Raw genomic sequence first — 70,471 nt, forward strand, 5'->3', positions numbered from 1 at the left:
TTCTAAAGAGCAGTCAGGGTTTATCTCCTCTAGGACTGACCGGTTTGATCGCCTTGCAGTCCAAGGGACTCGCAGGAGTCTTCTCCAGCACCATAGTTCAAAGGCCTCAATTCTTTGGCGCTCAGCCTTTCTTATGGTCCAACTTTCACTGCCATACATTGCAACTGGGAAGACCATAGCCTTGACTATACGCACTTTTGTTGACAGGGTGATGTCTCTGCTTTTTAGTGTGCTGTCTAGATTTGCCATGGCTTTCCTCCCCAGGAGCAAGCGTCTTTTAATTTCTTGGCTACAGTCCCCATCTGCAGTGATCTTGGAGCCCAGGAAAATAAAATCTGTCACTACCTCCATTTCTTCCCCATCTATTTGCCAGGAATTGAGAGGGCCAGATGCCATGATCTTGGTTTTCTTAATGTTAAGTTTCAACCCAAGTTTTGCACTCTCCTTCTTCACCCGCAACAAGAGGCTCTTTAGTTCTTCTTCACTTTCTGCCATTAGAGTGGTATCATCTGCGTATCTTAGGTTGTTGATATTTCTTCCGGCAATCTTAATTCCAACTTTTGATTCATCTAGCCCTGCCTTTCTCATGATGTGCTCTGCATATAAGTTAAATAGGCAGGGTGACAGTATACAGCCTTGCCGGACTCCTTTCCCAATTTTGAACCAATCAGTGGTTCCGTGTCCAGTTCTCACTGTTGCTTCTTGACCCGCATATAGGTTTCTCAAGAGACAAATAAGATGGTCTGGTACTCCCATCTCTTTAAGAACTTGCCACAGTTTGTTATGATCCACACAATCAAAGGCTTTAGCATAGTCAATGAAGCAGAAGTAGATGTTTTTCTGGAACTCCCTAGCTTTCTCCATGATCCAGCGTATGTTGGCAATTTGATCTCTAGTTCCTCTGCCTCTTCGAAATCCTGCCTGTACTTCTGGTAGTTCTCGATCCACATACTGCTGAAGTCTAGCTTGTAGGATTTTAAGCATGACTTTACTAGCATGAGAAATGAGTGCAATGGTGCGATAGTTTGAACATTCTTTGGCACTGCCTTTCTTTGGAATTGGAATGTAAACTGATCTTTTCCAATCCTGTGGCCACTGTTGAGTTTTCCAAATTTGCTGGCAAATTGAGTGTAGCACTTTTACTGCACTGTCTTTTAAGATTTTGAATAGCTCAGCTGGAATACTGTCACCTCCACTAGCTTTGTTGTTGCTCAGCTTTTCTAAGGCCCACTTCACTTCACATTCTAGGATGTCTGGCTCGAGGTCAGTGACCAACTCATTGTGATTATCTGGGACGTTAAGCTCATTCTTGTATAGTTCTTCTGTGTAATTTTGCCACCTCTTCTTAATCTCTTCTGCCTCTGTTAGGTCCCTGCCATTTTGGTCCTTTATCATGCCCATTTTTGCATTAAACGTTCCCTTCATCTCTCCAATTTTCTTGAAAAGATCTCTGGTCCTCCCTATTCTATTGTTTTCTTCTATTTCTTTGCACTGTTCATTTAAGAAGGCATTCTTATCTCTTCTAGCTATTCTCTGGAATTCTGCATTCAATTGGGCATATCTATGTTTTTCTCCCTTGCCTTTTGCTTCCCTCCTTTCCTCAGCTATTTGCAAAGCTTCCTCAGACAGCCATTTTGCTTTCTTGCATTTCTTTTTCTTTGGGATGGTTTTGGTTGCTACCTGTTGTACAATGTCGCGAACCTCTGTCCATAGTTCTTCAGGCACTCTGTCTATCAGATCTAATTCCTTAAATCTATTTGTCACCTCTACTGTATATTCAACAGGGATATGATTTAATTCATACCTGACTGGCCTAGTGCTTTTCCCTACTTTCTTCAGTTTAAGCTTAAACTTTGCAAGGAGAAGCTCATGATCTGAGCCACAGTCAGCTCCTGGTCTTGTTTTTACTGACTGTATAGAGCTTCTCCATCTTTGGCTGCAGAGCATATAGTCAATCTGATTTCTGTGTTGACCGTCTGGTGATGTCCATGTGTAGAGCCGTCTCTTGGGTTGTTGGAAAAGAGTGTTTGCTATGACCATCGTATTCTCTTGACAAAATTCTATCAGCCTGTGCCCTGCTTCATTTTGTACTCCAAGGCCAAACTTGCCTGTTATTCCAGTTATCTTTTGGCTTCCTACTTTAGCATTCCAATCCCCCATGATGATAAGGACATCATTTTTTGGTGTTAATTCTATAAGGTGCTGTAGGGCTTCATAGAACTGGTCAATTTCATCCTCTTCAGCACTGGTGGTTGGGGCATAGACTTGGACTACTGTGATATTGAATGGTTTGCCTTGGATTCGAACTGAGATCATTCTGTCATTTTGAGGATTGTATCCCAGTATTGCTTTTCCTACTCTTTTATTGACTATGAAGGCTACTCCATTTCTTCTGAGGGATTCTTGCCCGCAGTAGTATACCTGATGGTCATCTGAATTAAATTCACCCATTCCTGTCCATTTTAGTTCGCTGATACCTAAGATGTCGATGTTCAGTCTTGTCATCTCTTGTTTGACCACGTCCAGCTTTCCTTGATTCATGGATCTTACATTCCAGGTTCCTATGGAGAAAAAATCTTTACAGCATCGGACTTTCCTTTCACCACCAGACACATCCACAGCTGAGCGTCCTTTCGGCTTTGGCCCAGTCGCTTCATTCTTTCTGGCGCTACTAGTACTAGCCCTCTGCTCTTCCCCAGTAGCATATTGGACGCCTTCCGACCTGAGGGGCTCATCTTCCAGCGTCATATCGTTTTGCCTTTTGGTACTGTCCATAGGGTTTTCATGGCAAAGATACTGGAGTGGGTTGCCATTTCCTTCTCCAGTGGATCACGTTTTGTCAGAACTCTCAGCTATGACCTGTCCGTCTTGGGTGGCCCTGCACGGCATAGCTCATAGCTTCATTGAATTACGCAAGCCCCTTCGCCACGACAAGGCAGTAATCCATGAAGGGGAAAGAGGATATATAATGCTTTAATTGAATTGGATTCGGAAACGGAACTGGTTAAAGACTGCATGATAAAGTGGGCACAAAATATTCAGGAACCAATTTCGTTGGACACCTGGGAGATAATTTGGGTCAGAAATGTTAAATTTACCCAGGCTCAAAATTTAAGAGAAAATTTGTATAAAATGTTTTATAGATGGCATCTGGATCCCAAGAAGCTGTCCAACATGTATCCTAATTTACAGTCTAAATGTTGGAGGTGTGGTAGTTTAGAAGCTACCTATTTTCACATGTGGTGGACTTGTAGAAATATAAAAGCTTTTTGGATTAAAATTTGGTGGAACATTCAAAAGATTTTTAAGAGAAAGATAAAGTTTTCCCCGCAATTGTTTTTATTGGGCATTGTTGTAGATTGTGATGTTAAAGAAACTAACTTGATGTTGAACATGATAACGGCAGCACGGTTACTGGTGGGACAATATTGGAAGAAGGATAGTTTGCCCACTGTAGAAGAATGGGTGTTTAAAGTTTCGAATCTTGCAGAAATGTCTAAGATTTCTGCTTATCTGAAGGATCATTCACAGGAAAGATATATTTCAGTTTGGAGGAGATGGATAGATTATATTCAGAACAAATATGGGACTAAAAAGTTCCATTTAGCTTATGAGTAGATTTTAATGGGATATTGTTATTGGTACTTTGTATGTAGTTATGTTAAAGGGGAGTTAAAGCACATTATGAATTTGGTTAATTGTATATTATGCATAATTTTTATTTAGAATATGATTATTGTAACTATAATCCTGTATTTAGCTCTGGGAAGTGGGTGGGGGGAAGTGGGTGGGTTTGGGGTGGGAGGGATTTGGGGATATATTGTAAAATTTTGTTTTTGTAAAACTCTTTAATAAAAAAAAACATAACGCCAATTCCCCTCCCTTCCACTCGCCCCCCCCCCGACTTCCCACAGCTGAATACAGGGTATTGCCTTTAACAAACTTAAACTAAAATATGCTGCCTCCCTTTCTGATTCCCATCTCCTTCCTTCCTTCCCTCTCTGCTCCATACTTGCCTGCCTCCTTTTCTCATTCCCCTCTCCTTCCTTTCTTTCTTCCTTCCCTCTCCCCTCCTTCCTTGCCTGCCTCCCTTTTTCATTCCCCTCTCCTTCCTTCCTTCCTTCCTTCCCGTCCCCTCCTTTCTTGCCTGCCTCCCTTTCTCATTCCCCTCTCCTTCCTTCCTTCCCCCTACCCTCCTTCCTTGTCTGCCTCCCTTTCTCATTCCCCTCTCCTTCCTTCCTTCCTTCCTTCCTTCCTTCCTTCCTTCCTTCCTTCCTTCCTTCCTTCCTTCCTTCCTTCCTTCCTTCCTTCCTTCCCCTTAGCCTCCTTCCTTGACTGCTTCCCTTTTTCATTCCCCTCTCCTTCTTTCCTTCCTTCACCATTCCCTCCTTCCTTTCCTGGCTCCCTTTCTCATTCCCATCACCTTCCTTCCTTCTTTCCTTCCTTCCTTCCTTCCTTCCTTCATGCCACCTCAACTCCTTCCTTGCCTTCCTCCCTTTTTCATTCCCATCATCTTTCTTCCTTCCTTCCTTCCCCCTTCCCTCCTTCCTTGCCTGCCTTCCTTTCTCATTCCCCTCTCCTTCCTTCCTTCCTTCCCCCTACCCTACTTCCTTGCCTTCCTCCCTTTTTCATTCCCCTCTCCTTCCTTCCTTCCTTCCTTCCCACTTCCCTCCTTCCTTGTCTGCCTCCGTTTCTCATTCCCCTCTCCTTCCTGCCTTCCTTCCTTCCCCCTTCCCTCCTTCCTTTCCTGACTCCCTTTCTCATTCCCATCACCTTCCTTCCTTCCTTCCTTCCTTCCTTCCTTCCTTCCTTCCTTCCTTCCTTCCTTCCTTCCCCCGACCCTCCTTCCTTGTCTGCCTCCCTTTTTCATTCCCCTCTCCTTCTTTCTTTCCTTCCCCCTCCCCTCCTTCCTTTCCTGCCTCCCTTTTTCATTCCCCTCCTTCCTTCCTTCCTTCCTTCCCGTACCCTCTTTTCTTGCCTTCCTCCATTTCTCATTCCCCTCTCCTTCCTTTCTTTCCTTCTTCCTTCCCTCTCCCCTCCATCCCTGCTTGCCTCCCTTTTTCATTCCCCTCTCTTTCCTTCCTTCCTTCCTTCTTTCCTTCCCCTTACCCTCCTTCCTTCACTGCCTCCCTTTTTCATTCCCCTCTCCTTGTTTCCTTCCTTCCCCCTTCCCTCCTTCCTTTCCTGCCTCCCTTTCTCATTCCCATCACCTTCCTTCCTTCCTTCCTTCCTTCCTTCCTTCCTTCCTTCCTTCCTTCCTTCCTTCCTTCCTTCCTTCATGCCACCTCACCTCCTTCCTTGCCTTCCTTGTCTGCCTCCCTTTCTCCTTCCCCTCTCCTTCTTTCCTTCCTTCCTTCCTTCCTTCCTTCCTTCCTTCCTTCCTTCCTTCCTTCCTTCCTTCCTTCCTTCCCCTTAGCCTCCTTCCTCTACTGCCTCCCTTTTTCATTCCCATCTCCTTCTTTCCTTCCTTCCTGCTTCCCTCCTTCCTTTCCTGGCTCCCTTTCTCATTCCCATCACCTTCCTTCCTTCCTTCATACCACCTCACCTACTTCCTTGCCTTCCTCCCTTTTTCATTCCCCTCTCCTTCCTTCCTTCCTTCCTTCCCACTTCCCTCCTTCCTTGTCTGCCTCCGTTCCTCATTCCCCTCTCCTTCCTGCCTTCCTTCCTTCCCCCTTCCCTCCTTCCTTTCCTGACTCCCTTTCTCATTCCCATCACCTTCCTTCCTTCCTTCCTTCCTTCCTTCCTTCCTTCCTTCCTTCCTTCCTTCCCTCCTTCCTTCCCCCGAACCTCCTTCCTTTCCTGCCTCCCTTTTTCATTCCCTTCCTTCCTTCCTTCCTTCCTTCCTTCCTTCCTTCCTTCCTTCCTTCCTTCCTTCCTCATTATTGCCTACCTCCATTTCTCATTCCCTTCTCCTTCCTTCCTTCCTTCCTTCCTTCCTTCCTTCCCTCACCCCTCCTTCCTTGGCTGCCTCCCTTTTTCATTCCCCTATCCTTCTTTCTTTCCTTCCTTCCCTCCTTCCTTCTCCTTAGCCATCTTCCTTGCCTGCCACCCTTTTTCATTCCCCTCTCCTTCCTTCCTTCCTTCCTTCCTTCCCCCGACCCTCCTTCCTTGTCTGCCTCCCTTTTTCATTCCCCTCTCCTTCTTTCTTTCCTTCCCCCTCCCCTCCTTCCTTTCCTGCCTCCCTTTTTCATTCCCCTCCTTCCTTCCTTCCTTCCTTCCTTCCTTCCTTCCTTCCTTCCTTCCTTCCTTCCCGTACAATCTTTTCTTGCCTACCTCCATTTCTCATTCCCCTCTCCTTCCTTCCTTCCTTCCTTCCCTTCTTCCTTACCTCACCCCTCCTTCCTTGCCTGCCTCCCTTTCTCATTCCCCTCTCCTTCCTTCCTTCCTTCCTTCCTTCCTTCCTTCCTTCCTTCCTTCCCCCTTCCCTCCTTCCTTTCCTGACTCCCTCTCTCATTCCCATCACCTTCCTTCCTTCCTTCCTTCCTTCCTTCCTTCCTTCCTTCCTTCCTTCCCCCTACCCTCCTTCCTTGTCTGCCTCCCTTTTTCATTCCCCTCTCCTTCATTCTTTCCTTCCCCCTCCCCTCCTTCCTTTCCTCCCTTCCTTTCTCATTCCCATCACCTTCCTTCCATCATTCCTTCCTTCCTTCCTTCCTTCCCCCTTCCCTCCTTCCTTGCCTGCCTCCCTTTCTCATTCCCCTCTCCTTCCTTCCTTCCTTCCTTCCTTCCTTCCTTCCTTCCCCCTTCCCTCCTTCCTTGCCTACCTCCCTGTCTCATTCCCCTCTCCTTCCTTCCTTCCTTCCTTCCTTCCCCCTACCCTCCTTCCTTGTCTGCCTCCCTTTCTCATTCCCCTCTCCTACTTTCCTTCCTTCCCCCATCCCTCCTTCCTTTCCTGCCTCCCTTTCTCATTCCCATCACCTTCCTTCCTTCCTTCCTTCATGCCACCTCACCACCTTCCTTGCCTTCCTCCCTTTTTCATTCCCATCATCTGTCTTCCTTCCTTCCTTCCTTCCCGTACCCTCTTTTCTTGCCTTCCTCCATTTCTCATTCCCCTCTCCTTCCTTTCTTTCCTTCTTCCTTCCCTCTCCCCTCCATCCCTGCTTGCCTCCCTTTTTCATTCCCCTCTCTTTCCTTCCTTCCTTCCTTCCTTCTTTCCTTCCCCTTACCCTCCTTCCTTCACTGCCTCCCTTTTTCATTCCCCTCTCCTTGTTTCCTTCCTTCCCCCTTCCCTCCTTCCTTTCCTGCCTCCCTTTCTCATTCCCATCACCTTCCTTCCTTCCTTCCTTCCTTCCTTCCTTCCTTCCTTCCTTCCTTCCTTCCTTCCTTCATGCCACCTCACCTCCTTCCTTGCCTTCCTTGTCTGCCTCCCTTTCTCCTTCCCCTCTCCTTCTTTCCTTCCTTCCTTCCTTCCTTCCTTCCTTCCTTCCTTCCTTCCTTCCTTCCTTCCTTCCCCTTAGCCTCCTTCCTTGACTGCCTCCCTTTTTCATTCCCATCTCCTTCTTTCCTTCCTTCCTGCTTCCCTCCTTCCTTTCCTGGCTCCCTTTCTCATTCCCATCACCTTCCTTCCTTCCTTCATACCACCTCACCTACTTCCTTGCCTTCCTCCCTTTTTCATTCCCCTCTCCTTCCTTCCTTCCTTCCTTCCCACTTCCCTCCTTCCTTGTCTGCCTCCGTTCCTCATTCCCCTCTCCTTCCTGCCTTCCTTCCTTCCCCCTTCCCTCCTTCCTTTCCTGACTCCCTTTCTCATTCCCATCACCTTCCTTCCTTCCTTCCTTCCTTCCTTCCTTCCCTCCTTCCTTCCCCCGAACCTCCTTCCTTTCCTGCCTCCCTTTTTCATTCCCCTCCTTCCTTCCTTCCTTCCTTCCTCATTTCTTGCCTACCTCCATTTCTCATTCCCCTCTCCTTCCTTCCTTCCTTCCTTCCTTCCTTCCTTCCTTCCTTCCTTCCTTCCTTCCTTCCCTCACCCCTCCTTCCTTGGCTGCCTCCCTTTTTCATTCCCCTCTCCTTCTTTCTTTCCTTCCTTCCCTCCTTCCTTCTCCTTAGCCATCTTCCTTGCCTGCCTCCCTTTTTCATTCCCCTCTCCTTCCTTCCTTCCTTCCTTCCTTCCCCCGACCCTCCTTCCTTGTCTGCCTCCATTTTTCATTCCCCTCTCCTTCTTTCTTTCCTTCCCCCTCCCCTCCTTCCTTTCCTGCCTCCCTTTTTCATTCCCCTCCTTCCTTCCTTCCTTCCTTCCTTCCTTCCTTCCTTCCTTCCCGTACCCTCTTTTCTCTCCTACCTCCATTTCTCATTCCCCTCTCCTTCCTTCCTTCCTTCCTTCCCTTCTTCCTTACCTCACCCCTCCTTCCTTGCCTGCCTCCCTTTCTCATTCCCCTCTCCTTCCTTCCTTCCTTCCTTCCTTCCTTCCTTCCCCCTTCCCTCCTTCCTTTCCTGACTCCCTCTCTCATTCCCATCACCTTCCTTCCTTCCTTCCTTCCTTCCTTCCTTCCTTCCCCCTACCCTCCTTCCTTGTCTGCCTCCCTTTTTCATTCCCCTCTCCTTCATTCTTTCCTTCCCCCTCCCCTCCTTCCTTTCCTGCCTTCCTTTCTCATTCCCATCACCTTCCTTCCTTCCTTCCTTCCTTCCTTCCTTCCTTCCTTCCTTCCTTCCTTCCTTCCTTCCTTCCTTCCCCCTTCCCTCCTTCCTTTCCTGACTCCCTCTCTCATTCCCATCACCTTCCTTCCTTCCTTCCTTCCTTCCTTCCTTCCTTCCTTCCTTCCTCCTACCCTCCTTCCTTGTCTGCCTCCCTTTTTCATTCCCCTCTCCTTCATTCTTTCCTTCCCCCTCCCCTCCTTCCTTTCCTGCCTTCCTTTCTCATTCCCATCACCTTCCTTCCATCATTCCTTCCTTCCTTCCTTCCTTCCCCCTTCCCTCCTTCCTTGCCTGCCTCCCTTTCTCATTCCCCTCTCCTTCCTTCCTTCCTTCCTTCCCCCTTCCCTCCTTCCTTGCCTACCTCCCTGTCTCATTCCCCTCTCCTTCCTTCCTTCCTTCCTTCCTTCCCCCTACCCTCCTTCCTTGTCTGCCTCCCTTTCTCATTCCCCTCTCCTACTTTCCTTCCTTCCCCCATCCCTCCTTCCTTTCCTGCCTCCCTTTCTCATTCCCATCACCTTCCTTCCTTCCTTCCTTCATGCCACCTCACCACCTTCCTTGCCTTCCTCCCTTTTTCATTCCCATCATCTGTCTTCCTTGCTTCTTTCCTTCCCGTCCCCTCCTTTCTTGCCTGCCTCCATTTGTCATTCCCCTCTCCTTCCTTCCTTCCTTCCTTCCTTCCTTCCTTCCCTGCCTCCCTTTTTCATTCCCCTCTCCTTCCTTTCTTCCTTCCCTCTCCCCTCCTTCCTTGTCTGCCTCCCTTTTTCATTCCCCTTTCCTTCCGTCCTTCCTACCTTCATTAATTCCTTCCTTCCTTCCATCCTTCCTTCCTTCCTTCCTTCCTTCCTTCCTTCCTTCCTTCCTTCCCCTTAACCTCCTTCCTTGCCTTCCTCCCTTTTTCATTCCCCTCTCCTTACTTCCTTTCTTCCCCCTTCCCTCCTTCCTTGTCTGCCTCCCTTTCTCATTCCCCTCTACTTCCTTCCTTCCTTCCCTCCTTCCTTGCCAAACTCCCTTTCTCATTCCCCTCTCCTTCCTTCCTACCTTCCTTCCTTCCTTCCTTCCTTCCTTCCCGTACCCTCCTTTCTTGCCTGCCTCCATTTCTCATTCCCCTCTCCTTCCTTCCTTCCTTCCTTCCTTCCTTCCTTCCTTCCTTCCTTCCTTCCTTCCTTCCTTCCTTCCTTCCTTCCTTCCCTCTCCCTTCCTTCCTTGCCTGCCTCCCTTTTTCATTCCCCTCTCCTTCCTTCCTTCCTTCCTTCCCATCGCCTCCTTTCTTGCCTGCCTCCATTTCTCATTCCCCTCTTCTTCCTTCCTTCCTTCCTTGCTTCCTTCCTTCCCTCTCCTTTCCTTCCTTGTCTGCCTCCCTTTCTCATTCCCCTCTTCTTCTTTCCCTCCTTCCCCAATCTCCTTCCTTGCCTGCCTCCTTTTATAATTCCCCTCCCCTCGCTTCCTTCCTTCCTTCCTTCCTTCCATCCTTCCTTCCTTCCTTCCCGTAAGCCTCCTTCCTTCACTGTCTCCCTTTTTCATTCCCCTCTCCTTCTTTCCTTCCTTCCTCCATCCCTCCTTCCTTTCCTTCCTCCCTTTCTCATTCCCATCACCTTCCTTCCTTCCTTTCTTCATGCCACCTCACCACCTTCCTTGCCTGCCTCCCTTTTTCATTCCCCTCTCCTTCCTTCCTTCCTTCCTTCCTTCCTTCCTTCCTTCCTTCCTTCCTTCCTTCCTTCCTTCCTCAACTCTTTCCATTCCTGCCTCCCTTTCTCCTTCCTATCTCCTTCCATCCTTTCTTCCTTCCCGTCCCCTCCTTTCTTGCCTGCCTCCATTTCTCCTTCCTTTCTCCTTCCTTCCTTCCTTCCTTCCTTTCTTCCTTCCCTCTCCCCTCCTTCCTTGCCTGCCTCCCTTTTTCATTCCCCTCTCCTTCTTTCCTTCTTTCACCCTTCCCTCCTTCCCTTCCTGCCTCCCTTTCTCATTCCCATCACCTTCCTTCCTTCCTTCCTTCCTTCCTTCCTTCCTTCCTTCCTTCCTTCCTTCCTTCCTTCCTTCCTTCCTTCCTTCCTTCCTTCCTTCCTTCATGCCACCTCACCACCTTCCTTGCCTTCCTCCCTTTTTCATTTCCACCTTTCTTCCTTCCTTCCCGTCCCCTCCTTTCTTGCCTGCCTCCATTTCTCATTCCCATCACCTTCCTTCCTTCCTTCCTTTCTTCCTTCCTTTCTTCCTTCCTTCCTTCCTTCCTTCCTTCCTTCCTTCCTTCCTTCCTTCCTTCCTTCCCCTTAGCCTCCTTCCTCGACTGCCTCCCTTTTTCATTCCCCTCTCCTTCTTTCCTTCCTTCCCGCTTCCCTCCTTCCTTCCCTGGCTCCCTTTCTCATTCCCATCACCTTCCTTCCTTCCTTCGTGCCACCTCACCTACTACCTTGCCTTCCTCCCTTTTTCATTCCCCTCTCCTTCCTTCCTTCCTTCCTTCCTTCCTCAACTCTTTCCATTCCTGCCTCCCTTTCTCCTTCCTATCCCCTTCCATCCTTTCTTCCTTCCCGTCCCCTCCTTTCTTGCCTGCCTCCATTTCTCCTTCCTTTCTCCTTCCTTCCTTCCTTTCTTCATTCCCCTCTCCTTCTTTCCTTCTTTCACCCATCCCTCCTTCCCTTCCTGCCTCCCTTTCTCATTCCCATCACCTTCCTTCCTTCCTTCCTTCCTTCCTTCATTCCTCACCTCTTTCCGTGCCTGCCTCCCTTTCTCCTTCCTATCTCCTTCCTTCCTTCCTTCCTTCCTTCCTTCCTTCCTTCCTTCCTTCCTTCCTTCCTTCCTTCCTTCCTTCCTTCCCGTCCCCTGCTTTCTTCCCTGCCTCCATTTCACATTCCCCTCTCCTTCCTTCCTTCCTTCATTAATTCCTTCCCTCTCCCCTACTTCCTTGCCTGCCTCCCTTTTTCATTCCCCTCTTTCCTTCCTTCCTTCCTTCCTTCCTTCCTTCCTTCCTTCCTTCCTTCCCCTTAGCCTCCTTCCTTGACTGCCTCCTTTTCATTCCCCTCTCCTTTCCTACCTTCCCCCTTCCCTCCTTCCTTTCCTGCCTCCCTTTTTCATTCCCATCACCGTCCTTCCTTCCTTCCTTCCTTCCTTCCTTCATTCCTTCATGCCACCTCAACTCCTTCCTTGACTTCCTCCCTTTTTCATTCCCATCATTTCTTCCTTCCTTCCTTCCTTCCTCACCTCTTTCCGTTCCTGCCTCCCTTTCTCCTTCCTATCTCCATCATTCCTTCCTTCCCGTCCCCTCCTTTCTTGCCTGCCTCCATTTCTCATTCCTTTCTTCCTTCCTTCCTTCCTTCCTTCCTTCCTTCCTTCCTCACCTCTTTCCCTTCCTGCCTCCCTTTCTCCTTCCTATCTCCTTCCATCCTTCCTTCCTTCCCGTCCCCTCCTTCGTTGCCTGCCTCCCTTTTCATTCCCCTCTCCTTCTTTCCTTCCTTCGCCCATCCCTCCTTCCCTTCCTGCCTCCCTTTCTCATTCCCATGACCTTCCTTCCTTCCTTCCTTCCTTCCTTCATACCACCTCACCACGTTCCTTGCCTTCCTCCCGTTTTCATTCCCATCATCTTTCTTCCTCCCTTCCTTCCTTAATTCCTTCCTTCCTTCCTTCTTTCCTTCCTTCCTTCCCATCCCCTCCATTCTTCCCTGCCTCCATTTGTCATTCCCCTCTTCTTCCTTCCTTCCTTCCTTTCTTCCTTCTCTCTCCCCTCCTTCCTTGCCTGCCTCCCTTTTTCATTCCCCTCTCCTTCCTTCCTTCCTTCCTTCCTTCCTTCCTTCCTTCCTTCCTTCCTTCCTTCCTTCCTATAAGCCTCCTTCCTTGACTGCCTCCATTTTTCATTCCCCTCTCCTTCTTTCCTTCCTTCCCGCTTCCCTCCTTCCTTTCCTGGCTCCCTTTCTCATTCCCATCACCTTCCTTCCTTCCTTCATGCCACCTCACCTACTTCCTTGCCTTCCTCCCTTTTTCATTGCCCTCTCCTTCCTTCCTTCCTTCCCCCTTCCCTCCTTCCTTGTCTGCCTCCCTTTCTCATTCCCCTCTCCTTCCTTCCTTCCTTCCTTCCTTCCTTCCTTCCTTCCTTCCTTCCTTCCTTCCTTCCTTCCCCCTTCCCTCCTTGCTTGCCAGCCTCCCTTTCTCATTCCCCTCTCCTTCCTTCCTTCCTTCCTTCCTTCCCGTACCCTCCTTTCTTGCCTGCCTCCATTTCTCATTCCCCTCTCCTTCCTTCCTTCCTTCCTTCCTTCCTTCCTTCCCTCTCCCTTCCTTCCTTGCCTGCCTCCCTTTTTCATTCCCCTCTCCTTCCTTCCTTCCTTCCCGTCCCCTCCTTTCTTGCCTGCCTCCATTTCTCATTCCCCTCTCCTTCCTTCATTCCGTCCTTCCCTCTCCCCTCCTTCCTTGCCTTCCTCCCTTTTCATTCCCATCATCTTTCTTTCTTCCTTCCTTCCTTCCTTCCTTCCTTCTTTCCTTCCTTCCTTCCTTCCTTCCTTCCTTCCTTCCTTCCTTCCGGTCCCCTTCTTTCTTGCCTGCCTCCATTTGTCATTCCCCTCTCCTTCCTTCCTACCTTCCTTTCTTCCTTCCTTCCTTCCTTCCTTCCTTCCTTCCCATCCCCTCCTTCCTTGCCTGCCTCCCTTTTTCATTCCCCTCTTCCTTTCTTCCCTTCTTCCTTCCCTTTACCCTCCTTCCTTCCCTGCCTCCCTTTTTCATTCCCCTCTCCCCTTAGCCTCCTTCCTTGCCTTCCTCCCTTTTTCATTCCCCTCTCCTTCTTTCTTTCCTTCCCCCTTCCCTCCTTCCTTTCCTTCCTCCCTTTCTCATTCCCCTCTCCTTCCTTCCTTCCCTCTCCCCTCCTTCCTTGCCTTCCTCCCTTTTTCATTCCCATCATCTTTCTTCCTTCCTTCCTTCCTTCCTTCCTTCCTTCCCGTCCCCTCCATTCTTGCCTGCCTCCATTTGTCATTCCCCTCTCCTTCCTTCCTACCTTCCTTTCTTCCTTCCCTCTCACCTCCTTCCTTGCCTGCCTCCCTTTTTCATTCCCCTCTCCTTCCTTCCTTCCTTCTTTCCTTCCTTCCTTCCTTCCTTCTTTCCTTCCTTCCTTCCTTCCTTCCTTCCTTCTTTCCTTCCTCTTAGCCTCCTTCCTTGACTGCCTCTCTTTTTCATTCCCCTCTCCTTCTTTCCTTCCTTCCCGCTTCCCTCCTTCCTTTCCTGGCTCCCTTTCTCATTCCCATCACCTTCCTTCCTTCCTTCATGCCACCTCACCTACTTCCTTGCCTGCCTTCCTTCCTTTTTCATTCCCCTCTCCTTCCTTCCTTCCTTCCCCCTTCCCTCCTTCCTTGTCTGCCTCCCTTTCTCATTCCCCTCTCCTTCCTTTCTTCCTTCCCTCTCCCCTCCTTCCTTGCCTGCCTCCCTTTTTCATTCCCCTCTCCTTCCTTCCTTCCTTCCTTCCTTCCTTCCTTCCTTCCTTCTTTCCTTCCCCTTAGCCTCCTTCCTTACCTTCCTCCCTCTTTCATTCCCCTCTCCTTCTTTCTTTCCTTCCCCCTTCCCTCCTTCCTTTCCTGCCTCCCTTTCTCATTCCCCTCTCCTTCCTTCCTTCCCCTTCAACTCCTTCCTTCACTGTTTCCCTTTATTTTTTATTTTTATTAAACTTTTAAAGTTGTACAATACATTTTTAAACATAAACATAACATACATTATCCAATACATTTAAAACATAACCCCAATTCCCCTCTCTCCCCCTCCCCCCTGACTTCCCACAGCTGAATACAGGGTATTGCCCTTAACAAACTTAAACTAAAATATGCTGCCTCCCTTTCTGATTCCCATCTCCTTCCTTCCTTCCCTCTCCGCTCCTTACTTGCCTGCCTCCTTTTCTCATTCCCCTCTCCTTCTTTCCTTCCTTCCTCCATCCCTCCTTCCTTTCCTTCCTCCCTTTCTCATTCCCATCACCTTCCTTCCTTCCTTTCTTCATGCCACGACACCACCTTCCTTGCCTGCCTCCCTTTTTCATTCCCCTCTCCTTCCTTCCTTCCTTCCTTCCTTCCTTCCTTCCTTCCTTCCTTCCTTCCTTCCTTCCTGTTAGATGTTTTGTGCCAGCCATGGCAGTTTCCCAAAAGGGTCATCAGATGGAGGCAAAGAGGCTTCTTTGCTTCCACTGATGAGCCAAGGGTCTCAGACCCCGACAGACCCCATTGGCAGAGTGTTTTATGGTCAGGGAGGGACCAAGACCCCCCATAAATACCTCTGCACGAGGGGCTGCTCTTTGTTCTAGTTCTAGCTTCTTAAGATTCTACTCCTAGCTCCTAGTTCTTCTTCTGTTTTAGTTATGTAATTCTAGCTTGCTTTCTTTTATTTTGTTTCTCTCTCACATGCAGGCATGAATGCTTTCATGCCAAGTATTTCTTTCTCTTTGATCTATCATTGAATAAAGCTAATATGATTGCATCTCTGCGTGATGCTTTTACTTGGAAGCACCTTAACGATCCATCGTCCTCGTGAGATCATCTCACAAGTTGGTAGCAGAGGATGGTTTAAAGGAACGCTTCCAAGCCAGCCAACATTATGTCTGGAAGATCCAGCACAAATCCATTTATAACAGATGGCAGGACCTCTCCCATCGTGACCAGGAGTCATCGATCAAAGACGGCATCCCTGCCTACATCCAAGCCTTCAGCCCCTGAAGCAATCTCCGCTACAGGTGAGAGCACAGATGACCTCCATCCCGTCAGAGGATCCAGCAGAGCATCTAGCACCCCTTCGCATGCCTCTCTACCCCTGAACGCCACAGAGGAAAGCATAGAAGGCTTGCAGACTGCCCAAGACTGCTCAGATGCTGCAGAGACGGACCTGGCTGAAGCCAAACATCGTGTGAGTAAGATGACTGAACAAGAACGTGAAGAGCTGCTTGTAAAGCTATTTGCAACGAAAAGAGGAGGACACCAGCGCAGAAAGCCTCTGAACCCCTGGTGAGTCTTTCCCTAGCGACCACGAGGCCTCCAAATATGGCGCCCGCCACCCTTAGTGACCCCGGGACCCCAGGGCTTTTGGCGCGAACCCCCCCCGCCCAGCTGTGAGCTACAGCTTCCTGGGGCAAGCGGAATCAAGATGGCTCCGCCCACAGCGCCCACATGGTCTGGCACAGGAAACAAGATGGCGGCCCCCAGTAACCTCACACGGTCTAACAAAGACAAGCCTCAATTAAGCCTGGAAAGCCAGCAATCCCTGGCATCCAGCCGAAATAGCATGCAATCCCTGGCATCCAGCCAAAGTAGCATGCAAATTCCTGGGTCCTCCCCACCACAAAGCCTAAAGTCCTATGATGGCAATGAGGTCTGTCCAGCCAAAACTGTTACAACAGCACTTGAGACAGCCATACAAGCCCTGACTGCAGCCCTAGAGGCCAGCAGGACAGCGGCCCTAGCATCGGGAGTGACCAGCCTCCCTCCAAGGGCTCCTACCCTCTCCCCAATGCCCAACTGCCAGGGGGAGTCCAGCCTGGAGCCTCCCAACAATCAACCCCCGTGGCCTCCCACCTTCTCTTCAGGTCTTCAGGACCAGCGATGGGCTTCTCAAGGGAAATCAGGCAATCCTGGAAATCCAGTGCCCAGGGGATCTCAGGAGGAATCATTGCAGCATACAACAAAGAACCAAATGCAAGCCGGCAAATCTGGGCTCCGCCCCCCCAATGCCTCACAGGAAGAAGGGAAAAATCCTGAACAACGCCCTCCCCCGGATCACATGGTTTCCAGGCACGCCCATTTGGAGTTACTAAATAATCAAGAAAAAATTCCCTCCTCGACCACTAGAGGGATCCCTTTCCCTTTCCCTTTTATGTCGATGGATACTTCTGAGATGTATGCTAATGGAGCTGAGAGGGATTTTTTCCCAACAACCAATCTTCCGAGTGACTTTAAAAAGCTGCAACTTGGGGGGGAAAATTACAACAGTTGGAGTAGAGATATACAGGTATATCTCTTAAAGAATGGGACTCTAGAAATGGTTCAGAAACCTCCTTCTCTCCCATGGGGACCTCGAGAAGAGTGGCGACACCTGCAGGCTTACTCGACTCTGCTCAGTTCGCTGGATAATAACTTGTTCTCCAGCATTCCAGCGGGACTCAAAGCTGGTGAAGTTTGGCAGTTATTATACAATTTATTCAACAGCGATACCATTGGTTCCATCACCAGACATACAACTGAGTTTTATACAACCAGACTGAGGTTTGGTGCCAGCATGCCTGAACATCTTGCAAAATTAAAGGCACTCAGGGCAGAATTGATGTCCAGAAATTACCCAGTGACTGATGCGAACATGGTCGCAGTCATTATTGCTTCCCTGGACAGGAGTTGGAGCAATTTCATTGTTTCACTCGAAGCGGCCAGGAGGGACGACATAAATCTGTCCTACCTCACAGGGAGACTCATCGAGGAAGATAGAAGGAGACGAGATGCAGGAGAATACGCCAGAGTCACCACTCAGCAAGCCAGAAGGGGGCGCCACAACTCAGAGCAAATTAATGCTCTACTTAAGTGTTTCATCTGTGGCTCTGAGGAGCACCTCAAGAAAGACTGCCCCCATCAACAACAAGCCCCTAAACGTGGTCCCAATCAAGTAAGGGGCAAGGGGCAAGGAAGGGGGCGTGGCAGGGGCAAAGGAAATTTTCTGCATACTTGTTCCCTCACCCCCACAACAAAGGCTGATAGCTCCACTGACTTATGGTTACTGGACTCTGGAGCTTCTTCTCACATTACTAATATGAGTCAAGGTTTTAAAAGGTTAAAGAAAATTAACTCATCTGTCAAAGTGGCAAATGGTGATAAAGCTTTAATTGTTGGGGAGGGGTTTGTTTCTGTACCTGGACTTGGAAAAGTTGAAGGTGTTTTGCATGCTCTCTCCATTGCCAACAACCTATTAAGCATTATCAAATTATGTGACGATGACAAGGTGGAAGTTTTATTTCGAAAGGGGGGAGGTCATGTCACCCGGAACCAGAGGGCCGTTGGAAATATCGCCATCATAAATGGTCTCCCATATTTTTCTCCTAAGAGCCCACCCACCTCAGAAGGGGCCTCACAGCAAGCAGTTGCACCCAAGCCCCCACAGCCTGCCCCAAGGCTTTCCAAGGCTCAGTACCCGTACCAACTAGTAAATGTTGATCTGGTCGGACCTTTTACACCATCCCTAGGAAAGAAAAAGTATTTTCTCACTGCCGTTGATGATTTTTCACGATACGGCCACGTGTATACCCTCACAGAAAAATCTGAAGCCTTTGACGCCATAAAGTCACTGTACAACTTTATAGAGACCCAGTATAAGACCAAGATCGCACAATTGCAGAGCGATCGCGGGGCTGAGTTCATGTCCCAAAAGTTCCAGGACTGGGTAAGGCGTAAGGGCATCCGCCATTTTCTTACTGCACCATTCACCCCCGCTCAGAATGGCGTAGCTGAGAAAAGAAATGGAATCCTGCAAACCATGATGCGTAGTCTGATTGCAGACGCTGCAGTCGCAGAATCATACTGGGGGGAGGCAGTCCACTACGCCAATTACACCTTAAACCGCACCTGGAGCAGTGTTGTGAACCAGACCCCATATTTCCTGGTTCACGGTAGGAAACCAAATCTGGGACATTTGCGTGTTTTTGGTTCCTATGCATGGGTGCACATCCCCAAGCAGCTGCAGAAGAAGGGGAGATCTGTCTCCCAGAGACTAAGGTTCTTGGGCTATGCTCCTGGCTCCAAGGCCTATCGTTTCCTGAGAGAAGGGGGCAGGCCTATGACCTCCCAATCTGCCTCTTTCGAAGAGGACTCCAATTGGACCCAGATCCACTCGAATGATCTGAGCCCATATGCCAACCGACCCAGCAAGGATACACCGACCACGACATCATCTGAGACGACCACATACCCTGCCACCGACGAAAGTGAGGAACAAGACGAAGATGCGTCCAGTCCCATGGAGGAAGACACACCGTCTTCACCCCCAGCGACGCCTCAGAGACCCACGGAAGAAAAGAGCGGTGAGTGGCAGAAGGTAAGGAGGGCAAAGCGGTCCAACAAAGGGATCCCGCCAAAGAGAATTGACATTGGCCACATCGCGTCTGTCAACAGCGTTGTGGTCACCCCAAAATCCTTCTCTGACATCCAGGAGCTGCCCATCGAAGAGCAGGAGAAATGGCTGCTCGCAATGGAGAAGGAGATGCAGAGCTTAAAGAAACTCAAAGTCTTCACCCCCCAGCAACCACCAAAGGAGAGGAAAGTCATTGGCACAAGGTGGGTTTACAAAGCCAAACCACTTGCCAATGGCCTCTACCTATATAAGGCCCGTTTGGTAGCCCAGGGTTTCGCTCAGCGCTATATGGAGGACTACGCCGAGACGTACTCTCCAACCGTCCGGGCAGAGAGCGTCAAGGCCGCCCTCGTGACTGCAGCCGCTCTGGGAGAAGAAGTCTTCCAATTCGACATCCAGACGGCTTACCTCCACGCCAACTTGGACCGGCAGATCTACGTGAGGGCTCCTCCTGGCTACCAGCAAGAAGGGGGAAATACATGGTTGCTCCACAAAGGGTTATATGGACTCAAGCAGTCAGGGAAATTATGGTATGACTGTCTTAGAAAGAGTTTAGAACGAGTTGGTTTCACTGCATCCCATGCAGATGAATGTGTCTTCACACGCAACTCCAACGGTACCACAGAACGGGTGTTAGTTTATGTGGACAACCTATTATATGTAGGGCCTGACAAGGAAGGGTGTGATGAATTTGCCAAGGCCCTGGAAGAAAAGTTTACTCTAAAGTCTTTGGGGCGGGTTGACAAGTACTTGGGTGTGCATATTTTGGCCACTAAGGGGGGGTTCGCTCTATCTCAAAAAGAAAAGATAGAGGAATTACTGGCCAAATGCAAAATGACAGAATCTAATCCTACGCATAGCCCAATGCAAAGCGACTTTTACAACCACACTCATAAGAACGGTCCTGAGTTCACAGATAACACGCTTTACAGATCTGTGATTGGCTCCTTGCTATACATCAGCAATTGGAGCAGACCTGACATAGCTTTAGCTGTGAATCTATTGTCCAGGCACGTGGAACACCCAAAGGAATTCCACTGGACTGCTGTTAAAAGGGTGCTTAGATACCTTAAGGGCACAGCTGATGCTCTCCTTATGCTAGAACCAGAGAAGGGGAAGACGGCCCAGCTCTCCGCTTACTCAGACGCAGACTGGGCTGGCAAAACCAAAAGTAGACGGAGTACCTCTGGTTTCCTCATATTGCTAAATGGCTGTCCAATACATTGGCATGTTAGGCAGCAAAAATTTATTTCTTGCTCCACGGCCGAGGCTGAATATGCCAGCCTGTCAGACACGGCCAATGATTTGACTTGGTTCAATGAGCTGATAACAAGCATCTGGGCATCTCCTCCTCTGCCCATCCAAATTCTAGAGGACAACACGGCCGCAATTGCAATCTCGGGCGCTTATGCAGTAGGATCTAGGTCTCGTCACATAGACATACGCTATAAAAATGTCAGGCACCTTACCAAAGAGGGTTTTATACATGTTGAACACTGTCACACAACTGACCAGATAGCTGATCTGTTCACCAAACCTGTTCCCATTGACCGGCACAACCTTCTGTGTAAGCGTTTGTGTTTGGCCTTCTGAATGTTTTTATGCATGTCCATGACACCTGCTCGCCCCTCACATACTTTCACTGGTCCCTGTCATTGGCTGGCAAGAAGGGGAATTGTTAGATGTTTTGTGCCAGCCATGGCAGTTTCCCAAAAGGGTCATCAGATGGAGGCAAAGAGGCTTCTTTGCTTCCACTGATGAGCCAAGGGTCTCAGACCCCGACAGACCCCATTGGCAGAGTGTTTTATGATCAGGGAGGGACCAAGACCCCCCATAAATACCTCTGCACGAGGGGCTGCTCTTTGTTCTAGTTCTAGCTTCTTAAGATTCTACTCCTAGCTCCTAGTTCTTCTTCTGTTTTAGTTATGTAATGCTAGCTTGCTTTCTTTTATTTTGTTTCTCTCTCACATGCATTCATGAATACTTTCATGCCAAGTATTTCTTTCTCTTTGATCTATCATTGAATAAAGCTAATATGATTGCATCTCTGCGTGATGCTTTTACTTGGAAGCACCTTAACGATCCATCGTCCTCGTGAGATCATCTCACACTTCCTTCCTTCCTTCCTTCCTTCCTTCCTTCCTTCCTTCCTTCCTTCCTTCCTTCCTTCCTTCCCCTTAGCCTCCTTCCTCGACTGCCTCCCTTTTTCATTCCCCTCTCCTTCTTTCCTTCCTTCCCGCTTCCCTCCTTCCTTCCCTGGCTCCCTTTCTCATTCCCATCACCTTCCTTCCTTCCTTCATGCCACCTCACCTACTACCTTGCCTTCCTCCCTTTTTCATTCCCCTCTCCTTCCTTCCTTCCTTCCTTCCTTCCTTCCTTCCTTCCTTCCTCAACTCTTTCCATTCCTGCCTCCCTTTCTCCTTCCTATCTCCTTCCATCCTTTCTTCCTTCCCGTCCCCTACTTTCTTGCCTGCCTCCATTTCTCCTTCCTTTCTCCTTCCTTCCTTCCTTCCTTCCTTCCTTTCTTCCTTCCCTCTCCCCTCCTTCCTTGCCTGCCTCCCTTTTTCATTCCCCTCTCCTTCTTTCATTCTTTCACCCATCCCTCCTTCCCTTCCTGCCTCCCTTTCTCATTCCCATCACCTTCCTTCCTTCCTTCCTTCCTTCCTTCCTTCCTTCCTTCCTTCCTTCCTTCCTTCCTTCATGCCACCTCACCACCTTCCTTGCCTTCCTCCCTTTTTCATTTCCACCTTTCTTCCTTCCTTCCCGTCCCCTCCTTTCTTGCCTGCCTCCATTTCTCATTCCCATCACCTTCCTTCCTTCCTTCCTTCCTCTCTTCCTTCCTTCCTTTCTTCCTTCCTTCCTGTTAAGGAATTTGTTGTGCAGAGGTCTCCTTGTGCTACCAAGGAGTTGCACAGACAAGGAAGGGTACTGAGAGCAGTAAGAGTCACACACAGGAGTACACTGAGTTATAAAAACAAAAAGTAGTTTACTTTTGAGGTGGTGTAAAAACAAAAATGCACAGTCAAAAATAAACAGTCCAGGTCATAAACAATAGCAACAGTCCAAGGAGTAATCCAAACTACAAAGTCTTCTTACCGGTCCAGAGGTCAATACACAGTTCAGGTTTACAACAGTAGTAAACCAACAGCAGAGCAAAAACAGTAATAGTAGAGATCAGTGAATTCAGAGAGAGAGAGAAGCTACATTCCTAGCTTCCTCTTATGGCCATGAGAACACTTACACACCCATTGGCCAATTAACAACTTAAAGACATAGCATTATGGTTAATATATTTTCAACCCAACATTGTAGGCTAACACCATATGCCTAACATTCTCCCCTTTGGGTAGAATAATATATAACTCTTACAATCTTATGCACATTCTTTCACAATTAGCATTGTGTTTCACAGCACTTTGTACCTTCGTAAAATGATCTGCAATATTTACATCAGATGAACAATACTCTAGCTGTATTAATTTGTCCTTGACACATTGTCTGACATTTAAATAACGAAGATCAGTATGTTTAGATCTTGTTCTTACTGCAGCATTATTAGCCATCTTTATCGCAGCTTGATTGTCCTCATACACAATAAATGGATCATTTACATTTAAACCCATATCTAACAATAATTGTTTGTACACTAGCAGTTCTGTACATAACACTGATAGACATGAAAATTCAGCCTCCATTGTAGATAAGCTTATGTGTTTTTGTCTAATAGATTTCCATCCAATCAAAGAATCACCCAACATTATAGCCAACCCTGAAGTAGATTTACGAGTGTTTGTATCAGAGGCAAAACTCGCATCTGCATATGCTGTAAGGATTAACTCACGATTTGGCTCTAAATATAACGAGTAGTGAATAGTTTGCTTCAGATACCTTAATACTCGTTTAGCTGATTGCCAGTGTCTAACAGTAGGATTATTGTTGTACCTAGCCAATTGGGTTACACAGTAAGAAATATCAGGTCTAGTCCAATTACTAAGATACATAAGGCTTCCTATCAAAGATTGGTACATAGTCTTATCAAATACAGGACTCTCAACATTAGTGTCCTTAAAATCCATAGCCATCAGAGTTTTTGCTGGTTTACACATTTCCATATTGTATCTCTTTAATAACTGAGATATTTTACTGGCTTGTGACACCTTAAAACCCTTATTCGTTTTCACAATATCTAACCCCAAATAGTGGCTTATTTTCCCAAGATTTTTAATTGTGAATTTAGTTTCCAATCTTGAAATGATAGTTCGTGCTTCTAACTCAGTTTTTGTTATTATTGCAATATCATCTGTGAATAATAAAATAAAAGATAACACTCCATTGTGTTCTCTTCTAAACAAACAAGGATCAGCATTACTGGCTACAAAACCTAATGCACTCAACTCATTAACTATACATTTATTCCACTCATAGCCTGATTGTTTCAATCCATAGAGGCTTTTCTTTAATTCCCAACAATCATGGTTTCTATCATTGGTCAATCCTGGTGGTATTCTTAAATAAATAGTATGTTGCAATGGAGCATGTAAATATGCAGTTTCAACATCTACATGGGTAACCATATATTGGTTTTTAGCTGCCCATACTAAAGCTGCTCTTAAAGTAGTTGCCCTCAGACTGGGTGCAAACACCTCGCCATAATCCTCAGTAGTTTGGGCAAAACCTTGTGCAACCAAACGTGCCTTATGGGTTACAGTCCCATCTACACCCTTCTTTATTTTATATATCCATTTGCAACCTATAGCTTGCTCACCAGGTGGCAGTTTAGCTTCCTCATAGACCTTAAGATCCTGCAAAGACTTCAACTCCCTGTTCATTGCAGCTTTCCATGATGCCTGTTCCTTTTCAGGATACATCCTGATCTCATCATAGTTAGAAGGTACTGAACTAACTTGACATATTACACTTGCTTCATAGCGATCAGGTGGACGTCTGATACGCGTTGAACGCCAAGGAATTACAGGGCTTTGAGTTTCTGTCTCCTTTCCTTTCCTTCCTCTGATTCCTCTATTATCTCCCCTATCTCCTCTTCATCTTTTATATTTACAGATGTTTTATCATTACTAGTTACGTTATCAGAGGAGTCCTCAAACACTAGAGGATCAGTATTAACAGTTACTTGCTCTAACCTATCCCAACCAACGTGCTCAAGGAATTTTGCACTAGTACTGTTATATACATTAGTTGTGCCTCGTTCCCAGAAACGATAGGATCTATGGTTAGCTTCATAACCTACAAAGTATAATTGCCTAGCCCTATGTTGGCCTTTACTCCTGAGTTGTGCAGGAATGTGGACCCAAGCTGGGGTGCCAAACGTGTGCAGGTAATCAAGGTTTGGTCTTCTACCATGCCATATAGTATATGGTATTTTACCAGTAGAAGTATTAACAACTATATTCAGAACATGGTTTGCACATTTTGCTGCCTCCCCCCACAGTCTATCTGTTAAGCCAGAATCTTTTAACATGGTTCTAATCATGGCTTGTAACGTTTGCCCACGTCTCTCAACAAATGCATTATGTTGAGGCCTATAAGGGGCTGACCGTTTATGCTCAATGCCAGCTGATTCAAGCATATCAACAAAGCGCTTATTTGTAAATTCAGTACCATTATCAGTAATTATGCACTGAACCTTTCTCTTTGTTTTTCTCTCGAGGAACTTCAGCCAGTTTGCAAATTGTTGGAAAGTATCTGCCTTTGACTTAAGCAGATAACAAAAACCATATCTAGAGTAGTGGTCAAGGATACTTAAAATATAACAAGATCCTCCTAAACTAGGTTTCATGGGTCCAATTAAATCAGCAAACACAACCTCCAAAGGTACAGTTGTTTTGAAGCCGTTTAACCTGTTTGCAGGAGTTGCCTTACTCTTTTCCTGATTACAGGCATTGCAATTCAAATACTTACTACATGGCTTCAGTTTAATTCCTTCTACTAACTCAACTGTTTTACGTAGTGAGTTAAAGTTCACATGCCCTAACCGCCTATGCAATAAATGTATACACTCATCATGTGGCTTCTTGTTCTCACATATCGAGTTAGCTTTAACTGTACTAACCTGGTTACTTGTGAGAACGAATAAACCATCTTTCAAATTAGCAGTTACACAGGTTCCATTCCTCTCAATAGTGCATTGCTCCCCTCTGAATGTTACCACAAACCCAACTTTAACCAATTCCCTTACAGATAACAGGTTGAATCTTAGCTTAGGTATATATAACATAGGTAACTGTTCATCAATGCATGGACAATAGGAATTACCTTCACCAGAGGCCTTCATCCTCCAACCGTTTGCCAGTGAAACATATTGGTTGCTGTTTTTCATATTAATAAACCTCTTTTTCTCTTTAGTAATGCATTGTGAAGCCCCACTATCAACAACCCACAATTCATTATTTCTGGATGTTGGTTCACCAGAAATAGCCAAACCAATGCTCTTTTTAGCCTTCCCACTGCTATTCACATTCTGTTTTTTACCCTTTCTACAGAATTTGGCTATATGCCCTCTAGCCCCACAAGAATAACATTTCTTGACGTTGTAAGCAGTGGTAAATGGCTGCTCCTCTTGTGGCTGTGTCTCTCTCAGCTGGTCTCTATCACGCCTCCTTCTGGACTCTTCCAGCAGTCTCCCAGTAATGTTAGTCAATGTCAGTTCCTCTCTGGTCAGGACTTCCAAAGAAGAAACATACTCATCATAACTCTCATCCAAAGATGACAGAATAATGTAGACCTGATGCAACTCTGAAAAAATCAGCTCCTTTTCATGAAGCTCTTGAAAAGTTGCTTTCATGTAATTTAAATGGGTCAGCATATCTCCATTCTTCTGCAGACGAGCCCTAAACAGCTTACGTGTAAGGTGTATATGTGCACCCACACTATCTCGAACATAAAGCCTTCGCAAAACGCACCAACACTTAGCAGCAGACTCCTCACCACGGATATGGACAAGCTGCTGGTCATTCAGTGTTAGTCCAATGATGCAAAGAGCTTTCTCATTGCTTCGTTTAAAGTCGTCTATCTTCTTTGCATCCTCTTCGTCATCTGGATCCCAAGCAGTAGTATCTGGTGGGTTATTTACAACAGTCCATAGTCCTTCCTTGCGCAAAAGCAAGCAGCATTTCGTGGACCAGGAAACATAGTTTGTCCCATCCAACCGGGTTATCCAGGAGATGCCTGACAACTGTTCTTGTGCCATTTTACACCAAAAAGCTAACACAAACTCAGCTAGGAATACTGTGTGTACTAGCTCTCAGTACAGGTCTGGGCCCATAACCAGTGTTAAGGAATTTGTTGTGCAGAGGTCTCCTTGTGCTACCAAGGAGTTGCACAGACAAGGAAGGGTACTGAGAGCAGTAAGAGTCACACACAGGAGTACACTGAGTTATAAAAACAAAAAGTAGTTTACTTTTGAGGTGGTGTAAAAACAAAAATGCACAGTCAAAAATAAACAGTCCAGGTCATAAACAATAGCAACAGTCCAAGGAGTAATCCAAACTACAAAGTCTTCTTACCGGTCCAGAGGTCAATACACAGTTCAGGTTTACAACAGTAGTAAACCAACAGCAGAGCAAAAACAGTAATGGTAGAGATCAGTGAATTCAGAGAGAGAGAGAAGCTACATTCCTACCTTCCTCTTATGGCCATGAGAACACTTACACACCCATTGGCCAATTAACAACTTAAAGACATAGCATTATGGTTAATATATTTTCAACCCAACATTGTAGGCTAACACCATATGCCTAACACTTCCTTCCTTCCTTCCTTCCTTCATGCCACCTCAACTCCTTCCTTGCCTTCCTCCCTTTTTCATTCCCATCATTTCTTCCTTCCTTCCTTCCTTCATTCCTCACCTCTTTCCGTGCCTGCCTCCCTTTCTCATTCCTATCTCCTTCCTTCCTTCCTTCCTTCCTTCCTTCCTTCCTTCCTTCCTGTCCCCTGCTTTCTTCCCTGCCTCCATTTCACATTCCCCTCTCCTTCCTTCCTTCCTTCATTAATTCCTTCCCTCTCCCCTCCTTCCTTGCCTGCCTCCCTTTTTCATTCCCTTCTCCTTCCTTCCATCCTTCCTTCCTTCCCCACAGCCTCCTTCCTTGACTGCCTCCTTTTCATTCCCCTCTCCTTTCCTACCTTCCCCCTTCCCTCCTTCCTTTCCTGCCTCCCTTTTTCATTCCCATCACCGTTCTTCCTTCCTTCCTTCATTCCTTCATGCCACCTCAACTCCTTCCTTGACTTCCTCCCTTTTTCATTCCCATCATTTCTTCCTTCCTTCCTTCCTTCCTCACCTCTTTCCGTTCCTGCCTCCCTTTCTCCTTCCTATCTCCTTCCATCCTTCCTTCCTTCCCGTCCCCTCCTTTCTTGCCTGCCTCCATTTCTCATTCCTTCCTTCCTTCCTTCCTTCCTTCCTTCCTTCCTTCCTTCCTTCCTTCCTTCCTCACCTCTTTCCCTTCCTGCCTCCCTTTCTCCTTCCTATCTGCTTCCATCCTTCCTTCCTTCCCGTCCCCTCCTTCGTGGCCTGCCTCCCTTTTCATTCCCCTCTCCTTCTTTCCTTCCTTCGCCCATCCCTCCTTCCCTTCCTGCCTCCCTTTCTCATTCCCATGACCTTCCTTCCTTCCTTCCTTCCTTCATACCCCCTCACCACGTTCCTTGCCTTCCTCCCGTTTTCATTCCCATCATCTTTCTTCCTCCCTCCCTCCCTTCCTTCCTTCCTTCCTGTGAGGTGATCTCACGAGGACGATGGATCGTTAAAGGTGCTTCCAAGTAAAAGCATCACGCAGAGATGCAATCATATTAGCTTTATTCAATGATAGATCAAAGAGAAAGAAATACTTGGCATGAAAGCATTCATGCCTGCATGTGAGATAGAAATAAAATAAAAGCAAGCTAGCATTACATAACTAAAACAGAAGAAGAACTAGAAGCTAGGAGTAGAATTAGAAGTATAAACAAGAACAAAGAGCAGCCCCTCGTGCAGAGGTATTTATGGGGGGTCTTGGTCCCTCCCTGACCATAAAACTCTCTCGCCAATGGGGCTGTCGGGTCTGAGACCCTTGGCTCATCAGTGGAAGCAAAGAAGCCTCTTTGCTCCCATCTGATGACCTTTTTGGGGAACTGCCATGGCTGGCACAAAACATCTAACAATTCCCCTTCTTGCCAGCCAATGACAGGGACCAGTGAATGTATGTGAGGGGCGAGCAGGTGTCATTTGTTGTTGTTGTTAGTTGAGAAGTCGTGTCCGACCCATCGCGACCCTATGGACAATGTTCCTCCAGGCCTTCCTGTCCTCTACTATCTTCTGGAGTCCATTTAAGCTCACGCCTACTGCTTCAGTGACTCCATCCAGCCACCTCATTCTCTGTCGTCCCCTTCTTCTAGTGCCCTCAATCTTTCCCAGCATTAGGCTCTTCTCCAGTGAGTCCTTCCTTCTCATTAGGTGGCCAAAGTATTTGAGTTTTAGCTTCAGGATCTGGCCTTCTAAAGAGCAGTCAGGGTTGATCTCCTCTAGGACTGACCGGTTTGATCGCCTTGCAGTCCAAGGAACTCGCAGGAGTCTTCTCCAGCACCATAGTTCAAAGGCTTCAATTCTTTGGCGCTCAGCCTTTCTTATGGTCCAGCTTTCACTGCCATACATTGCAACTGGGAAGACCATAGCCTTGACTATACGCACTTTTGTTGACAGGGTGATGTCTCTGCTTTTTAGTGTGCTGTCTAGATTTGCCATGGCTTTCCTCCCGAGGAGCAAGCGTCTTTTAATTTCTTGGCTACAGTCCCCATCTGCAGTGATCTTGGAGCCCAGGAAAATAAAATCTGTCACTACCTCCATTTCTTCCCCATCTATTTGCCAGGAATTGAGAGGGCCAGATGCCATGATCTTGGTTTTCTTAATGTTTAATTTCAATCCAAGTTTTGCACTCTCCTTCTTCACCCGCAACAAGAGGCTCTTTAGTTCTTCTTCACTTTCTGCCATTAGAGTGGTATCATCTGCATATCTTAGGTTGTTGATGTTTCTTCCGGCAATCTTAATTCCAACTTTTGATTCATCTAGCCCTGCTTTTCTCATGATGTGCTCTGCATATAAGTTAAACAGGCAAGGCGACAGTATACAGCCTTGCCAGACTCCTTTCCCAATTTTGAACCAATCAGTGGTTCCGTGTCCAGTTCTCACTGTTGCTTCTTGGCCCGCATATAGATTTCTCAAGACACAAATAAGATGGTCTGGTATGCCCATCTCTTTAAGGACTTGCCAGAGTTTGTTATGATCCACACAATCAAAGGCTTTAGCATAGTCAATGAAGCAGAAGTAGATGTTTTTCTGGAACTCTCTAGCTTTCTCCATGATCCAGCGTAAGTTAGCAATTTGATCTCTAGTTCCTCTGCCTCTTCGAAATCCTGCCTGTACTTCTGGTAGTTCTCGATCCACATACTGCTGGAGTCTAGCTTGTAGGATTTTAAGCATAACTTTACTAGCATGAGAAATGAGTGCAATGGTGCGATAGTTTGAACATTCTTTGGCACTGCCTTTCTTTGGAATTGGAATGTAAACTGATCTTTTCCAATCCTGTGGCCACTGTTGAGTTTTCCAAATTTGCTGGCAAATTGAGTGTAGCACTTTTACTGCATCGTCTTTTAAGATTTTGAATAGCTCAGCTGGAATACTGTCACCTCCACTAGCTTTGTTGTTGCTCAGCTTTTCTAAGGCCCACTTCACTTCACATTCTAGGATGTCTGGCTCGAGGTCAGTGACCACCTCATTGTGATTATCAGGGACGTTAAGCTCATTCTTGTATAGTTCTTCTGTGTAATTTTGCCACCTCTTCTTAATCTCTTCTGCCTCTGTTAGGTCCCTGCCATTTTGGTCCTTTATCATGCCCATTTTTGCATGAAACGTTCCTTTCATCTCTCCAATTTTCTTGAAAAGATCTCTGGTCCTCCCTATTCTATTGTTTTCTTCTATTTCTTTGCATTGTTCATTTAAGAAGGCATTCTTATCTCTTCTAGCTATTCTTTGGAATTCTGCATTTAATTGGGCATATCTTTCTTTTTCTCCCTTGCCTTTCGCTTCCCTCCTTTCCTCAGCTATTTGCAAAGCTTCCTCAGACAGCCATTTTGCTTTCTTGCATTTCTTTTTCTTTGGGATGGTTTTGTTTGCTACCTGTTGTACAATGTTGCGAACCTCTGTCCATAGTTCTTCAGGCACTCTGTCTATCAGATCCAATTCCTTAAATCTATTTGTCACCTCAACTGTATATTCAACAGGGATATGATTTAATTCATACCTGACTGGCCTAGCGCTTTTCCCTACTTTCTTTAATTTAAGCCTAAACTTTGCAACAAGAAGCTCATGGTCTGAGCCACAGTCAGCTCCTGGTCTTGTTTTTACTGACTGTATAGAGCTTCTCCATCTTTGGCTGCAGAGCATATAGTCAATCTGATTTCTGTGTTGACCGTCTGGTGATGTCCATGTGTAAAGCCGTCTCTTGGGTTGTTGGAAAAGAGTGTTTGCTATCACCATCGTATTCTCTTGACAAAATTCTATCAGCCTGTGCCCTGCTTCATTTTGTACTCCAAGGCCAAACTTGCCTGTTATTCCGCTTATCTTTTGGCTTCCTACTTTAGCATTCCAATCCCCCATGATGATAAGGACATCATTTTTGGGTGTTAGTTCTATAAGGTGCTGTAGGGCTTCATAGAACCGGTCAATTTCATCCTCTTCAGCACTGGTGGTTGGGGCATAGACTTGGACTACTGTGATATTGAATGGTTTGCCTTGGATTCGAACTGAGATCATTCTGTCATTTTGAGGATTGTATCCCAGTATTGCTTTTCCTATTTTTTTATTGACTATGAAGGCTACTCCATTTCTTCTGAGGGATTCTTGCCCGCAGTAGTATACCTGATGGTCATCTGAATTAAATTCACCCATTCCTGTCCATTTTAGTTCGCTGATACCTAAGATGTCAATGTTTAGTCTTGTCATCTCTTGTTTGACCACGTCCAGCTTTCCTTGATTCATGGATCTTACATTCCAGGTTCCTATGGAGAAAAAATCTTTACAGCATCGGACTTTCCTTTCACCACCAGACATATCCACAGCTGAGCGTCCTTTCGGCTTTGGCCCAGTCGCTTCATTCTTTCTGGCGCTACTAGTACTAGCCCTCTGCTCTTCCCCAGTAGCATATTGGACGCCTTCCGACCTGAGGGGCTCATCTTCCAGCGTCATATCGTTTTGCCTTTTAGTACTGTCCATAGGGTTTTCATGGCAAAGATACTGGAGTGGTTTGCCATTTCCTTCTCCAGTGGATCACGTTTTGTCAGAACTCTCTGCTATGACCTTTCCGTCTTGGGTGGCCCTGCACGGCATAGCTCATAGCTTCATTGAATTACGCAAGCCCCTTCGCCATGACAAGGCAGTAATCCATGAAGGGGCAGGTGTCATAGACATGCATAAAAACATTCAGAAGGCCAAACACAAACGCTTACACAGAAGGTTGTGCCGGTCAATGGGAACAGGTTTGGTGAACAGATCAGCTATCTGGTCAGCTGTGTTACAGTGCTCAACATGAATGAAACCCTTTTTGGTAAGCTGCCTGACATTTTTATAGCGTATGTCTATGTGCCGAGACCTAGATCCTACTGCATAAGCACCCGAGATTGCAATTGCGGCCGTGTTGTCCTCTAAAATTTGGATGGGCAGAGGAGGAGATGCCCAGATGCTTGTTATCAGCTCATTGAACCAAGTCAAATCATTGGCCGTGTCTGACAGGCTGGCATATTCAGCCTCGGCCGTGGAGCAAGAAATAAATTTTTGCTGTCTAACATGCCAATGTATTGGACAGCCATTTAGCAATATGAGGAAACCAGAAGTGCTCCATCTACTTTTGGTGTCGCCAGCCCAGTCTGCGTCTGAGTAAGCGGAGAGCTGGGCCGTCTTCCCCTTCTCTGGTTCTAGCATTAGGAGAGCATCAGCTGTGCCCTTAAGGTATCTAAGCACCCTTTTAACAGCAGTCCAGTGGAATTCCTTTGGGTGTTCCACGTGCCTGGACAATAGATTCACAGCTAAAGCTATGTCAGGTCTGCTCCAATTGCTGATGTATAGCAAGGAGCCAATCACAGATCTGTAAAGCGTGTTATCTGTGAACTCAGGACCGTCCTTATGGGTGTGGTTGTAAAAGTCGCTTTGCATTGGACTATGCGTAGGATTAGATTCTGTCATTTTGCATTTGGCCAGTAATTCCTCTATCTTTTCTTTTTGAGATAGAGCGAACCCCCCCTTAGTGGCCAAAATATGCACACCCAAGTACTTGTCAACCCGCCCCAAAGACCTCAGAGTAAACTTTTCTTCCAGGGCTTTGGCAAATTCATCACACCCTTCCTTGTCAGGCCCTACATATAATAGGTCATCCACATAAACTAACACCCGTTCTGTGGTACCTTTGGAATTGCGTGTGAAGACACATTCATCTGCATGAGATGCGGTGAAACCAACTCGTTCTAAACTCTTTCTAAGACAGTCATACCATAATTTCCCTGACTGCTTGAGACCATATAACCCTTTGTGAAGCAACCATGTATTTCCCCCTTCTTGCTGGCAGCCAGGAGGAGCCCTCACGTAGATCTGCCGGTCCAAGTTGGCATGGAGGTAAGCCGTCTGGATGTCGAATTGGAAGACTTCTTCTCCCAGAGCGGCTGCAGTCACGAGGGTGGCCTTGACGCTCTCTGCCCGGACGGTTGGAGAGTACGTCTCGGCGTAGTCTTCCATATAGTGCTGAGCGAAGCCCTGGGCTACCAAACGGGCCTTATATAGGTAGAGGCCATTGGCAAGTGGTTTGGCTTTGTAAACCCACCTTGTGCCAATGACTTTCCTCTCCTTTGGTGGTTGCTGGGGGGTGAAGACTTTGAGTTTCTTTAAGCTCTGCATCTCCTTCTCCATCGTGAGCTGCCATTTCTCCTGCTCTTCGATGGGCAGCTCCTGGATGTCAGAGAAGGATTTTGGGGTGACCACAACGCTGTTGACAGACGCGATGTGGCCAATGTCAATTCTCTTTGGCGGGACCCCTTTGTTGGACCGCTTTGACCTCCTTACCTTCTGCCACTCACCGCTCTTTTCTTCCGTGGGTCTCTGAGGCGTCGCTGGGGGTGAAGACGGCGTGTCTTCCTCCGTGGGACTGGACGCATCTTCGTCTTGTTCCTCACTTTCGTCGGTGGCAGGGTATGTGGTCGTCTCAGGTGATGTCGTGGTCGGTGTGTCCTTGCTGGGTCGGTTGGCATATGGGCTCAGATCATTTGAGTGGATCTGAGTCCAATTGGAGTCCTCTTCGAAAGAGGCAGATTGGGAAGTCACAGGCCTGCCCCCTTCTCCCAGGAAACGATAGGCCTTGGAGCCAGGAGCATAGCCCAAGAACCTTAGTCTCTGGGAAACAGATCTCCCCTTCTTCCGCAGCTGCTTGGGGATGTGCACCCATGCGTAGGAACCAAACACACGCAAATGTCCCAGATTTGGTTTCCTACCGTGAACCAGGAAATATGGGGTTTGGTTCACAACACTTCCTCCAGGTGCGGTTTAAGGTGTAATTGGCGTAGTGGACCGCTTCTCCCCAGTATGATTCTGAGACAGCAGCGTCTGCAATCAGACTACGCATCATGGTTTGCAGGATTCCATTTCTTTTCTCAGCTACACCATTTTGCGAGGGGGTGAATGGTGCAGTAAGAAAATGGCGGATGCCCTTACGCCTTACCCAGTCCTGGAACTTTTGGGACATGAACTCAGCCCCGCGATCGCTCTGCAATTGTGCGATCTTGGTCTTGTACTGGGTCTCTACGAAGTTGTACAGTGACTTTATGGCGTCAAAGGCTTCAGATTTTTCTGTGAGGGTATACACGTGGCCGTATCGTGAAAAATCATCAACGGCAGTGAGAAAATACTTTTTCTTTCCTAGGGATGGTGTGAAAGGCCCAACTAGGTCAACATGTACTAGTTGGTACGGGTACTGAGCCTTACGCAATGACACCTTTGGGGTAGGGGCAGCCTTCCTCTTTGTTTTCTTGCAAATGGCACAGTCCAGAAACACGTCACAATCCTTGAGTTGGACTCCCTCAGCAAATTCTCCCATCTTTTTAACTACAGGGAAGCTCACATGACCTAATCTTCTGTGTAAAAGGTGTGCACACTTATCGTGGAGCGGCTTCCCCACTGACACCCTCTTGGCTCTAGTTGCTTTGAGTGGTGCTGTAGGTGCCTGCTGAGATTCAGGCTCCTTGCCCACATTGCCCTTGGAAAGCCTTGGAGCAGGCTGTGGGCTCTTAGGAGAAAAAATATGGGAGACCATTTATGATGGCAATATTTCCAATGACCCTCTGGTTCCGGGTGACATGACCTCCCCCCTTGCGAAATAAAACTTCCACTTTGTCATTGTCACATAATTTGGTAATGCTCAATAGGTTGTTGGCAATGGAGGGAGCATGCAAAACACCTTCAACTTTTCCAAGTCCAGGTACAGAAACAAACCCCTCCCCAACAATTAAAGCTTTATCACCATTTGCCACTTTGACAGATGAGTTAATTTTCTTTAACCTATTAAAACCTTGACTCATATTAGTAATGTGAGAAGAAGCTCCAGAGTCCAGTAACCATAAGTCAGTGGAGCTATCAGCCTTTGTTGTGGGGGTGAGGGAACAAGTATGCAGAAAATTTCCTTTGCCCCTGCCACGCCCCCTTCCTTGCCCCTTGCCCCTTACTTGATTGGGACCACGTTTAGGGGCTTGATGTTGATGGGGGCAGTCTTTCTTGAGGTGCTCCTCAGAGCCACAGATGAAACACTTAAGGAGAGCATTAATTTGCTCTGAGTTGTGGCGCCCCCTTCTGGCTTGCTGAGTGGTGACTTTGGCGTATTCTCCTGCATCTCGTCTCCTTCTATCCTCCTCGATGAGTCTCCCTGTGAGGTAGGACAGATTTATGTCTTCCCTCCTGACCGCTTCGAGTGAAACAATGAAATTGCTCCAACTCCTGTCCAGGGAAGCAAAAATGACCGCGACCATGTTCGCATCACTTACTGGGTAATTTCTGGACATCAATTCTGCCCTGAGTGCCTTTAATTTTGCAAGATGTTCAGGCATGCTGGCACCAAACCTCAGTCTGGTTGTATAAAGCTCAGTTGTATGTCTGGTGATGGAACCAATGGTATCGCTGTTGAATAAATTGTATAATAACTGCCAAACTTCATCAGCTCTGAGTCCCACTGGAATGCTGGAGAACAGGTTATTATCCAGAGAACTGAGCAGAGTCGAGTAAGCCTGGAGATGTCGCCACTCTTCTCGAGGTCCCCATGGGGGAGGGGGTGGTTTCTGAACCATTTGTAGAGTCCCATTCTTTAAGAGATATACCTGTATATCTCTACTCCAACTGTTGAAATTCTCCCCCCCAAGTTGCAGCTTTTTAAAGTCGCTCGGAAGATTTGCTGTTGGAAAGAAGTCCCTCTCAGTTCCATTAGCATAAATCTCAGAAATGTCCATCGACATAAAAGGGAAAGGGAAAGGAATCCCTCTAGTGGTCGAGGAGGGAATTTTTTCTTGATTGTTTAGTAACTCCAAATGGGCGTGCCTGGAAACCATGTGAGGGCGTTGTTCAGGATTTTTCCCTTCTTCCCATGAGGCATTGGGGGGGCGGAGCACAGATTTGCCGGTTTGCATTCGCTGCAATGATTCCTCCTGAGAATTGCAAGCACATGGATTGCCTGAATTGCCTGATCGCTGGTCCTGAAGACCTGAAGAGAAGGTGGGAGGCCGCGGGGGTTGATTGTTGGGAGGCTCCAGGCTGGACCCCCCCGGCAGTTGGGCCCTGGGGAGAGGGTAGGAGGCCTGGGAGGGAGGCTGGGCACCCCCGATGTTTGTTTGGCCCCCAGGGCTGTAGTTAGGACTTGGATGGCCGTTTTAATTGCTTCTGTATTTGTATTAGTATCGGCTGGGCAGATCTCATTGTCATCATTGGACTTTAGGCTTTGTGGTGGAGAGAAACCAGGAATTTGCATGCTACTTTGGCCGGATGCCAGGGATTGCATGCTATTTCGGCTGGATGCCAGGGATTGCATGCTATTTCGGTTGGATGCTAGGGATTGCTGGCTTTCCAGGCTTAATCTTTGCTCCCATCTGATGACCTTTTGGGGGAACTGCCATGGCTGGCACAAAACATCTAACCCTTCCTTCCTTCCTTCCTTCCTTCCTTCCCAACACCTCCATTCTTCCCTGCCTCAATTTGTCATTCCCCTCTTCTTCCTTCCTTCCTTTCTTCCTTCTCTCTCCCCTCCTTCCTTGCCTGCCTCCCTTTTTCATTCCCCTCTCCTTCCTTCCTTCCTTCCTTCCTTCCTTCCTTCCTTTCTTCCTTCCTTCCTTCCTTCCTTCCTTTCCTGGCTCCCTTTCTCATTTCCATCACCTTCCTTCCTTCCTTCATGCCACCTCACCTACTTCCTTGCCTTCCTCCCTTTTTCATTGCCCTCTCCTTCCTTCCTTCCTTCCCCCTTCCCTCCTTCCTTGTCTGCCTCCCTTTCTCATTCCCCTCTCCCTCCTTCCTTCCTTCCTTCCTTCCTTCCTTCCTTCCTTGCTTCCTTCCCCCTTCCCTCCTTGCTTGCCAGCCTCCCTTTCTCATTCCCCTCTCCTTCCTTTCTTCCTTCCCTCTCCCCTCCTTCCTTGCCTGCCTCCCTTTTTCATTCCCCTCTCCTTCCTTCCTTCCTTCCTTCCTTCCTTCCTTCCTTCCTTCCTTCCCGTACCCTCCTTTCTTGCCTGCCTCCATTTCTCATTCCCCTCTCCTTCCTTCCTTCCTTCCTTCCTTCCTTCCTTCCTTCCTTCCTTCCTTCCTTCCCTCTACCTTCCTTCCTTGCCTGCCTCCCTTTTTCATTCCCCTCTCCTTCCTTCCTTCCTTCCCGTCCCCTCCTTTCTTGCCTGCCTCCATTTCTCATTCCCCTCTCCTTCCTTCATTCCGTCCTTCCCTCTCCCCTCCTTCCTTGCCTTCCTCCCTTTTCATTCCCATCATCTTTCTTTCTTCCTTCCTTCCTTCCTTCCTTCCTTCCTTCCTTCCTTCTTTCCTTCCTTCCTTCCTTCCTTCCGGTCCCCTCGTTTCTTGCCTGCCTCCATTTGTCATTCCCCTCTCCTTCCTTCCTACCTTCCTTTCTTCCTTCCTTCCTTCCTTCCTTCCTTCCTTCCTTCCTTCCCATCCCCTCCTTCCTTGCCTGCCTCCCTTTTTCATTCCCCTCTTCCTTTCTTCCCTTCTTCCTTCCCTTTACCCTCCTTCCTTGCCTGCCTCCCTTTTTCATTCCCCTCTCCTTCTTTCTTTCCTTCCCCCTTCCCTCCTTCCTTTCCTGCCTCCCTTTCTCATTCCCCTCTCCTTCCTTCCTTCCCTCTCCCCTCCTTCCTTGCCTTCCTCCCTTTTTTGTTCCCATCATCTTTCTTTCTTCCTTCCTTCCTTCCTTCCTTCTTTCCTTCCCCTTAGCCTCCTTCCTTGCCTTCCTCCCTTTTTCATTCCCCTCTCCTTCTTTCTTTCCTTCCCCCTTCCCTCCTTCCTTTCCTGCCTCCCTTTCTCATTCCCCTCTCCTTCCTTCCTTCCCTCTCCCCTCCTTCCTTGCCTTCCTCCCTTTTTCATTCCCATCATCTTTCTTCCTTCCTTCCTTCCTTCCTTCCTTCCTTCCTTCCCGTCCCCTCCATTCTTGCCTGCCTCCATTTGTCATTCCCCTCTCCTTCCTTCCTACCTTCCTTTCTTCCTTCCTTCGCTCTCCCCTCCTTCCTTGCCTGCCTCCATTTGTCATTCCCCTCTCCTTCCTTCCTACCTTCCTTCCTTCCTTCCTTCCTAACTTCCTTTCTTCCTTCCCTCTCACCTCCTTCCTTGCCTGCCTCCCTTTTTCATTCCCCTCTCCTTCCTTCCTTCCTTCCTTCCTTCCTTCCTTCCTTCCTTCCTTCCCGGCCACTCCTTTCTTGCCTGCCTCCATTTGTCATTCCCCTCTCCTTCCTTCCTTCCTACCTTCCTTTCTTCCTTCCCTCTCACCTCCTTCCTTGCCTGCCTCCCTTTTTCATTCCCCTCTCCTTCCTTCCTTCCTTCCTTCCTTCCTTCCTTCCTTCCTTCCTTCCTTCCTATAAGCCTCCTTCCTTGACTGCCTCCCTTTTTCATTCCCCTCTCCTTCTTTCCTTCCTTCCCGCTTCCCTCCTTCCTTTCCTGGCTCCCTTTCTCATTCCCATCACCTTCCTTGCTTCCTTCATTCCACCTCACCTACTTCCTTGCCTTCCTCCCTTTTTCATTCCCCTCTCCTTCCTTCCTTCCTTCCCCCTTCCCTCCTTCCTTGTCTGCCTCCCTTTCTCATTCCCCTCTCCTTCCTTTCTTCCTTCCCTCTCCCCTCCTTCCTTGCCTGCCTCCCTTTTTCATTCCCCTCTCCTTCCTTCCTTCCTTCCTCCCTTCCTTCCTTCCTTCCTTCCTTCCCGTACCCTCCTTTCTTGCCTGCCTCCATTTCTCATTCCCCTCTCCTTCCTTCCTTCCTTTCTTCCCTCTCCCTTCCTTCCTTGCCTTCCTCCCTTTTTCATTCCCATCATCTTTCTTTCTTTCTTCCTTCCTTCCTTCCTTCCTTCCTTCCCGTCCCCTCCTTTCTTGCCTGCCTCCATTTGTCATTCCCCTCTCCTTCCTTCCTACCTTCCTTTCTTCCTTCCCTCTCACCTCCTTCCTTGCCTGCCTCCCTTTTTAATTCCCCTCTCCCTCCTTCCTTCCTTCCTTCCTTCACTCCATCCTTCCCCTTAGCCTCCTTCCTTCACTGCCTCCCTTTTTCATTCCCCTCTCCTTCTTTCCTTCCTTCCCCCATCCCTCCTTCCTTTCCTGCCTCCCTTTCTCATTCCCATCAGCTTCCTTCCTTCCTTCCTTCCTTCATGCCACCTCACCACCTTCCTTGCCTTCCTCCCTTTTTCATTCCCATCATCTGTCTTCCTTCCTTCCTTCCTTCCTTTCTTCCTTCCTTCCTTCCTTCCTTCCTTCCCATCCCCTCCTTCCTTGCCTGCCTCCCTTTTTCATTCCCCTCTTCCTTTCTTCCCTTCTTCCTTCCCTTTACCCTCCTTCCTTGCCTGCCTCCCTTTTTCATTCCCCTCTCCTTCTTTCTTTCCTTCCCCCTTCCCTCCTTCCTTTCCTGCCTCCCTTTCTCATTCCCCTCTCCTTCCTTCCTTCCCTCTCCCCTCCTTCCTTGCCTTCCTCCCTTTTTCGTTCCCATCATCTTTCTTTCTTCCTTCCTTCCTTCCTTCCTTCTTTCCTTCCCCTTAGCCTCCTTCCTTGCCTTCCTCCCTTTTTCATTCCCCTCTCCTTCTTTCTTTCCTTCCCCCTTCCCTCCTTCCTTTCCTGCCTCCCTTTCTCATTCCCCTCTCCTTCCTTCCTTCCCTCTCCCCTCCTTCCTTGCCTTCCTCCCTTTTTCATTCCCATCATCTTTCTTCCTTCCTTCCTTCCTTCCTTCCTTCCTTCCTTCCTTCCTTCCTTCCTTCCCGTCCCCTCCATTCTTGCCTGCCTCCATTTGTCATTCCCCTCTCCTTCCTTCCTACCTTCCTTTCTTCCTTCCTTCGCTCTCCCCTCCTTCCTTGCCTGCCTCCATTTGTCATTCCCCTCTCCTTCCTTCCTACCTTCCTTCCTTCCTTCCTTCCTTCCTAACTTCCTTTCTTCCTTCCCTCTCACCTCCTTCCTTGCCTGCCTCCCTTTTTCATTCCCCTCTCCTTCCTTCCTTCCTTCCTTCCTTCCTTCCTTCCCGGCCACTCCTTTCTTGCCTGCCTCCATTTGTCATTCCCCTCTCCTTCCTTCCTTCCTACCTTCCTTTCTTCCTTCCCTCTCACCTCCTTCCTTGCCTGCCTCCCTTTTTCATTCCCCTCTCCTTCCTTCCTTCCTTCCTTCCTTCCATCCTTCCTTCCTTCCTTCCTTCCTTCCTTCCTTCCTTCCTATAAGCCTCCTTCCTTGACTGCCTCCCTTTTTCATTCCCCTCTCCTTCTTTCCTTCCTTCCCGCTTCCCTCCTTCCTTTCCTGGCTCCCTTTCTCATTCCCATCACCTTCCTTGCTTCCTTCATGCCACCTCACCTACTTCCTTGCCTTCCTCCCTTTTTCATTCCCCTCTCCTTCCTTCCTTCCTTCCCCCTTCCCTCCTTCCTTGTCTGCCTCCCTTTCTCATTCCCCTCTCCTTCCTTTCTTCCTTCCCTCTCCCCTCCTTCCTTGCCTGCCTCCCTTTTTCATTCCCCTCTCCTTCCTTCCTTCCTTCCTTCCTTCCTTCCTTCCTTCCTTCCTTCCTTCCCGTACCCTCCTTTCTTGCCTGCCTCCATTTCTCATTCCCCTCTCCTTCCTTCCTTCCTTTCTTCCCTCTCCCTTCCTTCCTTGCCTTCCTCCCTTTTTCATTCCCATCATCTTTCTTTCTTCCTTCCTTCCTTCCTTCCTTCCTTCCTTCCTTCCCGTCCCCTCCTTTCTTGCCTGCCTCCATTTGTCATTCCCCTCTCCTTCCTTCCTACCTTCCTTTCTTCCTTCCCTCTCACCTCCTTCCTTGCCTGCCTCCCTTTTTAATTCCCCTCTCCCTCCTTCCTTCCTTCCTTCCTTCACTCCATCCTTCCCCTTAGCCTCCTTCCTTCACTGCCTCCCTTTTTCATTCCCCTCTCCTTCTTTCCTTCCTTCCCCCATCCCTCCTTCCTTTCCTGCCTCCCTTTCTCATTCCCATCAGCTTCCTTCCTTCCTTCCTTCCTTCATGCCACCTCACCACCTTCCTTGCCTTCCTCCCTTTTTCATTCCCATCATCTGTCTTCCTTCCTTCCTTCCTTCCTTCCTTCCCATCCCCTCCTTTCTTGCCTGTCTCCATTTGTCATTCCCCTCTCCTTCCTTCCTTCCTTCCTTCCTTCCTTCCTTCCTTCCTTCCCGTTAGCCTCCTTCCTTCACTGACCCCTTCTTCATTCCCCTCTCCTTCTTTCCTTCCTTCGCCCATCCCTGCTTCCCTTCCTGCCTCCCTTTCTCGTTCCCTGTGGGATGGTTTCACGAGGTCGATGGATCATTAAGGTGCTTCCAAGTGAAAGGCATCACGCAAGAATGCAATCATTTAAAGCTTTATTTAACGATAAAGTAAATAGAAAGAGTTTCCTGGCATGGAGGCCTCCATGCCTGGATTGTAAGCTAGCAGAAGAGATAACAGAGAGCAAGCAAGCATAGCATGGCTAGACCAGAATAGGCTAGAATAGAACAAAGAGCAGCCCCTTGAGCAGAGGTATTTATGGGGGGTCTCAGCCCCTCCCGAACCATAAAACTCTCTCGCCAATGGGGATGCAGGGGCCGGGGACCCCTGACCCATCAGTGGGAGCAAAGAAGCCTCTTTGCCTCCATCTGATGACCTTTTTGGGGGACTGCCATGGCTGGCACAAAACATCTAACAATTCCCCTTCTTGCCAGCCAATGACAGGGACCAGTGAATGTGTGTGAGGGGGCGAGCAGGTGTCATAGACATGCATAAACACGTTCAGAAGACCAAACACAAACGCTTACACAGAAGGTTGTGCCGGTCAATGGGAACAGGTTTCGTGAACAAATCAGCTGTCTGGTCAGTTGTGTTACAATGCTCAACATGTATAAAACCCTCTTTGGCAAGCTGCCTGACATTTTTATAGCTTATGTCTATGTGGCGGGACCTAGAGCCCACTGCATATGCCCCCGAGATTGCAATTACGGCTGTATTATCCTCTTGAATTTGGATGGGCAGAGGAGGAGGTGCCCAGATGCTCGTTATCAGAGCATCGAACCAAATCAAATCATTGGCCGTGTCTAACAGGCTGGCATATTCAGCCTCGGCCGTGGAGCAAGAAACAAATTTTTGCTGCCTAACATGCCAATGGATAGGACAGCCATTTAGCAATATGAGGAAACCTGAGGTGCTCCGTCTACTCTTGGTGTCGCCAGCCCAGTCTGCATCTGAGTAAGCGGAGAGCTGGGCCGTCTTCCCCTTCTCTGGTTCCAGCACAAGGAGAGCATCGGTTGTGCCCCGGAGGTACCTAAGTACCCTTTTAACAGCAGTCCAGTGGAATTCCTTTGGGTGTTCCACGTGCCTGGACAATAGATTCACAGCTAAAGCTATGTCAGGCCTGCTCCAATTGCTGATGTATAGCAAGGAGCCAATCACAGATCTGTAAAGCGTATTATCTGTGAACTCAGGACCGTCCTTGTGAGTGTGATTGTAATAGTCACTTTGTATCGGGCTACGCATTGGTTAGATTCTGCCATTTTGCATTTGGCCAATAACTCCTCTATCTTTTCTTTCTGAGATAGAGCGAACCCCCCCTTAGTGGCCAAGATGTGCACACTCAAGTACTTGTCAACCCGCCCCAAAGACTTCAGAGTAAACTTTTCTTCCAGGGCCTTGGCAAATTCATCACACCCTTCCTTGTCAGGCCCTACATATAGTAGGTCGTCCACATAAACTAACACCCGTTCTGTGGTACCCTTGGAGTTGCGTGTGAAAACACATTCATCTGCATGGGATGCAGTGAAACCAACTCGTTCTAAACTTTTTGTAAGGCAGTCGTACCATAGTTTCCCCAACTGCTTGAGGCCATATAACCCTTTGTGGAGCAACCATGTATTTTCCCCTTCCTGCTGGTAGCAGGAGGGGCCCTCACGTAGATCTGCCGGTCCAGGTTGGCGTGGACGTAAGCCGTCTGGATGTCGAATTGGAAGACTTCCTCCCCCAGAGCGGCTGCAGTTACGAGGGCGGCCTTGACGCTCTCTGCCCGGACGGTTGGAGAGTAGGTCTCCCCGTAGTCCTCCATGTAGCGCTGGGCGAACCCCTGAGCTACTAAACGGGCCTTATACAGGTAGAGGCCATTGGCAAGTGGTTTGGCCTTGTAAACCCACCTTGTGCCAATGACTTTCCTCTCCTTTGGTGGTTGCTGGGGGGTGAAGACCTTGAGTCTTCTTAGGCTGTCCATTTCCTTCTCCATCGCGAGCTGCCATTTCTCCTGTTCTTCGATGGGCAGCTCCTGGATGTCAGAGAAGGATTTTGGGGTGACCACAACGCTGTTGAAAGACGCGATGTGCCCAATGTCGATTCTCTTTGGCGGGATCCCTTTGTTGGATCGCTTTGATCTCCTGACCTTCTGCCACTCACCGCCCTTTTCTTCCGTGGGTCTCTGAGGCGTCGCTGGGGGTGAAGACAGCGTGTCTTCCCCCTTGGGACTGGACGGCTCATCCTCCCCATCTGATCCAGGTAGGATGACATCTTCGTCTTGTTCCTCACTTTCGTCGGTGGCAGGGTAGGTGGTCGTCTCAGGTGATGTCGTGGTCGGTGTGTCCTTGCTGGGTCGGTTGATATATGGGCTCAGATCATTTGAGTGGATCTAGGTCCAATTGGAGTCCTCTTCAAAGGAGGCGGATTGGGAAGTCACAATCCTGCGCCCTTCTCCCAGGAAGCGGTAGGCCTTGGAGCCAGGAGCATAGTCCAAGAACCTCAGTCGCTGGGAGACAGATCTCCCCTTCTTCCGCAGCTGCTTGGGGATGTGCACCCAAGCGTATGAGCCAAACACACGCAAGTGTCCCAGACTTGGTTTCCTACCATGGACTAGGAAATATGGGGTCTGGTTCACAACACTGCTCCAGGTGCGGTTTAAGGTGTAATTGGCGTATTTCACCGCCTCTGCCCAGTATGATTCTGCGACCCCAGCGTCCGCAATCAGACTACGCACCATAGTTTGCAGGATTCTGTTTCTTTTCTCTGCTACGCCATTTTGAGCAGGAGTGAATGGCGCAGTAAGAAAATGGCGGATGCCCTTACGCCTTACCCAGTCCTGGAATTTTCGGGACATGAACTCAGCCCCACGGTCGCTCTGCAGTTGTGCGATCTTGGTCTTATACTGGGTCTCTACAAAGTTGTACAGTGATTTTATAGTGTCAAAGGCTTCGGATTTTTCTGTGAGGGTATACACGTGGCCGTACCGTGAAAAATCGTCAACGGCAGTGAGAAAATACTGACTTTTCCCTAGGGATGGTGTGAAAGGCCCAACCAAATCAACATGTACTAGTTGGTACGGGTATTGGGTCTTACGCAGTGACACCTTAGGGATGGGGGCAGCCTTCCTCTTTGCCCTCTTACAGATAGCACAGTCCAGGAATACCTCACAATCCTTGAGCTGGACTCCCTCAGCAAACTCTCCCATCTTTTTAACCACAGGGAAGCTCGCATGACCTAATTTTCGGTGTAAGAGATGGGCACACTTATCGTGGAGCGGCTTCCCCACTGACACCCTCTTGGCTCTGGTTGCCTTGAGCGGTGCTGTAGGTGCTTGCTGAGGTTCGGGTTTCTTGTCCACACTGCCCTTGGAAAGCCGTGGGTCTGGCTGAGGTGGCTTGGGTGCAACCGCTTCGGCCTTGCGCTCCTTAAACAGCCTTGGAGCTGGCTGTGGGGGCTTTCTATCATTCCGTGCGCAGGCCCCTTCTGAGGTGGGTGGGTTCTCAGGGGAGAAGTATGGCAAACCATTTATGATGGCAATACTTCCAATGACCCTCTGGTTCCGGGTGACATGACCTCCCCCTTTGCGAAATAAAACTTCCACCTTGTCATCGTCACATAATTTGATAATGCTTAATAGGTTGTTGGCAATGGAGGGAGCATGCAATACCCCTTCAACTTTTCCCAGCCCGGGTACAGAAACAGTGCCCTCCCCAACAACTAAAGCCTTATCACCATTGGCCACCTTGACAGATGAGTTAATTTTCTTTAATCTTTTAAACCCTTGTTTCATATTGGTAATGTGAGATGAAGCTCCAGAGTCCAGTAACCATAAGTCAGTGGGGCTATCAGCTTTTGTGGTGGGGGTGAGAGAACAAGTATGCATAAAATTGCCCTTGGCACTACCTCTGCCCCCGCCACGCCCCCTTCCTTGCCCCTGGCCCCTTACTTTATTGGGACCACGTTTGGGGCCTTGTTGGTGATGGGGCAGTCTTTCTTCAGATGTCCCTCAGAGCCACAGATGAAACACTTAAGTAGAGCATTAACCTGCTCTGAGCTGTGGTGCCTCCTGCTGGCTCGCTGGGTGGTGACTCTGGCGTATTCTCCTGCATCTCTTCATCTCTTATCTTCTTCAATGAGTCTGCCTGTGAGGTAGGATAGAGTCATGGCTTCCTTCGCTGTCCCCTCCAGTGAAACAATGAAGCTGCTCCAACTTCTGTCCAGGGAAGCCAGAATGACAGCGACCATGTTCGCATCAGTTACAGGGTGGTCTCTGGACATCAGTTCTGCCCTGAGTGTCTTCAACTTTCCCAGATGTTGGACATCCGGTGGCGGCGCGGCGCCGAAGATAGCCGTTTCGGGCTGTCCGCTTCGCAGCTGACTTTTTTCCACCTAAAACAGCGCCGATCAGCTGTTTAGGTGGAATTGAAGCCCCCTCCTCGGGAGAAGATGTTGTGACTCAGGGCCAGCCTGTGGGTCCGACAGCCGGCTCTGATGTATCGGATGACTCTGAGGGGGAGGAGGGAAACGAACTGGCTGATGATGGTTTGGAGGAGGGAAACGAACCGGCTGATGATGGTTTGGAGGCTTTGCAGAGTCCTCAGCCGGGGACCTCTTCTCAGCTGCGTGAGCCCGAGAGTGCGGAGGAAGATGACCCACAGCTGGCCCTGTTCAAGGACGCCCGACGCAGGAGGCAGTCAAGCAGGAACAAACAAAGAAAGGCTGCAGGACTCCTCGGGAGGAGGCACAGGGAGACCACGCCCTGAGCTCTCTATAAAAGGAGTGTTTGGGGAGGGGCTGGTTGCTGAAAGCAACTTTTCCGCTTGAGAAGACAAGCTCTAGTGTTTTTGTTAACTGCGTAATTAAATCTTGGCAGAAGCCTTTTAGCCTTGGACGCTTTCCAGTCTCTTCTTTTCGAATAGGGGTTGCGAGAAGAGGGCTGGTTCAGAACAGTTTGCTTTCAGCCACCCACCCCTTATTACTTCGATGGAGCAGCTTCTTGCCGAGAATGCCCAGCTCAACCAGCAACTCACCTTGCTGGCCACTCAGGTGGCACAACTGCAGGCTCAGGTACATGCTGCCCCCCCACCCAGGAGGAAATGTCAGATAGCTATGCCGGATAAATTTGCTGGTAAACCAGAACTGTTTCCTGCCTTCCTGGGACAATGCCAGCTTTATATCAGCGTGAGAGCAGCTGATTTCCCCACTGACCGAGATAAGGTGGGATTCGTGTTGAGCCTTCTGTCGGGAGATGCAGCTCGTTGGGGCACGCCTCTGTTGGCACAGCCTAGCCCTTTGTTGGATAACTTTGGGGGGTTTTGTGACCATATGCGCCTCATGTACGAGGACCCGATTAAGGCGCAGACTGCCACCCGACGCCTGAAAGCTTTGAGGCAGGGTCAGCGCCCTCTACAGGCCTATATCAGCGATTTCCGGCTGCTTAGCCAGGATTCCGCCTGGAATGAGGCTGCGCTCGTGGATGCCTTTCAGGATGGCTTGTCAGAGGAGATGTTGGATGAGCTGGCCCGCGTGGACATTCCCTCAGACCTGAATGGGCTGATCCATCTTTGTCTGCGGATCGATGCCCGGCTGCAGCAGCGTAAGAGTCGCCGTGCCACCCCACAGACCCCTGCCGCCCCTGTTGTGCGTGAGCCCCCAGTCCAGAGGGAGGAGCCAATGGAGCTGGGTGCCGCCAGGTCCCGTCTATCGGTGACGGAAATGGACAGACGACGATCGGAGGGGTTGTGTTTTTACTGTGGGGACCCTGGACATTTGGCTGCTTCCTGCCCGAAGAAGCGTCAGCGGGCGTCAGTGACCAAGCCGGCCCTGAGAAAGTCCCCTGCTTTGCTGTCGGGAAACGGCCCGAGCCCGATCTAGACGGTGTGAACGATCGGGCGAACCACAACGGCCACGCCGAGCGACGCCGTTCCGACGGTGCCTGTGAACCTCCACGGCATTTGATTTTGGAGGCACGACTGATCCTTCCTGGCAAGCCAGAGGGGATTCCGGTCCATGCCTTAATTGACTCTGGGGCTACCACTAACTTTATGGATTCGGCCTTTGTGGCCAAGTGGGCTGTTCCCCAGTGTCCAGTGGATCCGCCCATGCTTGTGGAGACCATCGATGGTCGAGTGCTCCTGTCCGGGCCTATTACGGCCGCCACGCAACCCGTGTGTATGGCCATCAGTACCCATTTGGAGGCCATTCAGTTCTACGTCACTTCGGAACTGCACTTCCCCGTGGTCTTGGGACTGGCGTGGCTCCGGGCGCATGATCCACAGATCTATTGGTCTCAGAACTTGGTCACCTTCCCAAGTTTGCAGTGCGTGGACCACACCCGCCATATCTGTGCCGGCCAGGTGGAGGGTTCCCCAGGGGTTTCCTTGCCTCCCGAACTGTCCGACTTTGCTGACGTGTTCAGCGAGTCAGAGGCGGACCAATTACCCCCGCACAGGCCCTACGACTGCTCCATTGACCTAGTCCCTGATGCGCCTCTCCCAGTGGGGCGTTTGTACTCCATGTCGGAGCCCGAGTTGGCTGCATTGCGGGACTTCCTGACAAAGAACTTGGCTCGTGGTTTCATCCGGCCCTCGTCCTCGCCAGTGTCTGCGCCCGTGCTCTTCGTCAAAAAGAAGTCGGGCGAGTTACGACTTTGCTGTGACTACCGGAAACTCAATGCCATCACGGTGCGCAACCGCTACCCGCTGCCCCTCATCCCCGAGCTCTTGGACCGACTCCGGGAGGCTAAGATCTTCACGAAACTGGACCTGCGTGGAGCTTACAACCTCGTCAGGGTTCGGCCGGGTGATGAGTGGAAGACGGCGTTTGGTACTCGCTATGGACATTTCGAGTACACGGTGATGCCGTTTGGCCTGACCAACGCCCCCGCTGTGTTTCAGCATTTTATGAACGACATCTTTCGGGATCTGTTGGACCAGTTTGTTGTGATTTACCTGGACGACATCCTGATTTACTCCCCGTCGCGTGAAGCGCATCATCAGCATCTCCGTCAGGTCCTGCAGCGCCTCCGGAAACATCGGCTGTTTGCCAAGTTGGAGAAGTGCCAGTTCTACCAGGTGACCATTGATTTCTTGGGCCACCGCATTTCTCCTGAGGGCATCGCCATGGAACCGAGTAAAGTTGAGTCGTTGCAGAGTTGGCAACCCCCGCGTCGCGTGAAGGATGTTCAGCGACTTCTTGGATTTGCCAACTACTATCGGACATTCATCCCTGGCTTTGCTGCCTTGACAGCCCCCCTCACCCGGCTCCTGCAGAAGAAGACTCGGTTCCAGTGGAACGCCCCCGAACAACAGGCGTTCCAAGCTTTGAAGGACGCCTTCATGAAGGAGCCCATCTTGAAGCATCCTGACCCGCAACGGCCGTTTGTCGTGGAGGCGGACGCCTCCGACATTGCCATTGGGGCCGTGTTACTCCAGGCAGCGACGCCCAACGGTACCCTTTTCCCTTGCGCGTATCACTCTCGGAAATTGAACCCCTCGGAGCGCAACTATACCATCTGGGAGAAGGAGCTGCTGGCCATCAAGGCGGCGTTCGAGGCTTGGAGGCATCATCTGGAGGGGGCGCGGCATCAAATCGAGGTCCGGACGGACCACAAGAATCTGGAAAGCCTGCAGACCGCTCGGAATTTGAACCAACGCCAGATCCGGTGGTCCCTCTTCTTTGCGAGGTTTAACTTCCGGGTGCGGTACATACCAAGTGGGCACAACCAGAGAGCGGATGCTCTGTCCAGGAAGCCCGAGTACACCCGAGTGGAAGACAAGCTTCCGCCCAGGACAGTGATCCCCGTCGAGTCTTTTGCTGCGGTGCGGGAGCCGGTGGATATACGGGCTCGGATCCGGGAGGCGCAGCAGCAGGAGGCGTGGGTGGCTCAGCGGAAGGAAGAGGTGGGGCCAGATTCGCCTTGGTCGGTCACGGATGGACTCCTGTATTATCGTGACCGGCTCTATGTTCCAGGAGGGCCACTCAGGGGACTCGTCCTCAGCCAATGTCATGATAACCCGGCTGCGGGGCATTTTGGCCTGTTCAAGACTCTGAACCTGGTCTCCCGTACCTTCTGGTGGCCCCGAGTCCGACACGATGTCCAGTCTTATGTCACCTCCTGCGTCCCATGCAGGCAGGCCAAGTCAGCGACAGGGGCCCCGCCTGGTTTACTGCAGCCTTTGCCAACGCCCAAGAGACCCTGGGGGGCTGTGTCCATGGACTTTCTGACGGATCTACCCCCATCCTCCGGCTTCACGACAGTGTTTGTGGTGGTGGACATGTTGACCAAGATGGCGCACTTCATCCCCTGTCGCGGCTTACCGTCAGCTCGCGCCACTAGTCGCATGTTCATCCAACAGGTGTTCCGGCTGCACGGCCTTCCCGATAGAGTCGTCTCCGATAGGGGGGCCCAGTTTACAGCCCGCTTCTGGCAGGAGTTGATGCGGGCGTTGGACATTAAGGTTTGCCTCTCGTCCGCGCATCATCCTCAGACCGACGGGGGTACCGAGAAGGTCATCGGCATCTTAGAGCAGTATCTGCGCTGCTACGTTAACCTGCAGCAGGACAATTGGGTGGACTACTTGGCCATAGCCGAGTTTGCCTTTAACAACTCGCAGCACACCTCCACGCAGATGACACCGTTCTTGGCCAACGTGGGTTATCACCCCCGGTTTTTCCCCTTTTCTCCCGTGGACTCACCGGAGCCGGCAGCGAACGAATTCATGGCGGAGTTACAGGCAATCCATCGGTTGGTGCGACGGCAGCTGGAGAAGGCCAAGGCCGACTACAAGAGGTTCGCCGATCGGTCGAGAAGGGATACGCCTCCACTATCGGTGGGGGATCGGGTCTGGCTGTCCACCAGGAACCTGCCATCCACTCGGCCGGCGAGGAAGCTGGACCACCGTTACCTTGGACCGTTCCCAGTCGAGGCCGTCATCAACCCGGTCGCCTATCGTCTAACTCTGCCACGTTCCCTGCGCGTGCACCCCGTCTTCCATCGGTCCTTGCTGGTCCCCGAACGACCGGCCTGTCCACTTCGCCAGGCGGAACCTCCACCATCAGGAACTCGTGATGGAGGCAGCACCCCCGAGTACGAGGTCGCCAGCATCAGGGATTCCCGCTGGCTGAAAGGTCGCTTCCAGTACCTGATCGAGTGGAAAGGGTACGGGCCGGAGGACTTCACATGGGAAGACGCGACCGCCGTTCATGCCCCTGCATTGGTGACTGCTTTTCACGAACAGTTTCCATCCCGACCGCATCCGGATCGGCAGACTCGGGGGAAGGGCCCTGCGGTGCGGGATAGTGTTGTGACTCAGGGCCAGCCTGTGGGTCCGACAGCCGGCTCTGATGTATCGGATGACTCTGAGGGGGAGGAGGGAAACGAACTGGCTGATGATGGTTTGGAGGAGGGAAACGAACCGGCTGATGATGGTTTGGAGGCTTTGCAGAGTCCTCAGCCGGGGACCTCTTCTCAGCTGCGTGAGCCCGAGAGTGCGGAGGAAGATGACCCACAGCTGGCCCTGTTCAAGGACGCCCGACGCAGGAGGCAGTCAAGCAGGAACAAACAAAGAAAGGCTGCAGGACTCCTCGGGAGGAGGCACAGGGAGACCACGCCCTGAGCTCTCTATAAAAGGAGTGTTTGGGGAGGGGCTGGTTGCTGAAAGCAACTTTTCCGCTTGAGAAGACAAGCTCTAGTGTTTTTGTTAACTGCGTAATTAAATCTTGGCAGAAGCCTTTTAGCCTTGGACGCTTTCCAGTCTCTTCTTTTCGAATAGGGGTTGCGAGAAGAGGGCTGGTTCAGAACAGAAGAGGAGGGGGTGAGGCCCCAGGTAGGGGTTGAGTTCTCCGGGGCCGCCTGAGCTGAAAGCTTGGGCGGCTGAAGGATTGAGCTCCCCCGTAGCCTGGGTTGCTCCGAGCTGCTTAGCGTCTCTGTTCCGGGATTTTTGGAGCAGAGCCAGGCGTTTGCGACCACCCCTGCCAGAAGGAAAGACTTTGGAGTAAAAAGGATCAGGCAGAGCGGTACAGGAGGTTAAGGTGAAGAGGACTTTTATTCTTACTCCCTAGTTCAATGGACTTTATAAACTTAAAGTGAAAGTGCGCAACAAGTGAAAGTGAGGAAAGATGGCGGCTAAATCTTCCTCTAAAGTTCTTCGGAGTGCGGGAAATTCCCCGGTGCAACAGACATCGTTGCAAGCTTTGCTTCCTCCTGCACCTCCTGTGGCATTGACGCTTAAGGACTTACAAGATGCCTTTGCAAAGCAATCCCAGGTAATGTCAGAAATGCTGGGTGATAAGATGGCAAAGTTGGAGGAGAAATTGGAGAAATTGGAGGAGAGGATGGAAGAGAAGTTTAACGTAATGGAGGAGAGGATGGAAGAGAAGTTTAGTGCAATGAGGGTAGACATTTTGTCTACAGTGGAAAGCGTGGCTGAATGTGTGCAACGTTTGGACGAAAAAGTGGAGGATCTTAGTCAAAAGAACTCTATATTAGAAGTAAAGGTACTGGAGAATGAAAATTTAAGGGATAAAATGGACGGAGAATTGAGTCTTGTCCAGTTCCATCAGATGCAGTATGCTATTAGAATCAGGGGCTTAAAAGAGAATCCTAAAGAAGACTTAAAGCAGCTGATTTCTGAGGCTCTGGAAGCAGTATTGGGCCAGCCAGCATCTGAGATAGAGGGATGTATGGATAAAGTTTTTCGTGTAAATTCATGGATTGCAAGGCAGAGGAAGCTACCTAGAGATGTGGTGGTCTATTTTACAAAGAGAGCAACTAGAGATGAAGTTATTCAAGCTGCTTATGATACTAAAGTTGTGGTTGCTGAGCAAGAAGTTCTGGTTCTAAAAGAGATTCCTCCAAAGATTTTAAGGAGAAGGAAAGATTTTGCATTTCTTGTACAGGAACTTAAGCAACGTGATATTAAGTTCAGATGGGAGATTCCAGTCGGATTGGTGGTGATGCACGAAGGTAAAAGATATCGTCTGGTTACTGTGACTCAGGCGCGTGACTTCTACAGCAATGTTTTAAAAGCAACCCCTCTATCACTCTTGGAAGCTGCAAAGGGATCTGGAGAGGGGAAACCTCAAGAGGCTGAAGGTGGACAGACAGAGGAGAATGGTGCTGGAGGGGATCAAATTATAGCTTCATCGGCTGCTGCTGGAGAGCAGAGGTTGACGCGTGCCGCTTTAAAACGAGCAAGACAAGTACAAGAGCAAGACCAGCAGAAGTTTATGGAACTTTCAAAGCGTACTTATAGTGAAGCTGTGGGAGGAGCGCGGCCCAAAGAAAATACAGGGGCTATTGAAGACGTGCTCCAAAAGCTTCGGGGCGCCATGCATGGTGACTAAATTATTAACTTGGAATGTTAATGGATTAAACTCACCACAGAAGAGAAAGAAAGTTTTTCAATATTTAAAACAATTTAAGATTGATGTTATATGTTTGCAAGAAACGCATATTAGGGTTATGGACCAAAAGTATTTATCGAACTCAAGGTTGGGCACGCAATTTGTTGCTTCTGCGATGAATAAGAAAAATGGAGTGGTTGTCTATGTTAAAAGTACTCTAACAGCGGAATTAATTGAAGCAGATAAGCAAGGAAGATATGTTACGATAGATTTGTTGTTAGAAGGTAAAAAACCGCTTCTAGTTGGACTGTATGCTCCTAATCAACAACAAGCTGATTTTTTTAGTTCACTTCATACAAAGCTTACTCAATTGGATTACAAATCGTTTATTTTTATGGGGGACTGGAATGGTGTTTTGGATGCACAGATGGATAAGGCTGGTTCTTTTAAGCGTGTTCCGAGTCATGCCAGATTGCCTAAATCTTTTTTTGAAATGAAGGATGATTTGGAACTGCGAGATATCTGGCGTGACACTCACTTATATGAAAAGGATTATACTTTTTTTTCTGACAGACATCAATCTTTTTCCAGGATTGATTTTATTTTGCTGACTAATGATTTTTTTTCTAGGATTAAGAAGGTAAAGATCTGTGCAAGAACTATTTCGGACCATAGTCCAGTTTGGTTAGAGATTAATAAGGACAATAGGGATAGGCGCTTGTGGCGCGTAAATGAGAATTTGTTTAGAAATCAGAGAAATGTGGAAGAATGTAAACAGCGGATTAAGGATTTTTTTGAAATTAATATGAATAAGGGTACCTCTATGGACATGGTTTGGGATGCTAGCAAGGCCTACATGAGAGGGGTGTTGATATATATGAATAATAAATACAGACGTACTTTGGAAGCCAGAAGGAAAGAATTGGAGAATGAAATTAGGGAAAAAGAAAAGGCCTTAATTTTGAACCCATTGGATGTGAAGACTAAGGAGGTTATTAAGCTATTAAGAGGACAATTTGATAAATTGATGGCTGATCAAGTGGCAACCAACTTGCGGTTTGCCAGGCATAATACTTTTTGCAATGCTAACAAGCCAGGCAGATGGCTAGCTTACAGACTAAGGAAAAAGCAAAGGGCTTCTAATATAGATAAAATTGAACATAAGGGAAAGGTTGTGTTTCAACAGGATCTTATTAAGGAAGCCTTTGTGGATTTTTATTCTAAATTATATGCTAAGGAGAAGATTAATGAAAAAGACATTGATGTATATTTGGAGAATGCTAGCATCCCGGTTCTTACGCAAGCACAAAAAGAGGAGATTAATCAATTGATAACAGAAGAAGAAATTTTTATAGCAATTAAGGAATTGAAGATGGATAAGGCGCCAGGTACGGATGGTTTGACTGTGGTTTACTACAAAAATTTACAAATGGAGTTGATAAAGCCGTTAAAGGAACTGTTTCAGACAATTCAGAGAGGGGGAAAGGTGCCTCCATCTTGGAGAACTGCTTTTATTTCTTTGATTCCGAAGGAAGATCAAGATGCTACTCAAGTAAAAAACTATAGACCGATATCACTTTTAAATACAGATTATAAGATATTTGCTAAGGTGTTGGCTAATAGATTGATGAGGGTTCTGCAACAGGTGATTCATGGGGATCAAACCGGGTTTATTAGTGGTAGGCAAATGAAAAATAATGTGAGGCATATAGTTGATGTGTTAGAGTTTTTGGAAAGGAACAACCAGATTTCTGCGGCGCTAATTTTTTTAGATGCTGAAAAAGCTTTTGATCAGTTGAATTGGCAATTTTTGATGAAAGTTTTAGATAAAATGAATTTTGGGGATAAATTTTTGCAACCAATTAGGGCATTATATCAAAAACAAACTGCCCGAATAATAGTTAACAATAGTTTGACTGAAGCATGTAATATTGAGAAGGGCACAAGGCAAGGGTGTCCGTTATCGCCTTTACTATTTGTGTTAACATTGGAGATATTACTAGTTAAAATACGGAATTCGGAAAGAATTAAGGGTATACAAATTAGAGATCAGGATTATAGATTGAGGGCGTTTGCAGATGATCTGGTTGTTACAGTGACCCAGCCAGAAAACTCTGTTGTGGACCTGATGGAGATAATAATGCAATATGGGAGGGTTTCTGGATTTAAAGTTAATGCACAAAAAACTAAAATTCTGGCCAAAAATATGACAGTATTGCAAAAGGCTCTTTTAGAAGGATTAACTGGATTTGAGATTGCTAAAAGGGTCAAATATTTGGGGGTGTTTTTGTCACCCTCTAATACTAAGTTATATAAAAATAACTATGAAAAATTATGGGGGAAAATTCAAAAAGAAATGGAGAGTTGGGAAAAATTGCAATTGTCTTTGTTGGGAAGAATCGCAGCAGTGAAAATGAATGTCCTGCCTAAATTTTTATTCTTATTTCAAATGATACCGGTTCTTAAGAAAGATTCTAATTTGGAAGAATGGCAACGGGGTATCAATAAATTTGTTTGGGCAGGGAAAAGGCCACGAGTTAAATTTAAGATTATGCAGGATACTCGTGAAAGAGGAGGTCTTAAAATGCCCAATCTTAAATTATATTATGAAGCTGCTGCGTTAGCAGGAATAAGTGACTGGATTAATTTGACACAAGAGAGATTATTAAATCTTGAGGGCCATGACTTGTTATTTGGCTGGCATGCATATTTGTTGTATGATAAGAAGGTAGATAATGTGTTTAAAGTGCATATTTTAAGACAGGCATTGTTGAGAGTTTGGAAGAAGTATAGACATAAGTTAGATTACAAGATGCCGTTGTGGGCAATCCCAAAGCACGCAATAGAAAACATAAATGTTGGCTTCAAACATGATGTGACTACGTATAAGGAGATTTTAAGCTTGGAAAGAAATGTCTGGTGTTTGAAGCCGTACAACCTCTTGCGAGATGAGAAGATTGTTCAAACTTGGTTTCAATATACTCAGTTACGGGCCAGGTGGAAAGAAGATCAGAAAATTGGTTTTGCAATGACTGATGAAAATTTGATAAAGCAAATTAGAAATCAGGGTCCAGCACATATCAAACGGATATATCTTGCATTGATAGAAATTGACTCAGAAACAGAACTTGTTAAGGATTGTATGATAAAATGGGCCCAGAACATCCAAGAAGTTATTACAATGGACACGTGGGAAAAGATCTGGGTGAGGAACGTAAAATTTACACAAGCTCAAAACCTAAGAGAGAACTTTTATAAAATGTTTTATAGATGGCATTTAGATCCTAAAAAGCTTGCAAGTATGTATCCGAATTATCAGCCAAAATGCTGGAGGTGCGGTGGCGAAGATGCAACATATTTTCACATATGGTGGACCTGTAAAAAGGTCAAGGCTTTTTGGATAAAAATTTGGTGGAATATGCAGAAGATCTTCAAGCAAAGGATAAAGTTTTGTCCGCAATTCTTTTTGTTGGGTATAATTACAGATGCTACTGTTGTGGACACTAAGTTGATGTTGAATTTAATCACAGCAGCAAGACTTTTAATAGGTCAATATTGGAAGAAGGAGGAACTGCCAACTATAGAAGAATGGACTTTAAAGGTTTCTGACATGGCAGAAATGGCAAAGATCTCGGCTTATTTGAAAGATCATTCGCAAGAACGTTATATTATGGAGTGGAAAAAATGGATTGAATATATCCAGAACAAATATGGGACTAAAAAGTTTCATTTAGCATTTGAATAAGTCTTCCTTTCTATTTTCTTTTTTTTTCTATATGAAATATTAGTATTGCTTGTAGTTATCTTATATGAGCTAGAGAGTGATAGATTTATGAATTTATTATTGGTAGCAAATGGATGTTTATGATTGGTTTTTTTTGTTTTTATACCCTGTACTTAGCTCTGGGAAGTCGGGGGGGGGGGGGGGAGGGGGGAAAGGGGGGGAGGGGTAGGGAGGGATAGGTAGGGGAGGGGGAGGGGGGATTGTTAAAGATAAAATGTATTTTTAAAACTTTTCAATAAAAAAAAACTTTCCCAGATGTTCAGGCATGCTAGCCCCAAACTTCAGTCTGGTGGTGTAAAACTCAGTTGTGAATCTGGTGATCGAACCAATGGTGTCGCTGTTGAATAAATTGTATAATAACTGCCAAAGTTCACCAGCTGTGAGTCCATCTGGAATGCTGGAGTACAAGTTAGTATCCAGTGAACTCAGTAGAGTGGTATATGCTTTCCTATGATACCACTCTTCTTGGGGTCCCCAGGGAAGAGGTGGGGGGTCCAGAACCATCTCTAGAGTCCCTTGCTCTAATATATATACCTGCACTTCTTTATTCCATCTGCTGAAATTTCCCCCCCCCCAAGTTGCAGTTTTTGAAAATTATTTGAGAAATCAGGGGACTTTCATAGCTCTATATGCATTGTTATAGATCTGTGAACTTTCCATTGATGTGAATGGAAGAGGGATCCCTCTGCTGGCAGGTGGTGGTATTTTTCTCTGATTTTTGGATAGCTCCGACTGAGCATGCTCGGAGTTGGGGGCGGGGTTCATTTGTGTCCATGAGGCAGAGGGAGCGCTTCCTACTTCTATACTAGGCTCAGCCCTGGATCTGTAGGCCTGAATTTGGGGGGGCGGCAAAAGCTCCGAAGATTTTTCCTGAAGCCCCCCCGGCACTGGATTACTCACCGGGGGGGCGAAGATCGCAGGATGGAGGCTGGATGGCACATGGATTGCCCGGATTGCCTGAATTGCCCTGAGAAGCCCATCGCTGGTCCTGAAGACCTGAAGAGAAGGTTGGAGGCCCCGGGGGTTCCCTGGGGGTCCTCTGGGGTTTCAGGATGTAGTTGGGAGGCTCCAGGCTGGACCCCTCCTGGCAGTTAGGCCCCGGGGAGAGGGTTGGAGGCCTTGCTACCCCCGATGTTGAGGCTGCAGTCGTTTTAGCCTCCAGAGCTGCAACCAGGGTCCGGATAGTTGCTCCAATCTCTGCTGCAGTAGGCTCGGCTGGGCAGGCTTCACTGCCACCATAGGCCTTAAGGCTTTCTGGTGGGGAGGACCAGGGTGTTTCCATGCTGCTTTGGCTGGATGCTCCCGATTGCTGGGCCTCCAGGCTTGGTTGAGGCCTATCTTTATCAGACCATGTGGGTGTCCTGGGGGCCGCCATCTTGTTTCCGGTTGCCCCAGGAAGCTGTAGGTCACAGTTTCGTGGGAAATTTCGCGCCAAAAGCTCTGGGGTCCCGGGGTCACTCAGGGTGGCTGGCGCCATGTTAGGGGGCCTCGTGGGTGCTGGGGAAGGACTCACCCGGTGTCCAGAGGCTTCCTGCGCTGGCATCCCCCGTGGAGAGGCTTGTGGCGTCCTTTGTGCTACAAGAAGCGTTAGTAGCAGCTCCTTGCGTTCCTGGTCTGTCATCTGGTCCACGCGGCGCCTGTCTTGGGCCCGGGCCATTTCCGGTGCGTCTGGGCAGTCTTGGGTGGACTGCAAGCCTTCCATGCTTCCCTCTGTGGCTTGCAGATGTAGGGAGGCATGCGAAGGGGTCCCTGGCGCTGCATCTGTGCTCTCACCTGGAGCGGAGCTTGCGTCAGGGGCTGCATGCAGGGCAGCTGTCTTTGATTGAAGACTCCTTGTCACAATCGGAGACCTCCTGCCATCCATTTTAAATAGGTTCTTGCTCATCTTGCAGTAGCTGCTGGCTTGGAAGCGTTGCCTTAAACCATCCTCTTGCTTCCAACTTGTGGGATGGTTTCACGAGGTCGATGGATCGTTAAGGTGCTTCCAAGTGAAAGGCATCACGCAAGAATGTGATCATTTAAAGCTTTATTTAACGATAAAGTAAATAGAAAGAGTTTCCTGGCATGGAGGCCTCCATGCCTGGATTGTAAGCTAGCAGAAGAGAGAACAGAGAGCAAGCAAGCATAACATGGCTAGACCAGAATAGGCTAGAATAGAACAAAGAGCAGCCCCTTGAGCAGAGGTATTTATGGGGGGTCTCAGCCCCTCCCTAACCATAAAACTCTCTCGCCAATGGGGCTGCAGGGGCCGGGGACCCCTGACCCATCAGTGGGAGCAAAGAAGCCTCTTTGCTCCCATCTGATGACCTTTTTGGGGAACTGCCATGGCTGGCACAAAACATCTAACATTCCCATCACCTTCTTTCCTTCATACCACCTCACCACCTTCCTTGCCTTCCTCCCGTTTTCATTCCCATCACCATCCTTCCTTCCTTCCTTCCCCTTTCCCTCCTTCCTTGCCAGCCTCCCTTTCTTATTCCCCTCTCCTTGCTTTCTTCCTTCCTTCCTTCCTTCCTTTCTTGCCTGCCACCATTTCTCATTACCTTCCTTCCTTCATACCACCTCACCACCTTCCTTGCCTGCCTCCCTTTTTCATTCCCCTCTCCTTCCTTCCTTCCTTCCTTCCTTCCTTCCTTCCTCACCTCTTTCCATGCCTGCCTCCCTTTCTCATTCCCATCTCCTTCCTTCCCCCTAATCTCCTTCCTTGCCTGCCTCCTTTTATCATTCCCCTCCGCTTCCTTCCTTCCTTCCTTCCTTCCTTCCTTCCTTCCTTCCTTCCTTCCCCGTCCCCTCCTTCCTTGCCTGCCTCCAACTCTCATTCCCCTCTCCTTCCTTCCTTCCTTCCTCCCTTCCTTCCTTCACCCTCAACTCCTTCCTTAACTCCCTCCCTTTCTTTTTTTATTTTTATTAAAGTTTTAAAGTTTTACAATACATTTCTAAACATAAACATAACATACATTATCCAATACATTTAAAACATAACCCCAATTCCCCTCCCTTCCCCTCACCCCCCCCCCCCCCCCCCCCCGACTTCCCACAGCTGAATACAGGGTATTGCCTTTAACAAACTTAAACTAAAATATGCTGCCTCCCTTTCTGATTCCCATCTCCTTCCTTCCTTCCTTCCCTCTCTGCTCCATACTTGCCTGCCTCCTTTTCTCATTCCCCTCTCCTTCCTTTCTTTCTTCCTTCCCTCTCCCCTCCTTCCTTGCCTGCCTCCCTTTTTCATTCCCCTCTCCTTCCTTCCTTCCTTCCTTCCTTCCTTCCTTCCTTCCTTCCTTCCTTCCTTCCTTCCTTCCAGTCCCCTCCTTTCTTGCCTGCCTCCATTTCTCATTCCCCTCTCCTTCCTTCCTTCCTTTCTTCCTTCCCTCTCCCCTCCTTCCTTGCCTGCCTCCCTTTTTCATTCCCCTCTGCTTCCTTCCTTCCTTCCTTCCTTCCTTCCTTCCTTCCTTCCTTCCTTCCTTCCTTCCTTCCTTCCCCTTAGCCTCCTTCCTGACTGCCTCCCTTTTTCATTCCCCTCTCCTTCTTTCCTTCCTTCACCATTCCCTCCTTCCTTTCCTGGCTCCCTTTCTCATTCCCATCACCTTCCTTCCTTCCTTCCTTCCTTCCTTCCTTCCTTCCTTCCTTCCTTCCTTCCTTCCTTCATGCCACCTCACCTCCTTCCTTGCCTTCCTCCCTTTTTCATTCCCATCATCTTCCTTCCTTCCTTCCCCCTTCCCTCCTTCCTTGCCTGCCTTCCTTTCTCATTCCCCTCTCCTTCCTTCCTTCCTTCCCCCTACCCTCCTTCCTTGTCTGCCTCTCTTTCTCATTCCTCTCTCCTTCCTTCCTTCCTTCCATCCTTCCTTCCTTCATTCCTCCTCACCCCTTTCCGTGCCTACCTCCCTTTCTCATTCCCCTCTCCTTCCTTCCTTCCTACCTTCCTTCCTTCCCGTCCCCTCCTTCCTTGCCTGCCTTCCTTTTTCATTCCCCTCTCTTTCGTTCGTTCCTTCCTTCCTTCCTTCCCGTCCCCTCCTTTCTTGCCTGCCTCTATTTCTCATTAACCTCTCCTTCTTTCCTTCCTTCCCCCTTCCCTCCTTCCTTTCCTGCCTCCCTTTCTCATTCCCATCACCTTCCTTCCTTCCTTCCTTCCTTCCTTCCTTCCATCGTTCCTTCCTTCATACCACCTCACCTCCTTCCTTGTCTTCCTCCCTTTTTCATTCCCATCATCTTCCTTCCTTCCTTCCTTCCTTCCCCCTTCCCTCCTTCCTTTCCTGCCTCCCTTTCTAATTCCCCTCCTTCTTTCCTTCCTTCCTTCCCGTCCCCTCCTTTCTTGCCTGCCTCCATTTCTCATTACCCTCTCCTTTTTTCCTTCCTTCCCCCTTCCCTCCTTCCTTTCCTGCCTCCCTTTCTCATTCCCATCACCTTCCTTCCTTCCTTCCTTCCTTCCTTCCTTCCTTCCTTCCTTCCTTCCTTCCTTCATACCACCTCACCTCCTTCCTTGTCTTCCTCCCTTTTTCATTCCCATCATCTTCCTTCCTTCCTTCCTTCCTTCCTTCCTTCCTTCCTTCCTTCCTTCCTTCCTTCCTTCCTTCCCCCTTCCCTCCTTCCTTTCCTGCCTCCCTTTCTAATTCCCCTCCTTCTTTCCTTCCTTCCTTCCCGTCCCCTCCTTTCTTGCCTGCCTCCATTTCTCATTACCCTCTCCTTTTTTCCTTCCTTCCCCCTTCCCTCCTTCCTTTCCTGCCTCCCTTTCTCATTCCCATCACCTTCCTTCCTTCCTTCCTTCCTTCCTTCCTTCCTTCCTTCCTTCCTTCCTTCCTTCCTTCATACCACCTCACCTCCTTCCTTGTCTTCCTCCCTTTTTCATTCCCATCATCTTCCTTCCTTCCTTCCTTCCCCCTTCCCTCCTTCCTTGCCTGCCTTCCTTTCTCATTCCCCTCTCCTTCCTTCCTTCCTTCCCCCTACCCTCCTTCCTTGTCTGCCTCTCTTTCTCATTCCTCTCTCCTTCCTTCCTTCCTTCCTTCCATCCTTCCTTCCTTCATTCCTCCTCACCCCTTTCCGTGCCTACCTCCCTTTCTCATTCCCCTCTCCTTCCTTCCTTCCTACCTTCCTTCCTTCCCGTCCCCTCCTTCCTTGCCTGCCTTCCTTTTTCATTCCCCTCTCTTTCGTTCGTTCCTTCCTTCCTTCCTTCCCGTCCCCTCCTTTCTTGCCTGCCTCTATTTCTCATTAACCTCTCCTTCTTTCCTTCCTTCCCCCTTCCCTCCTTCCTTTCCTGCCTCCCTTTCTCATTCCCATCACCTTCCTTCCTTCCTTCCTTCCTTCCTTCCTTCCTTCCTTCCTTCCTTCCTTCCATCGTTCCTTCCTTCATACCACCTCACCTCCTTCCTTGTCTTCCTCCCTTTTTCATTCCCATCATCTTCCTTCCTTCCTTCCTTCCTTCCCCCTTCCCTCCTTCCTTTCCTGCCTCCCTTTCTAATTCCCCTCCTTCTTTCCTTCCTTCCTTCCCGTCCCCTCCTTTCTTGCCTGCCTCCATTTCTCATTACCCTCTCCTTTTTTCCTTCCTTCCCCCTTCCCTCCTTCCTTTCCTGCCTCCCTTTCTCATTCCCATCACCTTCCTTCCTTCCTTCCTTCCTTCCTTCCTTCCTTCCTTCCTTCCTTCATACCACCTCACCTCCTTCCTTGTCTTCCTCCCTTTTTCATTCCCATCATCTTCCTTCCTTCCTTCCTTCCTTCCTTCCCCCTTCCCTCCTTCCTTTCCTGCCTCCCTTTCTAATTCCCCTCCTTCTTTCCTTCCTTCCTTCCCGTCCCCTCCTTTCTTGCCTGCCTCCATTTCTCATTACCCTCTCCTTTTTTCCTTCCTTCCCCCTTCCCTCCTTCCTTTCCTGCCTCCCTTTCTCATTCCCATCACCTTCCTTCCTTCCTTCCTTCCTTCCTTCCTTCCTTCCTTCCTTCATACCACCTCACCTCCTTCCTTGTCTTCCTCCCTTTTTCATTCCCATCATCTTCCTTCCTTCCTTCCTTCCTTCCTTCCCCCTTCCCTCCTTCCTTTCCTGCCTCCCTTTCTAATTCCCCTCCTTCTTTCCTTCCTTCCTTCCCGTCCCCTCCTTTCTTGCCTGCCTCCATTTCTCATTACCCTCTCCTTTTTTCCTTCCTTCCCCCTTCCCTCCTTCCTTTCCTGCCTCCCTTTCTCATTCCCATCACCTTCCTTCCTTCCTTCCTTCCTTCCTTCCTTCCTTCCTTCCTTCATACCACCTCACCTCCTTCCTTGTCTTCCTCCCTTTTTCATTCCCATCATCTTCCTTCCTTCCTTCCTTCCTTCCTTCCCCCTTCCCTCCTTCCTTTCCTGCCTCCCTTTCTAATTCCCCTCCTTCTTTCCTTCCTTCCTTCCCGTCCTCTCCTTTCTTGCCTGCCTCCATTTCTCATTACCCTCTCCTTTTTTCCTTCCTTCCCCCTTCCCTCCTTCCTTTCCTGCCTCCCTTTCTCATTCCCATCACCTTCCTTCCTTCCTTCCTTCCTTCCTTCCTTCCTTCCTTCCTTCCTTCCTTCCTTCCTTCATACCACCTCACCTCCTTTTCATACCTGCCTCCCTTTCTCATTCCCATCTCCTTCCTTCCTTCCTTCCTTCATGACACCTCACCTCCTTCCTTGTCTTCCTCCCTTTTTCATTCCCATCATCTTCCTTCCTTCCTTCCTTCCTTCCTTCCTTCCTTCCCCCTACCCTCCTTCCTTGTCTGCCTCCCTTTCTAATTTCCCTCCTTCTTTCCTTTCTTCCTTCCTTCATTCCTCCCTCACCTCTTTCCATGCCTGCCTCCCTTTCTCATTCCCATCTCCTTCCTTCCTTCCTTCCTTCATGCCAACTCACCACCTTCCTTTCCTTCCTCCCTTTTTCATTCCCATCATCTTTCTTTCTTCCTTCCCTCTCCCCTCCTTCCTTGCCTGCCTCCCTTTTTCATTCCCATCTCCTTCCTTCCTTCCTTCTTTCCTTCCCGTCCCCTCCTTTCTTGCCTGCCTCCATTTCTCATTCTTCTCTCCTTCCTTTCTTCCTTCCCTCTCCCCTTTTTCCTTGCCTGCCTCCATTTTTCAATCCCCTCTCCTTCCTTCCTTCCTTCCCCTTAGCCTCCTTCCTTGACTGCCTCCCTTTTTCATTCCACTCTCCTTCATTCCTTCCTTCCACCTTCCCTCCTTCCTTTGCTGCCTCTCTTTCTCATTCCCATCACCTTCCTTCCTTCCTTCCTTCCTTCCTTCCTTCCTTCCTTCCTGCCACCTCAACTCCTCCCTTGCCTTCCTCTCATTTTCATTCTCATCATCTTTCTTCCTTCCTTCCTTCATTCCTCCTCACCTCTTTCCCTGCCTGCCTCACTTTCTCATTCCTATCTCCTTCCTTCCTTCCTTCCTTCCTTCCTTCCTTCCTTCCTTCCTTCCTTCCATCCCGTCCCCTCCTAACTTGCCTGCCTCCCTTTTTCATTCTCCCTTCCTTCCTTCCTTCCTTCCTTCCTTCCTTCCTTCCTTCCTTCCTTCCTTCCCTTTCTCCTTCCTTGCCTTCCTCCCTTTTTCCTTACCATCATCTTCCTTCCTTGTCTGCCTCCCTTTCTCCTTCCCCTCTCCTTCTTTCCTTCCTTCCTTCCTTCCTTCCTTCCTTCCCCTTAGCCTCCTTCCTTGACTGCCTCCCTTTTTCATTCCCATTTCCTTCTTTCCTTCCTTCCTGCTTCCCTCCTTCCTTTCCTGGGTCCCTTTCTCATTCCCATCAACTTCCTTCCTTCCTTCATGCCGCCTCAACTACTTCCTTGCCTTCCTCCCTTTTTCATTCCCCTCTCCTTCCCCCTTACCTCCTTCCTTTCCTGACTCCCTTTCTCATTCCCATCACCTTCCTTCCTTCCTTCCTTCCTTCCTTCCTTCCTTCCTTCCTTCCTTCCTTCCTTCCTTCCTTCTTTCTTTCCTTCCCCCTCCGCACCTTCCTTTCCTGCCTCCCTCTCTCATTCCCATCACCTTCCTTCCATCCTTCATTCCTTCCTTCCCCCTTCCCTCCTTCCTTGCCTGCCTCCCTTTCTCATTCCCCTCTCCTTCCTTCCTTCCTTCCTTCCCCCTACCCTCCTTCCTTGTCTGCCGCGCTTTTTCATTCCACTCTCCTTCTTTCCTTCCTTCCACCTTCCCTCCTTCCTTTGCTTCCTCCCTTTCTCATTCCCATCACTTTCCTTCCTTCCTTCCTTCCTTCCTTCCTTCCTTCCTTCCTTCCCGTCCCCTCCTAACTTGCCTGCCTCCCTTTTTCATTCTCCCTTCCTTCCTTCCTTCCTTCCTTCCTTCCTTCCTTCCTTCCTTCCTTCCTTCCTTCCTTCCTTCCCTCTCCCCTCCTTCCTTGAATGCCTCCCTTTTTCATTCGCCTCTTTCCTTCCTTCCTTCCTTCCCATCCCCTCCTTTCTTGCCTGCCTCCATTTCTCCTTCCTGCCTTCCCTTCTTCCTTACCTCTCCCCTCCATCCTTGCCTGCCTCCCTTTTTCATTCCCCTCTCTTTCCTTCCTTCCTTGCTTCCTTCTTTCCTTCCCCTTAGCCTCCTTGCTTGACTGCCTCCCTTTTTCATTCCCCTCTCCTTGTTTCCTTCCTTCCCCCTTCCCTCCTTCCTTTCCTGCCTCCCTTTCTCATTCCCATCACCTTCCTTCCTTCCTTCCTTCATGCCACCTCACCTCCTTCCTTGCCTTCCTCCCTTTTTCCTTACCATCATCTTTCTTCCTTCCTTGTCTGCCTCCCTTTCTCCTTCCCCTATCCTTCTTTCCTTCCTTCCTTCCTTCCTTCCTTCCTTCCTTCCTTCCTTCCTTCCTTCCCCTTAGCCTCCTTCCTTGACTGCCTCCCTTTTTCATCCCCATCTCCTTCTTTCCTTCCTTCCTGCTTCCCTCCTTCCTTTCCTGGCTCCCTTTCTCATTCCCATCACCTTCCTTCCTTCCTTCATGCCACCTCACCTACTTCCTTGCCTTCCTCCCTTTTTCATTCCCCTCTCCTTCCCCCTTCCCTCCTTCCTTTCCTGACTCCCTTTCTCATTCCCATCACCTTCCTTCCTTCCTTCCTTCCTTCCTTCCTTCCTTCCTTCCTTCCTTCCTTCCTTCCTTCCTTCCTTCCTTCCTTCCCCCGACCCTCCTTCCTTGTCTGCCTCCCTTTTTCATTCCCCTCTCCTTCTTTCTTTCCTTCCCCCTCCGCTCCTTCTCATTCCCATCACCTTCCTTCCATCCTTCCTTCATTCCTTCCTTCCCCCTTCCCTCCTTCCTTGCCTTCCTCCCTTTCTCATTCCCCTCTCCTTCTTTCCTTCCTACCTTCCCCCATCCCTCCTTCCTTTCCTGCCTCCTTTTCTCATTCCCATCACCTTCCTTCCTTCCTTCCTTCCTTCATGCCACCTCACCACCTTCCTTGCCTTCCTCCCTTTTTCATTCCCATCATCTGTCTTCCTTCCTTCCTTCCCGTCCCCTCCTTTCTTGCCTGCCTCCAGTTGTCATTCCCCTCTCCTTCCTTCCTTCCTTCCTTTCTTTCTTCCTTCCCTCACCCCTCCTTCCTTGGCTGCCTCCTTTTTTCATTCCACTCTCTTTCTTTCCTTCCTTCCTTCCCTCCTTCCTTCCCCTTAGCCATCTTCCTTGCCTGCCTCCCTTTTTCATTCCCCTCTCCTTCCTTCCTTCCTTCCCGTCGCCTCCTTTCTTGCCTGCCTCCATTTCACATTCCCCTCTCCTTCCTTCCTTCCTTCCTTCCTTCCTTCCTTCCTTCCTTCCTTCCCTCTCCCCTCCTTCCTTGCCTGCCTCCCTTTCTCATTCCCCTCTCCTTCCTTCCTTCCTTCCCCTTAGCCTCCTTCCTCGAACTGCCTCCCTTTTTCATTTCCCTCTCCTTCTTTCCTTCCTTCCCGCTTCCCTCTTTCTTTCCCTGGCTCCCTTTCTCATTCCCATCACCTTCCTTCCTTCCTTCATGCCACCTCACCTACTACCTTGCCTTCCTCCCTTTTTCATTCCCCTCTCCTTCCTTCCTTCCTTCCTTCCTTCCTTCCTTCCTTCCTTCCTTCCTTCCTTCCTTCTTTCCTCCCTCACCTCTTATCGTTCCTGCCTCCCTTTCTCCTTCCTATCTCCTTCCATCCTTCCTTCCTTCCCGTCCCCTCCTTTCTTGCCTGCCTCCATTTCTCATTCCTTTCTCCTTCCTTCCTTCCTTCCTTTCTTCCTTCCCTCTCCCCTCCTTCCTTGCTTTCCTCCCTTTTTCATTCCCCTCTCCTTCTTTCCTTCTTTCACCCATCTCTCCTTCCCTTCGTGCCTCCCTTTCTCATTCCCATCACCTTCCTTCCTTCCTTCCTTCATGCCACCTCTGTTAGATGTTTTGTGCCAGCCGTGACAGTTCCCCAAAAAGGTCATCAGATGGAGGCAAAGAGGCTTCTTTGCTTCCACTGATGAGCCAAGGGTCTCAGACCCCTACAGCCCCATTGGCGAGAGAGTTTTATGGTTAGGGAGGGGCCCAGACCCCCCATAAATACCTCTGCACGAGGGGCTGCTCTTTGTCTTAAGATTCTACTCCTAGGTTCTAGTTCTTCTTCTGTTCCAGTTATGCTACGCTAGCTTGCTTTCTTTTCTTTTGTTTCTCTCTCACATGCAGGCATGAATGCCTTCATGCCAAGTAATTCTTTTTCTTTAATCTATCATTGAATAAAGCTTCCTTCCTTCCTTCCCTCTCCCCTCCTTCCTTGTCTGCCTCCCTTTCTCATTCCCCTCTCCTTCTTTCCGTCCTTCCCCAATCTCCTTCCTTGCCTGCCTCCTTTTATAATTCCCCTCCCCTTCCTTCCTTCCTTCCTTCCTTCCTTCCTTCCTTCCTTCCTTCCCGTTAGCCTCCTTCCTTCACTGTCTCCCTTTTTCATTCCCCTCTCCTTCTTTCCTTCCTTCCTCCATCCCTCCTTCCTTTCCTGCCTCCCTTTCTCATTCCCATCACCTTCCTTCCTTCCTTCCTTCATGCCACCTCACCACCTTCCTTGCCTTCCTCCCTTTTTCATTCCCATCATCTGTCTTCCTTCCTTCCTTCCTTCCTTCCTTCCTTCCTTCCTTCCTTCCCGTCCCCTCCTTTCTTGCCTGCCTCCATTTGTCATTCCCCTCTCCTTCCTTCCTTCCTTCCTTCCTTCCTTCCTTCCTTCCTTCCTTCCCTCTCCCCTCCTTCCTTGCCTGCCTCCCTTTCTCATTCCCCTCTCCTTCCTTCCTTCCTTCCCCTTAGCCTCCTTCCTCGAACTGCCTCCCTTTTTCATTTCCCTCTCCTTCTTTCCTTCCTTCCCGCTTCCCTCTTTCTTTCCCTGGCTCCCTTTCTCATTCCCATCACCTTCCTTCCTTCCTTCATGCCACCTCACCTACTACCTTGCCTTCCTCCCTTTTTCATTCCCCTCTCCTTCCTTCCTTCCTTCCTTCCTTCCTTCCTTCCTTCCTTCCTTCCTTCCTTCCTTCCTTCTTTCCTCCCTCACCTCTTATCGTTCCTGCCTCCCTTTCTCCTTCCTATCTCCTTCCATCCTTCCTTCCTTCCCGTCCCCGCCTTTCTTGCCTGCCTCCATTTCTCATTCCTTTCTCCTTCCTTCCTTCCTTCCTTTCTTCCTTCCCTCTCCCCTCCTTCCTTGCTTTCCTCCCTTTTTCATTCCCCTCTCCTTCTTTCCTTCTTTCACCCATCCCTCCTTCCCTTCGTGCCTCCCTTTCTCATTCCCATCACCTTCCTTCCTTCCTTCCTTCATGCCACCTCACCAATTTCCTAGCCTTCCTCCCTTTTTCATTTCCACCTTTCTTCCTTCCTTCCCATCCCCTCCTTTCTTGCCTGTCTCCATTTCTCATTTCCATCACCTTCCTTCCTTTCTTCCTTCCTTCCTTCCTTCCTTCCTTCCTTCCTTTCTTCCTTCATGCGACCTCAACTCCTTCCTTGCCTTCCTCCCTTTTTCATTCCCATTTCTTCCTTCCTTCATACCTTCATTCCTCACCTCTTTCCGTGCCTGCCTCCCTTTCTCATTCCTATCACCTTCCTTCCTTCCTTCCTTCCTTCCTTCCTTCCTTCCTTCCTTCCTTCCTTCCTTCCTTCCTTCCCGTCCCCTGCTTTCTTCCCTGCCTCCATTTCACATTCCTCTCTCCTTCCTTCCTTCCTTCCTTCCTTCATTTCTTCCTTCCCTCTCCCCTCCTTCCTTGCCTGCCTCCCTTTTTCATTCCCCTCTTTCCTTCCTTCCTTCCTTCCTTCCTTCCTTCCCTTTAGCCTCCTTCCTTGACTGCCTCCTTTTCATTCCCATTACCTACCTTCCTTCCTTCCTTCCTTCCTTCCTTCCTTCCTTGCTTCCTCACCTCTTTCCGTTCCTGCCTCCCTTTCTCCTTCCTATCTCCTTCCATCCTTCCTTCCTTCCCGTCCCCTCCTTTCTTGCCTGCCTCCATTTATCATTCCTTCCTTCCTTCCTTCCTTCCTTCCTTCCTTCCTTCCTTCCTCACCTCTTTAAGTTCCTGCCTGCCTTTCTCCTTCCTATATCCTTCCATCCTTCCTTCCTTCCCGTCCCCTCCTTCGTTGCCTGCCTCCCTTTTTCATTCCCCTATCCTTCTTTCCTTCCTTCGCCCATCCCTCCTTCCCTTCCTGCCTCCCTTTCTCATTCCCATCACCTTCCTTCCTTCCTTCCTTCCTTCCTTCCTTCATACCATCTCACCACATTCCTTGCCTTCCTCCCGTTTTCATTCCCATCATCTTCCTTCCTTCCTTCCTTCCTTCCTTCCTTCCTTCCTTCCTTCCTTCCTTCCCATCCCCTCCTTTCTTCCCTGCCTCCATTTGTCATTCCCCTCTCCTTCCTTCCTTCCTTCCTATCTTCCTTCCTTCCTTCCTTCCTTCCTTCCTTCCTTCCTTCCTCTAAGCGTCCTTCCTTGACTGCCTCCCTTTTTCATTCCCCTCTCCTTCTTTCCTTCCTTCCCGCTTCCCTCCTTCCTTTCCTGGCTCCCTTTCTCATTCCCATCACCTTCCTTCCTTCCTTCATGCCACCTCACCTACTACCTTGCCTTCCTACCTTTTTCATTCCCCTCTCCTTCCTTCCTTCCTTCCTTCCTTCCTTCCTTCCTTCCTTCCTTCCTTCCTTCCTTCCTTCCTTCCTTCCTTCTTTCCTTCCTCACCTCTTATCGTTCCTGCCTCCCTTTCTCCTTCCTATCTCCTTCCATCCTTCCTTCCTTCCCGTCCCCTCCTTTCTTGCCTGCCTCCATTTCTCATTCCTTTCTCCTTCCTTCCTTCCTTCCTTTCTTCCTTCCCTCTCCCCTCCTTCCTTGCTTTCCTCCCTTTTTCATTCCCCTCTCCTTCTTTCCTTCTTTCACCCATCTCTCCTTCCCTTCGTGCCTCCCTTTCTCATTCCCATCACCTTCCTTCCTTCCTTCCTTCATGCCACCTCTGTTAGATGTTTTGTGCCAGCCGTGACAGTTCCCCAAAAAGGTCATCAGATGGAGGCAAAGAGGCTTCTTTGCTTCCACTGATGAGCCAAGGGTCTCAGACCCCTACAGCCCCATTGGCGAGAGAGTTTTATGGTTAGGGAGGGGCCCAGACCCCCCATAAATACCTCTGCACGAGGGGCTGCTCTTTGTCTTAAGATTCTACTCCTAGGTTCTAGTTCTTCTTCTGTTCCAGTTATGCTACGCTAGCTTGCTTTCTTTTCTTTTGTTTCTCTCTCACATGCAGGCATGAATGCCTTCATGCCAAGTAATTCTTTTTCTTTAATCTATCATTGAATAAAGCTAATATGATTGCATCTCTGCGTGATGCCTTTTACTTGGAAGCACCTTAACGATCCATCGTCCTCGTGAGATCATCTCACAAGTTGGTAGCAAGAGCATGGTTTAAAGGAATGCTTCCAAGCCAGCCAGCGACTATACTACTATATGTCTGGAAGATCCAGCACAAATCCATTTATAACAGATGGCAGGATCTCTCCCATCGTGACCAGGCGTCATCGATCAAAGACGGCATCCCTGCCTACAGCCAAGCCTTCAGCCCCTGAAGCAATCTCCGCTGCAGGTGAGAGCACAGATGACCTCCATCCCGTCAGAGGATCCAGCAGAGCATCTGGGAGTCCACCGCATGCCTCTCTACCCCTGAACGCCACAGAGGGAAGCATAGAAGGCTTGCACACTGCCCAAGACTGCTCAGATGCTGCAGAGACGGACCTGGCTGAAGCCAAATGCCGCGTGAGCAAGATGACAGAACAGGAACGTGAAGAGCTGCTTGTAAAGCTACTTGCAACGAAAAAGAGGAGGACAGCAGTGCAGAAAGCCTCTGAACACCTGGTGAGTCTTTCCCTAGTGACCACGAGGCCTCCAAATATGGCACCCGCCACCCTTAATGACCCCGGGACCCCAGGGCTTTTGGCACGAAGCCCCCCCCAGCTGTGAGCTACAGCTTCCTGGGGCAACCGGAAACAAGATGGCTCCCCCCACAGCGCCCACATGGTCTGGCACAGGAAACAAGATGGCAGCCCCCAGTAACCCCACACGGTCTAACAAAGACAAGCCTCAATTAAGCCTGGAAAGCCAGCAATCCCTGGCATCCAGCCGAAATAGCATGCAATCCCTGGCATCCAGCCGAAATAGCATGCAATCCCTGGCATCCGGCCAAAGTAGCATGCAAATTCCTGGGTCCTCCCCACCACAAAGCCTAAAGTCCAATGATGGCAATGAGGTCTGCCCAGCCGAGACTAATACAAATACAGAGGCACTTGAGACAGCCATCCAGGT

The sequence above is a fragment of the Vipera berus genome (genome assembly GCF_964194415.1).
Source record: "Vipera berus genome assembly, chromosome: W".
Lineage (NCBI taxonomy): Eukaryota > Metazoa > Chordata > Lepidosauria > Squamata > Viperidae > Vipera > Vipera berus.